This window comes from Crinia signifera, chromosome 7 (assembly GCF_055691185.1).
Source record: "Crinia signifera chromosome 7, ASM5569118v1, whole genome shotgun sequence".
In the NCBI taxonomy this organism is placed as follows: domain Eukaryota; kingdom Metazoa; phylum Chordata; class Amphibia; order Anura; family Myobatrachidae; genus Crinia; species Crinia signifera.
This window is the reverse complement of record NC_139223.1, coordinates 58,102,790-58,174,878: the sequence shown is the minus strand read 5'-3', so window position 1 is coordinate 58,174,878 and position 72,089 is coordinate 58,102,790. Positions and strand designations below refer to the sequence as shown.

At 43.6% G+C, this 72,089-nt stretch overlaps 1 long non-coding RNA gene across 1 annotated transcript; it reads right to left on the bottom strand.

Annotated features, from left to right (window-relative positions):
- Window positions 1-34,154: 34,154 nt before the first annotated feature.
- LOC146019452 (uncharacterized) lies at window positions 34,155-38,504 on the bottom strand. The gene is made up of 3 exons (XR_014450549.1): window positions 38,430-38,504; window positions 35,568-35,650; window positions 34,155-34,805 (listed from the first exon to the last, which is right to left on the bottom strand). It is a non-coding gene; the product is annotated as an uncharacterized LOC146019452 (long non-coding RNA).
- Window positions 38,505-72,089: the final 33,585 nt, after the last annotated feature.

Sequence of the window (72,089 nt, the reverse complement as noted above, 5' to 3'; positions counted from 1 at the left end):
ACCCATCTGCTATTTTGCCATCATCCTCAGCTTGTGGGGTGCATGGTGGTAGGTTCAACAATATCACTTGGGTCACAGACACCTGTTGCGGATGAAAAGACCATAAAAGGGTGTGGCCTTGTTGGCCGACTCTATTGACTTGTGTGGTTGCACTACCGGCTCCTACAGTTTTTCTGTTACATTGGACTCATCTGCAATAGATTCTTCCTCCACTTGGCTGCCACATGCTGTCTGGCAAACTGTTGCCAAGAATTCATGTGAGTGAGCATTCTTTAACAATGATTTTCTTTTTGTCACAGTGTATCAATTTGCTGTCTTTTGTCAACTGCAGTTTGAGATTCGCAAATATAAGGAAACAGATGACAAAGCACTTGATGAGTGCATATTACGAATTGCCACCCTGACTTTTAGACATTAGAAGAAGCATGAGTGTTTGGGAACCAGAGGAGTTATATAAATATTATGTCCCAACACTGTATAATTTGTATGACCAAAAAGTGCCCCTGAATTGTTTTCATAACATAAAAGGTCTCACTATAGCTATTAAAGTCTTGAGAGTTCTCAACTTTTTTTAATACTGTTTTAACTTTAGAATGTAAGCTCTAATGAGCAGGGCCCTCTTTCCTGGTGTGCTTCTCCTTCTCTTACTTAATATATCTTTGATGGCATCAAATCCTGTGGTTTTCTGCTTTGGCGGCAAACGCAGGATTTTTAGAGGGGGTTTTCCAAATGTAATCAAAAATCTCCCACTCTGCAGCGCCTTGGAGTAAGAATGGGAGTCTGGGGAAATGGTAACAGCCTTGAAAATTGGTCTTTTTATACACTGGATACTGTATGGAATACAGTATTAATATTTAACAGTACAGATGGTCTATAGTATAGTAACATTTAAATAAGATAAGTGGTCAGGAAAAGGTTAAACATATAATAAATAAATACACAAACGTTATAGAATCATGGCTGCACTTTCTAAGCTCACAAACTCCCACTTCATGGTAAGGCTCCTCTCTCTTCCTCCTGGCAGCTGCTTTGGTCCATTGCGATGTTTGAGGGCTCAGATCCACACATACAGTAAATGTGGTAGAAGAACACTAGGTACACTAGGCATGTGCAGCATCTCTGCTCTGTCCCTTACACTGCATGATGTGATGGCAGCTCTATTGATCATATCATATACCATTGCTATTGTTGTCATAATGTAAGGCACTTGCCAAGAGGAGGGGGGTTTCTGGAAAACCAGAACCCCCCCCCCCTGCGTTTGCCTATGCTACAGATGAATCTTTCCTCGTTGTTGCTGGCGAACCTGCTGGCGATCCACCAGCAACACGGCGCCTCTACCTGACTGAGACGCGCGTGCGTCCGTCCCCCACGCACGCGCGTCTCAGTATCGGGGCGGCGAGGCGGACGCAATACTGTCCGCCTCCCGCTCCAGGGGGCTGGGGGGGACCCGAGGCACTCCGGGGGGGGGGGGGGGGGTGTGTGCGGTCGACCGAGGGCAGCACCGTCGGAAGGGGACACTCCTGACGAAGGACAATCCTGAAACGCGTTGAGTGTTTTGCTGTGGACGTTTCCCTGGAGAAGAACAGCTGCCGGTTCGGTGCGGTGTCCCCCTGGTGCTTCTGGTTCCCTGTTCCAGACGGTTGTTCTAGGATTCACCTTTGGATCCGCTCACTTCCATCTGGACCCTGCTGTTTTGCCATTGTGGAAACATACCATGCTTTTATATCAGTCTACATATTGTAAGTGTGGACCTTTTTTATTAAATATCTTTTAAAAAGGATAATTTGCACTATTTTTGTATTCCTCTGTCACCCCTTAAACACACATTTGTGTGAGGAAGGGGGGTCTGTATTTACAGGTCCATCTGCTGGAACTAAAGTGCATAAAATTGGTGATATCCATTTCTTTATTACACTATGGTTAAACACTGAGCGCTTTTATTTTTCACACCACCCCCTTTGTCTCTATTTGTAATCTCAGGTATTTTCTTGGATATATACCTATTTGGTGTTGATTAATTAAGCTGCACTGTGTTTCTAATCGCGCACTGATATTTGGAAACTGCTCTTTTGCTATTGAGATTACAAGAGGTGCAAGCAAGTAGGTGGTGGCTAGATAGTAGGATGTAAACAGGCAAGGGGTCGGAGAAGCAGCTAGTTTATGCAGGACTAGTTTATGCAGTGGAAGGGTATGCTTTGATGAATAGGTGAGTTTTCAGTGCCCGTTTGAAGCTTTGCAAGGACGGAGAGAGTCTAATGAAGCGAGGGAGTGCGTTCCACTGAAGGGGTGCAGCAAGGGCAAAGTCCTGTACTCTAGCATGGGAAGCAGTGATCAGGGTGGAGGAGAGATGACAGTCGTAGAGGGCGGGAGGGTGTATGAATGGAGATGAGGTTAGAGATATATGGAGCAATGGAATTAGAGATGGCCCTGTATGTGAGTGTGAGGTGTTTGAAGAGGATTCTGTAGGGGAATGGAAGCCAGTGCATTTGTTGAAGGGGAGTAGCAAAATTAGAGCGGCGGGAGAGGAAGATAAGCCTGGCTGCAGCATTGAGGACAGATTGGAGAGGAGCCAGTTGGGATTGAGCGAGGCTGGTGAGGAGAGCATTACAGTAGTCAAGCCGTGAGATGACCAATGAGTGGATGATCAGCTTAGTTGCACTCTGTGAGAGAAAGGGCCTGATGCGAGCAATGTTGCGTAACTGGAACCGGCAAAATGGGCCAGGGCTTGGGTGTAGGGTGCAAAGGAGAGGGAGGAGTCAAGAGTGACACCCAGGCAGCGGAGTTGGGGAACGGGGGAGATGATGGTGTTGTTAACAGTGATAGAGATATTAGTAGGGGGCATAGCTCTGGGTGGGGGAAAGATAATAAGTTCGGTTTTGTCCATATTCAGCTTCAGAAATCGCTTAGACATCCAGGTGGAGATGGCAGAGAAGCAGTTGGAAACTTGAGAGAAAACAGTGGGGGACAGATCAGGAGAGGAGAGGTAGATTTGGGTGTCATCAGCTTAGAGGTGATATTGGAAGCCAAAGGAGTTAATGAGTGCACTCAGAGAGGATGTGTACAGAGAGAACAGAAGGGGGCCAAGGACGGAACCCTGAGGGACCCCGACAGGAAGGATGGAAGGTGGTGAGGTGGAGCCAGAGGCAGAGACTGAGAAGGAACGGTTGAAGAGGTAAGAGGAAAACCCGTTGAAGACTGTCAGGGGTGGGGTCCTGGGGTGCACACCAATTGAGAGGTGCGACCCTGCGGAGACCTTTCAGTAGAACTGCATACAAAGTCAAAGGTGCAGGTGCACAAATCAAACTCCCAATTTAAAAGTTGAACAAAGTAACAGTTGAAGACTGTGCCAGAGAAGCCAATGTTTTGGAGTGTGTGGAGGAGGAGAGGGTGATCCACAGTGTAAAAGGCAGCAGATAGGTCCAAAAGGATAAGCAGGGAGAAGTGACCCTTGGATTTGGCTGACAGCAGGTCATTGGTGACTTTCACTAGGGCAGTCTCAGTGGAATGAAGTGGGCGAAAGCCAGATTGAAGGGGATCAAGGATGGAGTGGTCAGACAGGTAGCTGGTATTTTAGAGGCAAATGGGAGAAGAGAGATAGGGCGGGTAGCTTGTGGGAGATAAAGGGTCCAGGTTTGGTTTTTTAAGAATAGGGGAGACCAGAGCATGTTTGAAGGGTGAGGGCAGTGGCGTAACTATAGCACCGCAGCCCCCGCGGTCGCGGGCGGGCGCTGTGCATATGGGGGCGCCGGGGGGGCTGCGGTGCTATAGTAATCCCCCCGCCCCCCCATCCCCCACATGCTTACCTGTCCGCGTGTCCCGGCTCCCCTCCTGGCTTCAATCAATGCTATGGAGACGGACCACGATAAAATGGCCGCCCCATAAAGCAGACTGTTCTCTGAAACTGCCTGCGGTATGGGGGCGGCCATTTTATCGTGGTCCGTCTGCATAGAATTTATTGAAGCCAGGAGGGGAGCCGGGACGCGTGGACAGGTAAGCATGCGGCAACGGGGGGAGGGGGGACGGGTGGGGAGGGGGGGCGCCCCCCCATTAACGGTGGGGGGGCGCCCCAAACAAAACTATGCCGCTGGGTGAGGGAAAGATGCCAGTAGAAAGAGATAGGTTAAAGAGGTGAGCAAGGTGGGAGCAGCCAGTGGGGGAGAGGGAACTGAGGAGACGGGAGGGGTGAGGGTCCAAGGGACAGGTAGAGGGGGGAGAGGATGAGATGAGGGAGCGGACTTCCTCAGCTGTAATAGGGCAGAAGGATGACAGAGTGGGGTAGTTGGGAGGGGATGATGATTGGGGTGGGTGGGCAGCAGAGGGGGTATGGGAGGCGATATCATGTCCGATACCTCAATTTTAGAGAGGAAGAAGGAGGCAAAGTCAGTGGCAGTGAGGGATGAAGGGAGGAGGGGTGGTGCAGGGCGAAGTAGAGTGTTGAAAGTTTCAAAGAGACGTCGGGGTATTCAACTGTAAGTCACTTTGGGGCAGATTTATTAAGCTTGGTGAAGTGATAAAGGGCCTTATTCTGGTTGGAGCGGCCAAACGTGCATACGTTCGCTATTAACGTACGCTAGCCGCACGCGGCCGTTGGGGTTAAGTCCACCCACAACTCAGTCGCATACATACGGGCATAAACAACGTAGAAGGGGAGTGGCGTACAAATGAGCGTACGCCAACGTACACGGACGGGCCAGCCCTTACACTCCGACAACTGGCGTACAACTGAGCGTACGCCGCCATTTACGGACGTCTCTCGTCCGTCTTCCCACCGCCTTCTTGCGGAGATCTGAGCGTACGCCAGCTTGCACGGACGGGTCCCTATTGTTTTCAATAGAAAAGTCAGCTTATGTCACCGCTCGTGAGAGTGAGCGTACGTCCGTGTACGCTGACATACCCTTCATATATATGGACCTGCAAATCTTGCCTTTCAACTATAATTATGAAAATTAATTAATTGATTGAATTAATTAATGTGCAAAATAGTGGTCATGGGCTTAAAACATTGCTGAAACATCCTTTGTAGGTGTTAGATGTGGTTTATGTTATTGTATCCTAAATACAAAACCTATGTTTGTATTAGAGTGAACACGTTGACACATGTCGACTTGTGTAGATTGAGTGTGCTACTGTGTAAAGTCTATGAAAGCACGTAGTGAATGTGTCTAACTGTTTAGCAAATACCTACCTTAGCATATATAAGCAGGTCTTCAAAAGATTCTTACCTTAAATTAAACAAACCTTTAAATGTAGAGAAGTATAGAAAGATAAGCTTCCAATGTGTTTGAGTGCTGTGTGTGGCTTGCAGGTAGTGAAATCATGGTTTGGACTTAATAGACTGCAGCATTGCTTATTACATTCAGGTGTATGTGTTTGAGTAGGAATCAGCGTTAATTAGCAAACTCAGGCGCACGCTGGCATGCGGTATCTGTAGGGGTGGTTTGAGATGGCGGTTGGCGGCCGCCTGTTTTGTGTCCGAAATGAACGGTGCCTTAGTCGATCGTGCGGTAGTAGCACCGCTCATTTTTGGTGCACACCCCCGTGTACGCCCATATTTACGCCCATTTTCCCTCATTATTTCGGCCGCTCCCCTCTTCACGCCCCTATGCCGCCCCCAATACCCGTACACTCGCGTACAGGTTTTTTCGCACGTAGAGACCCGTCCGTAAGCGTTGGTGAGTGGTCGCGCCTGCGCATTAGCGAATGTACGCATGCGCAGATCATAAAAAAACCCGGGACGTACGCGTACGGCCCGGCCGCTCCAACCAGAATAAGGCCCAAAGTGTCTGGATTTATCACCGGCCAATCAGCTCCAACTGTGAAGTTACAGGCTTGGTTTGAAAAATGACAGGTAGAAGCTGATTGGCCGGTGATACAAACCAGACAATTTGTGCAGCGAATTCCCTGTGGCGCCATATATATAAAGGATAATAACAACAACAACAACAATAAACTGAAAATAGCCCTGTCATTTGGAAATAATGGATTGGTGTATTCAATGCAATTTTCTTAAGTAGCCAAGGTTAACATGACATCAAACAGAGTCAGGACACTGATGCATAATCTGTAGAGCAGAGGAAATCAGATGGAAGCCAGGAGTAAGTAAATGAATAACTAGTGTGACAACGAATCGCATACACTGGATAAGATGAAGTGTTGGTCTTTATTGTGTAGCAGGTGAACAGCATACCAGGTAATCACAACAGAAACCACTCGATTTTAGTGGTGAATTGGGCGCTAGTTTGAAAATAACAGAATAACAAAATTATTATATATAAAATATTTTTTTTTTTTTTTTAAAGAATGTAAATAAATGTATGATTTAGCTGCAGTCCTCCTGTGTGTACCAGTAGTGCAGGTACCCTACAACTGTCTATCACCTGAACCAATAAAGGTGCAGGCCACAAACAGATACAGAACAGAACAAATGGAGTCACTGCGCTATTATTTTGTTCAAGATTGCACCACGGATGAAGTCACTTCACATACACATTTTCTTTCATTTTGATTGGTAATTTTATGTATATTTATTTTCTTAAAAAAGAACATATATAAAAACGATACATTTTTATAGGCGGCCACCTACAACTTCACAATGTAATACAGGTCGAGTATCCCGTATCCGAATATCCGTTATCCAAATTATTCCGAAAACCAGACATTCCAGAAAGTGAAATTTTTTTTTTTTTTTTGCTAAAAACTCACTAGGGACATTTGTAACAGCATCATTGGGGACATGATATGTAACTGGCACTATATATGTGCAAGCCAATGATTGCTTGGCATTCAAATTCAGTGCTGAGATAGTACACACATTTTGTTTCACGTTTTGAAACCTTGTTTTTTGAACAAATAAAATATATTTGTGTGTATTTTATGTGGTAATAAAATATATTTGTGTGTATATTATGTGTTTATACAGCATAAATGCAAGATACTTCAAAATACATAATTGAAATATTAAAATATTCCGAAATACGGAATAATCCGTTATCCAAAATTCTCCTGGTCCCGAGCATTTTGGATAAGGGATACTCAACCTGTACAATCAAATAGCAGATAAATATTCCTGTTATATATGAAAAAATGATGCAATAAAAAATGATGCAATAAAAGATTTTGAGCCTTGAAATACATATAGAAACTCAGTCCATTTGTTTATGCAAAGGAAACACTTAGTTCTTTTGCAAGAATATTTGCGTTTGCAGGGCGCTAATAGCCTTTGCCTCTAGACAGTCTCTTTAGTTGAAATGTAATGCGGGACCTACAATGTCTGTGGTAAGTTTGTTAGAAATATTCAGTAACTGGTAGTAGCGCACTACGGCGCGTCTCTCACCTGCGCACAATGTGCGCTATGATCCCAGCCGATACGGAGTGTTCCTCCGGTGAGTGGGTTGTGGGGGGGACGCCATGGAGATGTTGGAGCTGGCGTGTCACTCACCCACGTTGTTGGTCCGGACGGCTGGCGCTGCTTTCAGGTGCGTGGTGACGTCGGATCTGTTCCGCTCTCTCCCCAGATGTATTGGTGCCAATGTTGATTATGCACGGGAGGCTTGTAGATCCGCAATCAATGGTGTCTGAGCACATATTTCCAAGAAGGCTGTTAGCTGGGTAGACCTCTAACGCGTTTTGCCCTATCAGAGGGCTTTTTCAGAGACTCTTCTGAATTCCTAATATGTTTGGATGCCATGGTGCAATCGAGCTTATAACAATGCCTGCAGGGGACCCAATTCAGGTATCCCACATTTTTTCCTCAATATCTATGGTTTGTTTTGCATAATGGTGCTATTTATGGCTCAATTTCTATACAATGTTTGGCTGTTTTTTTAACAGGCAATTGGGGATCTGCAGGATGTTGGACCCCTATATATATGTCACATATTTTGGAATATTGGCGAATATTTGCGATGGTTGTCCATGGCTTATTTTTCGTATTTTTTAAATTAGCTAACCATATGCTCTTATGCAATTTACAATGTTTTTGACTAAGTGCTATTGTTATCAATGATGTGATAGTTAAGTGGTCGTGTCCGTCTCTCTCTATCTCTCTCTCTCTCTCTCTCTCTCTCTCTCTCTCTCTCTCTCTCTCTATATATATATATATATATATATATATATATATATATATATATATATAGCGTATAATGTACACTATACAGTAGCATAGTGGATTTCAGATATGCACGTCCTGACTTGGTGTAGGTGCTCTGGTGCCCTCTGAAAGGATTTGTAGTAGCCAGTGGCACTCAGAGACAATCATTTCTCAAACAGATATATTTAAATAATGTGCATCAAAAGCCAATGTTTCGGGGTTCCAAGACCCCTTTGTCAAAGTGCAAAAAAACTTAAACAATAACACATTAAGTTCTTGTCTTACCCTGGCACTGTTGTGATTTCAATTATCTTAAATCTATACTTAGAGATTAAAAGTCCATTTGTTTACAGTAGGGATATCAGTACCTCCGTGCCTGGAGATGACTAGAGAATTACCAATTTATTATGGGCCTTAGAGAGAGAACAATGACAAGGTGTTTCAGGAGATAAGTCACACATATAATCACGCAGATGATAGTCCAATTGCAATAAACCCATGTTTTTATCAGGCAGATATTTAATTAGATGTTATAAATCTGTCATCCTCTGAGGTCACTTCAATGTCTCAGAGGAAGGTGTTCAAAATATTTCTCATATAACTGTCTCCCCCACCTCCATTTAAATGCTCTACTGTGAATCTTCCAGACTGAAAGAAATCTTCAATCTCCAAATAAATAAACAAAAATATTTTAACCCGACGTTCAGTCCAACCAAAAAGACGTTATGTTTTTCCCAAATTGAACTCATTTTTATATTGCTAGCCAGGCTTGCAGTATTTCTTGTTAAATTACACTCCAAATTTAATATATGCTATTGTAAACGAAACCATCAATCTCAGTAGTGCACTAACACCATGCATTGGAGCGAAACTAGTTTATTGAGTTTGTGGGAGACCAAATGCAGCATTTCATTCAATTTCAGTTTACAAGGCTGTATCGTGCTGTGTAGAACAGTGCTCTATTTTATTAATGTGCCTCCTTCATCCTAATTGACTCTCCACTCTGAATTTGAATGAGGAGAATAATACAAGAAACAGTGGGAGAATATTTTGAAATTCATTTTGCGCAGGTCACATTTAAAGTGAAATTTATGAAACATTTATTTATGCTGCGTATCGAAGATCTCTATTTAAATATCTGCAGAATCTGAAATTCATGCTTTTTTCTGAATTATACATTTATTTGCTAGCATGGTGAATCGTGAACATCTGGTTGCATGAATATTATTGCATAGAACATCGGGCATCTAGATAAGCTTGAATGAGTTTTATTATATGTTGAATGTATGTATTTTATAATGTATTTTCTGGTGGTAGGAGTCATTACATATACAGTATGTAAAAAACAAATGGGGATTTTACGGATTGAAAGTCATATTTTATAGTCCAATGGAAACATACTGTATAATGTAAACAGCACAGCTCATAACATTAAATGACCAATAATTATATTTACACTGTTTTAAACATGTTTCCTACTTAGAGAGTGTAGGTTTAACACATCTGCCTTTTTGCCATTACCATGGTAGAGAATTTTAAAATGTATTTATTATTTATCAACAGTTTCTTATATAGCGCATATATAGTCCCTGCCCCAGTGGAGCTTACAATCTATATTTTACCTACCACATATACACGCACACACAGACAATTGGGAGCCAATTAGCCTACCAGTATATTTTTGTATTGTGGGAGAAAACCAGAGTACCCGGAGGAAACCCACGCAAGTACGGGGATAATATACAAACTCCACACAGTTAGGGCCATGATGGGAATCAAACCCATGACCTCAGCGCTGGGAGGGAGTAATGTTAACCATTACACTATCCGTACTGCCCATGTTACTGTATAACATATATACAGTATTACAGCATATCTATCTATTGTATCCATAAACATGTGCGTGCACCAGCTTGGTGAAGCACAGGGTGGGGACTGTGCAAGGGGCATGGCAATTGCGATTGTGTCACAGCTCCACTGCACAATGACTATATTAAAGGCATTGCACAGAGGGGGTGGGGCCATGATGACCTAATTCAAAATGAATCTCCCGGGTCTATTCAATTATAGCTTGTGGCAGCTTGCAAGTGGCATTTAACAAGTGTTTCTGTTTGAGCCTGAACAGAAACAGAAAATGTCCTGATCGCAGGTGCTAATTCCTGTTAACCCATAGGTCCAGGAATTAATATTTTATTCTATGGGATAATATGCTGTAGTGGGTAAAAGGGACTATAATTGAATAGCCCTGGGTGTTAAAGCTTGGGGCTACCACACTTTCCCGGCACAGTAAATTAGTGCCTGTAATTAAATCCACCCATAATATAATTTATTTTGGGATCATTAATTTAGTGGGTGGGATAATCATTCATTAAAGATCTGAAGAAGCCGCTGATACCGACTAGGAGCCGGTGAAACGCATAATCCATTAATATCCACTTTCTCTGGATACAAGAATTTGCTGGAGCTTTTCTGCCTGTCAACTTTGGGTGAACAAAGGTTCTTAAATATCTCCCAGGATCTACAAATTATACCCAGGGCTCCCGCACCATACCACACATGGGAAGGTATACTTAACCGGATCCCAGTGTGAAAATCAATCAGTTCCGGCCAGACCCAAAGTAAGAGACTATTGTGTTCTTATTTAAAAATTTTATTTTTCATTCTTTATTTTTTAGCTTCTTTTTTTTTTTTTTTACAACTAATCAATACTAACAGTGCCTGTCCTCTAAGGAATCAAGTCTAATATACAGAACTTTTAACACTAAAAAGAGGACTTACAGTATACTAAATAGCTGCTAAAATTTTACTAACTAACTGAGTCTATATATGTAATACATTTTTACGTGTTAACTCTGTTTGTTATATTTTTAAACACTGGCCAGTGACTTAAAATGTATGTATAATAAATACTAGTTATTTTAAAAGATACTCTCCAGCGCATTCTCTATATTTTTTATTATTTAGTATTTAATTAAAGAATAAGAGATTGCAACAAGTTTGTACTCAGTGACTAGCATCAATTCTTGTACTTAAATACAAAAGGACAAATTTTGAATTAAAAAAATTGCAACCCTAATAATATTCGGTCTATGACTCTGCGGAATGTAATAAAGTAGAAAAGTATTTGATCTGCAATCATTTCCAGCGACTACAACATCAGCTGTATGGACAACTTTTTGGAATATAAATTGTGTTATTAATAAAATGTATTCAAACCAGGGAACTGTGGCATGAACCCAATTGTAAAACCTTTGTCACTAGTTAAACCTTAACCCTTATACCATAGGGTAGTTTTTCAGATAACAGCATTATAAGAATGCATGACCCAGGGTTGCCGACCCTCCCGGAATTACCGGGAGTCTCCCGAGAATCGGGTCCCCCTCCCGGCCCCCCTCCCGGCCCCCCTGGAACCAGGGGCACCCCCACTGAGCCCCCCGATCGCGGCATTTAAATGCCGCAATCCGCGGGTCTCAGAGGAGGGGGCGGAGCTAAAATGACACACTTTAGTGTTTTAGACTATTTCCCGTAATGGGGGCGGGGCTTAATGACGTCACAGTCAAGCCCCGTCCCCGAATGGGTAATGAAAGTCTCCTCTCCGGGCTTCTCCCAGAGAGGAGCATTTGAAAGTCGGCAACCCTGGCATGACCACATAGAGGTGGGATGTACTAAGCATTTGCGGTACATCTCGGAAAAGGTCCCAGCGGCTCTCCCACTCCTGCCGTGCCCGGCAGCCTCCTGCTCAGATGGCTGCAGGAACTGCTAGTCTCCTCCTCCTCCATGCTAGGTGCTAGGGAGGAGGAGGTCACTGGTCCAGGCAGCACAGCAGAAGGCTGCCCAGACATTAGGTTAGGGGAGGTGGAGAGGGTAGTGCAGGGTCGGTGGGGGTCGTTGCAGGGCGGCTGGGAGGTGCAAAAAAAAGCCCATAGGCTTCTATGCGGTTACGCCAGCCCACGGCAAAGCCCCAGTGGTGGGGCATTTGTGCATCTGAAAATGCAGTAAAAACCCAGATAGCGGTATTTGTACCACATTTTCTGTTTAGTACTGTTTAGCCCAATAAGCAATTGATTCCAATGTATTCCAATGTATTATACTTTTTCATAGAGGCACGGCTCTTTAGAAAAATAAGTTTGAACCAGTACATACTTGTTCTCTATAAGGCAACTTAATTAGCTCTGATGGATTACATTGTGTGTATTATAGATTATACAATCTTTCTCTACTTGGGGAGCATATGGAAACCCTTGTATGGTAATTAGGGCTCAATTTGTAGCACAAATGGAGGGACAGAATGAACATGTGATTAATAGTGCAACAATCTGGGGCCAATATTTTGGTCTTCGAGGATTACAGTATGGAAAGAAAATGGATCATTTTGCCAATATTAGGACAATTTTTTTATATGAAAACAAAATAAGTGAATAATAAATAATGCTGCGGACAAATCAGGAACCACTAGTATTGTGCCCATTCCATTATATTTAAACTTGTCTATATTTTAACCCCTTCCCGACATTTGACGTATATATACGTCATGGCCGGGATGTACTTCCCGACACATGACGTATATATACGTCATGACTTTAAACTGTCCCCGCGTCTATAGACGCAGTGACAGTTTAAACATGTCTGCTGTCCCTGACAGCAGACATGTCCCAGCATGTCCAGGGGGGTCGGCGATGCCTCCCCCCCGTCGGCGATCGCTGTGATTGGCTGTTCAATGTGAACAGCCAATCGCAGCGTTTTCCTGTGTTACCGGCGAATATGACGCTCGGTAACACAGGTGTCAATCACCGCCGGGTGTGAGGGGGCATGAGGGGGTCACTGGTGATGACCACACCTCACCCCACCTCACCCCACCTGCCCCCAAGGCTGTGATTGGTCCGTCGGACCGACGGACCAATCACAGCCAAGGCGCGTCATTTAAACTAACGGTGACTGCGCTGCAGACGCCATTCCGGTCTGGAATTGCGTGCAGAGCGGTCACCGGCCACTCTGTCGTGCTATACATACCTGAACCTTGCCTGATACTTACCTGATCACCTCTGATCACCGCTGGTAGCGTGCTGCCAGCAGCTGGATGCTTCCTGGATCTTGTGACTTCCTGTGTGCTGCTGCTGCAGTGTCATAGAGTCACAGATCGTGAGAGATAGTGACAGATAGTGACAGAGAGTGATAGAGAGTGCTATATTTTGTGTCTGCTGCACCCCTTTTGTGCTGATCAGTATATCTGTGCTGAGCAGAAACTTTTTTTTTTTTTTTTTTTTATATATATACCTGTCAGTTGCACCAAAAGTTGTGCTGCCTGTGCAACTGACTGCTGCCCCCCCTGCTGCCCCCCCTTTTGTGCTGATCAGTTTAAATTAATTAACTGATCAGCAACTTTTTGGGGGTCCAGGGTTTTTTTTTTATATATACACTGTCAGGTTGCACCCACAGTTGTCTGCCTGCTGCCTCTCACTGCTAATCAGTGTTGCATCACTGCATCACTGATCTGCAGTTTTTTTTTTTTGGGGGGGATTGCAGTGGGGTTTTGTTTTTACACCCACGTTGCTTTTGTGGGTGCTTTTGTGGGTGTCCTGTGGCCGCTGATCAGTGACGTACATCACTGAACAGCATTTTTGGCACAGGGTTGATATAATTTTTTTTCTGCAGTTTTTTTAAATTTTTTTTTTTTTTTTTGGAGAGTGCTGTGGTTTATTACACCCACGTTGCTTTTGTGGGTGTCCTGTGGCCGCTGATCAGTGACGTACATCACTGAACAGCATTTTTGGCACAGGGTTGATATAATTTTTTTTCTGCAGTTTTTTTAAATTGTTTTTTTTTTTTTGGAGAGTGCTGTGGTTTATTACACCCACGTTGCTTTTGTGGGTGTCCTGTGGCCGCTGATCAGTGACGTACATCACTGAACAGCATTTTTGGCACAGGGTTGATATAATTTTTTTTCTGCAGTTTTTTTAAATTGTTTTTTTTTTGGAGAGTGCTGTGGTATTTTTTTTTTTTTATTGTTTTTACACCCACGTTGCTTTTGTGGGTGTCCTGTTGCCTTTGAGCGCTGTTCAGTGACGGACGTTACTGACCAACATCTGTGCTCAATTTTTGGCGCAGGACCTTTTTTTTTTTAACCCCTTCAATTTTTTTTATTGGGATCAAATTCCTGTATAAAGTATTTTTTTTTCTGCACTACATACACTACACACTACATACCCCCCGTGTTGAAATAAAGTTTGTACCCCCCCTACACTATACACGTGTTGAAACATTACACTTACAGAAACACAAAAATAAAAATGGCATCCCAAATGTCATCCCAAATGTCATCCCAGTCATCCAGAAGAATGTATTCAGCGGAGGAGGCATATGCCATGCTTGCCTCTGACTCTGACACAGCCAGTGATGCAAGCGGGGAATTTGAAGGATTCGTCTTAAGCTCCTCTTCCTCCTCTAGTGATGAGGGACCCCCTCAAAGACGCCCCCGTAGAGCAGCTGAGACCCCCCCCAAATGATTGATCCCGTATGGACCCCACCACCAGACAATTTTGAGCCCCAGGTTCCTGAGTTTTTGGCCATCCCAGGAATCCAATTTGATTCAACAGGTCTCAGAGAAATTGACTTTTTCAAATTATTTTTCTCTGATGATTTTATAAATTTAATGGTGGACCAAAGTAATTTATATGCCCAGCAGTTTATTGCTCAAAACCCCACGTCATCATTTGCTAGGTGGACCCCTGTAGATGCAGTAGAGATGATGACGTTTTGGGGTCTGGTGTTACATATGGGCATAGTAAAGAAGCCAGAAATTAGGCAATATTGGAGTACAGATGTTCTGTACAGCACCCCATTTTACCGTATGGCCATGACTCGGACTCGTTTTGAGACAATCCTTAAATTTTTACATTACACCGATAATGCACAGTGCCCACCCAGAGATGATCATACCTTTGACCGGCTATTCAAAGTCAGGCCGGTCATTGATCATTTCAGTGCCAAATTTGCAGAGATGTACATCCCTGAAAAATTTATTTGTATCGACGAGTCCCTTATACATTTTAAAGGAAGGGTTAAATTCCGCCAGTACCTTCCCAGTAAAAGGGGAAAGGTATGGCATAAAAATGTATAAACTGTGTGAAAGCACCTCAGGGTACACCCACAGGTTTAGGGTATATGAAGGGAAGGATTCAAGAATTGAACCGCCAGAATGCCCCCCCTCCCTCGTAGGTGTTAGTGGAAAAATTGTCTGGGATTTAGTGCACCCCTTCCTAGATAAAGGTTATCACCTCTATGTGGATAACTTTTACACTAGCATCCCCCTGTTTAAGGCCCTTGGTTCAAGAGGTACAGCAGCTTGCAGTACTGTGCGCAAGAACCAAAGAGGCCTCCCAAAAACGCACATTGCCCAAGTACTGAGAAGGGGTGAAAGCAGGGCACAATCCACCGAAAATATGTTGTTGGTCAAATATAAGGACAAGAGGGATGTCCTTATACTGACAACAATTCATGGAGACAGTACCACCTCCATCCCTGTACGAGGTACCAGTACCCACACCTCAAAACCTAATTGTATCCTAGATTACAATAAGTACATGGGCGGAGTGGATCTTTCAGATCAGGTACTGAAGCCGTACAGTCCCCTGCGGAAAACAAAAATCTGGTACAAGAAGCTGGCCGTGTATATCATCCAGATGGCACTGTATAACGCTTACGTGCTATTCCGTTCTACCAGCCAGAGGGGGACATTTATGCACTTTCAAGAGGAAGTCATAAAGGGCCTAATATTTGGGAACCAGCAGGCAGAGGGCCCCAGTACTTCTAGTACTGGCCCCCGTATTGTACCAGGGCAGCATTTTCCTAACGAAATCCCCTCCACTGCAAGAAAGGGCAGGACACAAAAAAGGTGCAAAGTTTGCTATAAAAAGGGAATAAGAAAGGATACTATTTTCCACTGTGAAACTTGCCCCGACAAACCTAGCCTATGTATAAAGGAGTGTTTTCAAATATACCACACATCTATGGATTATTAGGTTCATCATTTCACCGTGCTTCGGGGGTCTTGCTAATGCCACATAGCACCCACCATTCATTCCACCAGAATCTGAGCTGCAAAATCCAAAAATCACTCCTTCCCTTCTGAGTCCTGCCATGCACCCAACTGGTATTTTTTGGTCACATATGAGGCATTGCCGTACTCGGGAGAAATTGGGGCACAGATTTTGGGGTGCTTTGTCTCCTTCATTCCTTGTGAAAATGAAAAATTTTGAGCCAGAACTGCATTTTTGGGGAAAAAATTTAATTTTTCATTTTCACTGCCCAGTTGTACCACAATTGGTGAAACCCCTGGGGGTTTGAAATGTACACTATACCCCTAGATGAATTCCCTGAGGGGTGTAGTTTGAAAAATGGGGTCACTTGTGGGGGGGTTCCACTGTATTGGTGCTTCGGGGGTCTTGCTAATGCGACATAGCACCCACCAACATTCCACCAGAATCTGAGCTGCAAAATCCAAAAATCACTCCTTCCCTTCTGAGTCCTGCCATGCACCCAAATGGTATTTTTTGGTCACATGTGAGGCATTTCCGTACTCGGGAGAAATTGGGGCACAGATTTTGGGGTGCTTTGTCTCCTTCATTCCTTGTGAAAATGAAAAATTTTGAGCCAGAACTGCATTTTTGTGTAAAAAATGTAATTTTTCATTTGCACAGCCCAGTTGTATCAAAATTGGTGAAACCCCTGGGGGTTTGAAATGTACACTATACCCCTAGATGAATTCCCTGAGGGGTGTAGTTTGCAAAATGGGGTCACTTGTGGGGGGGTTCCACTGTATTGGTGCTTCGGGGGTCTTGCTAATGCGACATAGCACCCACCAACATTCCACCAGAATCTGAGCTGCAAAATTCAAAAATCACTCCTTCCCTTCTGAGTCCTGCCATGCACCCAAATGGTATTTTTTGGTCACATGTGAGGCATTTCCGTACTCGGGAGAAATTGGGGCACAGATTTTGGGGTGCTTTGTCTCCTTCATTCCTTGTGAAAATGAAAAATTTTGAGCCAGAACTGCATTTTTGTGTAAAAAATGTAATTTTTCATTTGCACAGCCCAGTTGTATCAAAATTGGTGAAACCCCTGGGGGTTTGAAATGTACACTATACCCCTAGATGAATTCCCTGAGGGGTGTAGTTTGCAAAATGGGGTCACTTGTGGGGGGGTTCCACTGTATTGGTGCTTCGGGGGTCTTGCTAATGCGACATAGCACCCACCAACATTCCACCAGAATCTGAGCTGCAAAATTCAAAAATCACTCCTTCCCTTCTGAGTCCTGCCATGCACCCAAATGGTATTTTTTGGTCACATGTGAGGCATTGCCGTACTCGGTAGAAATTGGGGCACAGATTTTGGGGTGCTTTGTCTCCTTCATTCCTTGTGAAAATGAAAAATGTTGAGCCAGAACTGCATTTTTGTGTAAAAAAATGTAATTTTTCATTTGCACAGCCCAGTTGTATCAAAATTGGTGAAACCCCTGGGGGTTTGAAATGTACACTATACCCCTAGATAAATTCCCTGAGGGGTGTAGTTTGCAAAATGGGGTCACTTGTGGGGGGGTTCCACTGTATTGGTGCTTCGGGGGTCTTGCTAATGCGACATAGCACCCACCAACATTCCACCAGAATCTGAGCTGCAAAATCCAAAAATCACTCCTTCCCTTCTGAGTCCTGCCATGCACCCAAATGGTATTTTTTGGTCACATGTGAGGCATTGCCGTACTCGGGAGAAATTGGGGCACAGATTTTGGGGTGCTTTGTCTCCTTCATTCCTTGTGAAAATGAAAAATTTTGAGCCAGAACTGCATTTTTGTGTAAAAAATGTAATTTTTCATTTGCACAGCCCAGTTGTATCAAAATTGGTGAAACCCCTGGGGGTTTTAAATGTACACTATACCCCTAGATAAATTCCCTGAGGGGTGTAGTTTGCAAAATGGGGTCACTTGTGGGGGGGTTCCACTGTATTGGTTCTTCGGGGGTCTTGCTAATGCGACATAGCACCCACCAACATTCCACCAGAATCTGAGCTGCAAAATCCAAAAATCACTCCTTCCCTTCTGAGTCCTGCCATGCACCCAAATGGTATTTTTTGGTCACATGTGAGGCATTGCCGTACTCGGGAGAAATTGGGGCACAGATTTTGGGGTGCTTTGTCTCCTTCATTCCTTGTGAAAATGAAAAATTTTGAGCCAGAACTGCATTTTTGTGTAAAAAATGTAATTTTTCATTTGCACAGCCCAGTTGTATCAAAATTGGTGAAACCCCTGGGGGTTTGAAATGTACACTATACCCCTAGATGAATTCCCTAAAGGGGTGTAGTTTCCAAAATGGGGTCACTTGTGGGGGGGTTCCACTGTATTGGTGCTTCGGGGGTCTTGCTAATGCGACATAGCATCCACCAACATTCCACCAGAATCTGAGCTGCAAAATCCAAAAATCACTCCTTCCCTTCTGAGTCCTGCCATGCACCCAAATGGTATTTTTTGGTCACATGTGAGGCATTGCCGTACTCGGGAGAAATTGGGGCACAGAGTTTTGGGTGCTTTGTCTCCTTCATTCCTTGTGAAAATGAAAAATTTTGAGCCAGAACTGCATTTTTGTGTAAAAAATGTAATTTTTCATTTTCACAGCCCAGTTGTACCACAATTGGTGAAACCCCTGGGGGTTTGAAATGTACACTATACCCCTAGATGAATTCCCTGAGGGGTGTAGTTTGCAAAATGGGGTCACTTGTGGGGGGGTTCCTAACTTTTAGCATCTTATGGTGCCTAGAAACCTACATGGTGCCTAAAAAATAATCTCATAAAAAGGAGGCTCCAAAATCAAGTAGGTGCTCCTTCTATTATGAAGCCTGTGGTTTGGTCAACGTGCACACTAGGGCCACATATAGGATATTTATGAAAACAAAAGAATTGGGGGAATCAATTTTTAGTCACATTTCTCTAGTAAAATCTACTGTGTTCCTTAGAAAAATGTATTAAAATTGCAAATCTGCAAAAAAAATGAAATTTTGAAATTTCACCTACACTTTGTTTTAATTCCTGTGAAACACCTAAAGGGTTAACAAACTTCCAAAATGCTGTTTTGAATACTGTGAGGGGTGCAGTTTTTGAAATGGCATCATTTATGGGGGTGTCTCACATACAAGTCCCTCAAAGTCACATCAGAACTGAACTGGTCCCTAAAAAAATCAGTGTTTGAAATTTTCTTGAAAATTTGAGAATTTGCTATTCATATTTTAAGACTCCTAGTGTCCAAAAAAAATAAAAGGAGGCTGAAATAATGATGGAAACATAAAGTAGACATATGGTCTATGTTAGTTATTAACTATTTTGAGTGGTATGATTATTTGTCTCACAAGCAGAAAATTTAACATTTTGAAAATTGCTAAATTTTCCATTTTTTTACGACATTTTGGTATTTTTCACAAAAAAACACAGACTGTATCGACCCAAATTTACCACTAACTTGAAGTACAATGTGTCACGAGAAAACAATCTCAAAATCACTGGGATAAGTAAAAGCAAAAAAAAGTTATCCGCACTTAAGTGATACTTTTCAGATTTGAAAAAAAGGGCTCTGTCAGGAAGGCAAAAACATGCTGCGTCAGGAAGGGGTTAAGATCCACCTAGGTGGATAGATTACATATCTCTTTTAGATCCATTTATTTTAAAGGACAAGGCAAAATTATTATCATCAGAATCTCACTCCATATCCATAAATATCTCCCACCTTCTTTCCTTACAGTATTTTGCAAAACTTCAGTGAAAAGCCCATTGGTCAGATAAGAAACTTATGTCTTTGCCAGTGGTTCCCAAACTGTGCAGAGGTGCCCTGGATTAGTGGTTCATGGCCAATTCAAAATAGCTATAACCAATGTAATAGGAAAATTGTGAGCAAACAGAAGTGAATCCTGCAGTTAACACATAACTGACACTAAGGCTGAGATATAAACACAATTTACTTTTTCTGATTTTATCAAGGAGAAATGTTTGCCCTAGGGGTGCCAGGAGAACAATTCTGATACTCAGGGGCGCCGAGATTCAAAAAAGTTTGGAACCACAGGTTTATGCAGCCTGTGCCTAATCCAACTTTCTTGACCAGGTTGCCCTAGAATATCAGCATTTTTTTCAAGGCACCCTTAGTCCAAAAGTTTCTTATGGATAAATAAGCCCAATTGACATTATTTTTTTAACTGTCACCCTCAGGTTCAGTTATATGTTGGGGAACAAGCTGTGGTTCTAAATGTGCATACCTTTTATGATTGGCAGCCACCAGCACAGGTTTTGCCTATCAGTTTGAGAATAAATAATTTGTTTTGGTCGGGGACCCTCCACCCGAGGCACCATTGCAAAACATCTCAAGGCACCCCAGGGTGCCTAGATAGACAGTTTGGGAACCACTGGCCTAATCTGTTGTATACAGGAGTATGCAGAGAAATAGACAATCCAACTAGCCTGATTTCAAATCAAGGAGTGCCATCAAAAATCGACTTGAAGTGGTTTTCATAAACTAGCTATATCCTATTTACTTTATAGTCGTCATTGCACCCAGGGCCATCTAGTAATGGGTAAGCTAGAGATGCAGCATGAGGCTCCCACATAAAAATAAGCCCATCATCATGACAGCACGATGATCAGCTGGCCATAAATTATAAGTATTCAAAATTGCATTCCTGTTTTCCAATTACAGTATACAGTTTTTGTACTTTTATATATTTAGGGAGACGTTGGGTAAATCATGTATGGGTTCTACATGCCTAAATTGGCCTCCCCTTCTCTTCAACATAATAATAATAATAATAATAATAGACCCTTCTGAATTTCTAGAACCAGGACCTGCTCTTTAAACCCGGAGCTGGTTACGGCCATGGTTATACTGCATTATGCACGGATCTGACTGCCGACTTGTATTTAGCGGCCATATGTATGGCCGTTAAATAGGAATACGGCGGCATAAAGCCACCTATGGCCGTCTACGCCATCGGGAGAATATGAATCAGTAAATATGGCAGATTAGTAAATCTGCTCTATTTATTATTCATATTTTCCCAAAAATACGACCGATGCTGGTCGTATGAATTCGTACCCCGTATCGGTCGTATTTCAGAATCTTAGTAAATTTCCCCCGTTACCTCTTCCATAGCTTTCTCTATTCTTCTAATACCTCTGTCATTACTTCTTTACTCCATGGGCTGTATGTAATGCGTTGTGAGTCCGGGCGACGATATGGGATGCCAGACAAGCTTTAGGCATGGATAAAGGTTATCACCTCTATGTGGATAACTTTTACACTAGCATCCCCCTGTTTAAGGCCCTTGGTTCAAGAGGTACAGCAGCTTGCGGTACTGTGCGCAAGAACCAAAGAGGCCTCCCAAAAACGCACATTGCCCAAGTACTGAGAAGGGGTGAAAGCAGGGCACAATCCACCGAAAATATGTTGTTGGTCAAATATAAGGACAAGAGGGATGTCCTTATACTGACAACAATTCATGGAGACAGTACCACCTCCATCCCTGTACGAGGTACCAGTACCCACACCTCAAAACCTAATTGTATCCTAGATTACAATAAGTACATGGGCGGAGTGGATCTTTCAGATCAGGTACTGAAGCCGTACAGTCCCCTGCGGAAAACAAAAATCTGGTACAAGAAGCTGGCCGTGTATATCATCCAGATGGCACTGTATAACGCTTACGTGCTATTCCGTTCTACCAGCCAGAGGGGGACATTTATGCACTTTCAAGAGGAAGTCATAAAGGGCCTAATATTTGGGAACCAGCAGGCAGAGGGCCCCAGTACTTCTAGTACTGGCCCCCGTATTGTACCAGGGCAGCATTTTCCTAACGAAATCCCCTCCACTGCAAGAAAGGGCAGGACACAAAAAAGGTGCAAAGTTTGCTATAAAAAGGGAATAAGAAAGGATACTATTTTCCACTGTGAAACTTGCCCCGACAAACCTGGCCTATGTATAAAGGAGTGTTTTCAAATATACCACACATCTATGGATTATTAGGTTCATCATTTCACCGTGCTTCGGGGGTCTTGCTAATGCCACATAGCACCCACCATTCATTCCACCAGAATCTGAGCTGCAAAATCCAAAAATCACTCCTTCCCTTCTGAGTCCTGCCATGCACCCAACTGGTATTTTTTGGTCACATATGAGGCATTGCCGTACTCGGGAGAAATTGGGGCACAGATTTTGGGGTGCTTTGTCTCCTTCATTCCTTGTGAAAATGAAAAATTTTGAGCCAGAACTGCATTTTTGGGGAAAAAATGTAATTTTTCATTTGCACAGCCCAGTTGTATCAAAATTGGTGAAACCCCTGGGGGTTTGAAATGTACACTATACCCCTAGATGAATTCCCTGAGGGGTGTAGTTTGCAAAATGGGGTCACTTGTGGGGGGGTTCCACTGTATTGGTGCTTCGGGGGTCTTGCTAATGCGACATAGCACCCACCAACATTCCACCAGAATCTGAGCTGCAAAATCCAAAAATCACTCCTTCCCTTCTGAGTCCTGCCATGCACCCAAATGGTATTTTTTGGTCACATGTGAGGCATTGCCGTACTCGGGAGAAATTGGGGCACAGATTTTGGGGTGCTTTGTCTCCTTCATTCCTTGTGAAAATGAAAAATTTTGAGCCAGAACTGCATTTTTGTGTAAAAAATGTAATTTTTCATTTGCACAGCCCAGTTGTATCAAAATTGGTGAAACCCCTGGGGGTTTGAAATGTACACTATACCCCTAGATAAATTCCCTGAGGGGTGTAGTTTGCAAAATGGGGTCACTTGTGGGGGGGTTCCACTGTATTGGTGCTTCGGGGGTCTTGCTAATGCGACATAGCACCCACCAACATTCCACCAGAATCTGAGCTGCAAAATCCAAAAATCACTCCTTCCCTTCTGAGTCCTGCCATGCACCCAAATGGTATTTTTTGGTCACATGTGAGGCATTGCCGTACTCGGGAGAAATTGGGGCACAGATTTTGGGGTGCTTTGTCTCCTTCATTCCTTGTGAAAATGAAAAATTTTGAGCCAGAACTGCATTTTTGTGTAAAAAATGTAATTTTTCATTTGCACAGCCCAGTTGTATCAAAATTGGTGAAACCCCTGGGGGTTTGAAATGTACACTATACCCCTAGATAAATTCCCTGAGGGGTGTAGTTTGCAAAATGGGGTCACTTGTGGGGGGGTTCCACTGTATTGGTGCTTCGGGGGTCTTGCTAATGCGACATAGCACCCACCAACATTCCACCAGAATCTGAGCTGCAAAATCCAAAAATCACTCCTTCCCTTCTGAGTCCTGCCATGCACCCAAATGGTATTTTTTGGTCACATGTGAGGCATTGCCGTACTCGGGAGAAATTGGGGCACAGATTTTGGGGTGCTTTGTCTCCTTCATTCCTTGTGAAAATGAAAAATTTTGAGCCAGAACTGCATTTTTGTGTAAAAAATGTAATTTTTCATTTGCACAGCCCAGTTGTATCAAAATTGGTGAAACCCCTGGGGGTTTGAAATGTACACTATACCCCTAGATAAATTCCCTGAGGGGTGTAGTTTGCAAAATGGGGTCACTTGTGGGGGGGTTCCACTGTATTGGTGCTTCGGGGGTCTTGCTAATGCGACATAGCACCCACCAACATTCCACCAGAATCTGAGCTGCAAAATCCAAAAATCACTCCTTCCCTTCTGAGTCCTGCCATGCACCCAAATGGTATTTTTTGGTCACATGTGAGGCATTGCCGTACTCGGGAGAAATTGGGGCACAGATTTTGGGGTGCTTTGTCTCCTTCATTCCTTGTGAAAATGAAAAATTTTGAGCCAGAACTGCATTTTTGTGTAAAAAATGTAATTTTTCATTTGCACAGCCCAGTTGTATCAAAATTGGTGAAACCCCTGGGGGTTTGAAATGTACACTATACCCCTAGATGAATTCCCTGAGGGGTGTAGTTTCCAAAATGGGGTCACTTGTGGGGGGGTTCCACTGTATTGGTGCTTCGGGGGTCTTGCTAATGCGACATAGCACCCACCAACATTCCACCAGAATCTGAGCTGCAAAATCCAAAAATCACTCCTTCCCTTCTGAGTCCTGCCATGCACCCAAATGGTATTTTTTGGTCACATGTGAGGCATTGCCGTACTCGGGAGAAATTGGGGCACAGAGTTTTGGGTGCTTTGTCTCCTTCATTCCTTGTGAAAATGAAAAATTTTGAGCCAGAACTGCATTTTTGTGTAAAAAATGTAATTTTTCATTTTCACAGCCCAGTTGTACCACAATTGGTGAAACCCCTGGGGGTTTGAAATGTACACTATACCCCTAGATGAATTCCCTGAGGGGTGTAGTTTGCAAAATGGGGTCACTTGTGGGGGGGTTCCTAACTTTTAGCATCTTATGGTGCCTAGAAACCTACATGGTGCCTAAAAAATAATCTCATAAAAAGGAGGCTCCAAAATCAAGTAGGTGCTCCTTCTATTATGAAGCCTGTGGTTTGGTCAACGTGCACACTAGGGCCACATATAGGATATTTATGAAAACAAAAGAATTGGGGGAATCAATTTTTAGTCACATTTCTCTAGTAAAATCTACTGTGTTCCTTAGAAAAATGTATTAAAATTGCAAATCTGCAAAAAAAATGAAATTTTGAAATTTTACCTACACTTTGTTTTAATTCCTGTGAAACACCTAAAGGGTTAACAAACTTCCAAAATGCTGTTTTGAATACTGTGAGGGGTGCAGTTTTTGAAATGGCATCATTTATGGGGGTGTCTCACATACAAGTCCCTCAAAGTCACATCAGAACTGAACTGGTCCCTAAAAAAATCAGTGTTTGAAATTTTCTTGAAAATTTGAGAATTTGCTATTCATATTTTAAGACTCCTAGTGTCCAAACAAAATAAAAGGAGGCTGAAATAATGATGGAAACATAAAGTAGACATATGGTCTATGTTAGTTATTAACTATTTTGAGTGGTATGATTATTTGTCTCACAAGCAGAAAATTTAACATTTTGAAAATTGCTAAATTTTCCATTTTTTTACGACATTTTGGTATTTTTCACAAAAAAACACAGACTGTATCGACCCAAATTTACCACTAACTTGAAGTACAATGTGTCACGAGAAAACAATCTCAAAATCACTGGGATAAGTAAAAGCAAAAAAAAGTTATCCCCACTTAAGTGATACATGTCAGATTTGAAAAAAAGGGCTCTGTCAGGAAGGCAAAAACATGCTGCGTCAGGAAGGGGTTAAGATCCACCTAGGTGGATAGATTACATATCTCTTTTAGATCCATTTATTTTAAAGGACAAGGCAAAATTATTATCATCAGAATCTCACTCCATATCCATAAATATCTCCCACCTTCTTTCCTTACAGTATTTTGCAAAACTTCAGTGAAAAGCCCATTGGTCAGATAAGAAACTTATGTCTTTGCCAGTGGTTCCCAAACTGTGCAGAGGTGCCCTGGATTAGTGGTTCATGGCCAATTCAAAATAGCTATAACCAATGTAATAGGAAAATTGTGAGCAAACAGAAGTGAATCCTGCAGTTAACACATAACTGACACTAAGGCTGAGATATAAACACAATTTACTTTTTCTGATTTTATCAAGGAGAAATGTTTGCCCTAGGGGTGCCAGGAGAACAATTCTGATACTCAGGGGCGCCGAGATTCAAAAAAGTTTGGAACCACAGGTTTATGCAGCCTGTGCCTAATCCAACTTTCTTGACCAGGTTGCCCTAGAATATCAGCATTTTTTTCAAGGCACCCTTAGTCCAAAAGTTTCTTATGGATAAATAAGCCCAATTGACATTATTTTTTTAACTGTCACCCTCAGGTTCAGTTATATGTTGGGGAACAAGCTGTGGTTCTAAATGTGCATACCTTTTATGATTGGCAGCCACCAGCACAGGTTTTGCCTATCAGTTTGAGAATAAATAATTTGTTTTGGTCGGGGACCCTCCACCCGAGGCACCATTGCAAAACATCTCAAGGCACCCCAGGGTGCCTAGATAGACAGTTTGGGAACCACTGGCCTAATCTGTTGTATACAGGAGTATGCAGAGAAATAGACAATCCAACTAGCCTGATTTCAAATCAAGGAGTGCCATCAAAAATCGACTTGAAGTGGTTTTCATAAACTAGCTATATCCTATTTACTTTATAGTCGTCATTGCACCCAGGGCCATCTAGTAATGGGTAAGCTAGAGATGCAGCATGAGGCTCCCACATAAAAATAAGCCCATCATCATGACAGCACGATGATCAGCTGGCCATAAATTATAAGTATTCAAAATTGCATTCCTGTTTTCCAATTACAGTATACAGTTTTTGTACTTTTATATATTTAGGGAGACGTTGGGTAAATCATGTATGGGTTCTACATGCCTAAATTGGCCTCCCCTTCTCTTCAACATAATAATAATAATAATAATAATAGACCCTTCTGAATTTCTAGAACCAGGACCTGCTCTTTAAACCCGGAGCTGGTTACGGCCATGGTTATACTGCATTATGCACGGATCTGACTGTCGACTTGTATTTAGCGGCCATATGTATGGCCGTTAAATAGGAATACGGCGGCATAAAGCCACCTATGGCCGTCTACGCCATCGGGAGAATATGAATCAGTAAATATGGCAGATTAGTAAATCTGCTCTATTTATTATTCATATTTTCCCAAAAATACGACCGATGCTGGTCGTATGAATTCGTACCCCGTATCGGTCGTATTTCAGAATCTTAGTAAATTTCCCCCGTTACCTCTTCCATAGCTTTCTCTATTCTTCTAATACCTCTGTCATTACTTCTTTACTCCATGGGCTGTATGTAATGCGTTGTGAGTCCGGGCGACGATATGGGATGCCAGACAAGCTTTAGGCATGGATAAAGGTTATCACCTCTATGTGGATAACTTTTACACTAGCATCCCCCTGTTTAAGGCCCTTGGTTCAAGAGGTACAGCAGCTTGCGGTACTGTGCGCAAGAACCAAAGAGGCCTCCCAAAAACGCACATTGCCCAAGTACTGAGAAGGGGTGAAAGCAGGGCACAATCCACCGAAAATATGTTGTTGGTCAAATATAAGGACAAGAGGGATGTCCTTATACTGACAACAATTCATGGAGACAGTACCACCTCCATCCCTGTACGAGGTACCAGTACCCACACCTCAAAACCTAATTGTATCCTAGATTACAATAAGTACATGGGCGGAGTGGATCTTTCAGATCAGGTACTGAAGCCGTACAGTCCCCTGTGGAAAACAAAAATCTGGTACAAGAAGCTGGCCGTGTATATCATCCAGATGGCACTGTATAACGCTTACGTGCTATTCCGTTCTACCAGCCAGAGGGGGACATTTATGCACTTTCAAGAGGAAGTCATAAAGGGCCTAATATTTGGGAACCAGCAGGCAGAGGGCCCCAGTACTTCTAGTACTGGCCCCCGTATTGTACCAGGGCAGCATTTTCCTAACGAAATCCCCTCCACTGCAAGAAAGGGCAGGACACAAAAAAGGTGCAAAGTTTGCTATAAAAAGGGAATAAGAAAGGATACTATTTTCCACTGTGAAACTTGCCCCGACAAACCTGGCCTATGTATAAAGGAGTGTTTTCAAATATACCACACATCTATGGATTATTAGGTTCATCATTTCACCGTGCTTCGGGGGTCTTGCTAATGCCACATAGCACCCACCATTCATTCCACCAGAATCTGAGCTGCAAAATCCAAAAATCACTCCTTCCCTTCTGAGTCCTGCCATGCACCCAACTGGTATTTTTTGGTCACATATGAGGCATTGCCGTACTCGGGAGAAATTGGGGCACAGATTTTGGGGTGCTTTGTCTCCTTCATTCCTTGTGAAAATGAAAAATTTTGAGCCAGAACTGCATTTTTGGGGAAAAAATTTATATTTTCATTTTCACTGCCCAGTTGTACCACAATTGGTGAAACCCCTGGGGGTTTGAAATGTACACTATACCCCTAGATGAATTCCCTGAGGGGTGTAGTTTGAAAAATGGGGTCACTTGTGGGGGGGTTCCACTGTATTGGTGCTTCGGGGGTCTTGTTAATGCGACATAGCACCCACCAACATTCCACCAGAATCTGAGCTGCAAAATCCAAAAATCACTCCTTCCCTTCTGAGTCCTGCCATGCACCCAAATGGTATTTTTTGGTCACATGTGAGGCATTTCCGTACTCGGGAGAAATTGGGGCACAGATTTTGGGGTGCTTTGTCTCCTTCATTCCTTGTGAAAATGAAAAATTTTGAGCCAGAACTGCATTTTTGTGTAAAAAATGTAATTTTTCATTTGCACAGCCCAGTTGTATCAAAATTGGTGAAACCCCTGGGGGGTTGAAATGTACACTATACCCCTAGATGAATTCCCTGAGGGGTGTAGTTTGCAAAATGGGGTCACTTGTGGGGGGGTTCCACTGTATTGGTGCTTCGGGGGTCTTGCTAATGCGACATAGCACCCACCAACATTCCACCAGAATCTGAGCTGCAAAATCCAAAAATCACTCCTTCCCTTCTGAGTCCTGCCATGCACCCAAATGGTATTTTTTGGTCACATGTGAGGCATTGCCGTACTCGGGAGAAATTGGGGCACAGAGTTTTGGGTGCTTTGTCTCCTTCATTCCTTGTGAAAATGAAAAATTTTGAGCCAGAACTGCATTTTTGTGTAAAAAATGTAATTTTTCATTTTCACAGCCCAGTTGTACCACAATTGGTGAAACCCCTGGGGGTTTGAAATGTACACTATACCCCTAGATGAATTCCCTGAGGGGTGTAGTTTGCAAAATGGGGTCACTTGTGGGGGGGGTTCCTAACTTTTAGCATCTTATGGTGCCTAGAAACCTACATGGTGCCTAAAAAATAATCTCATAAAAAGGAGGCTCCAAAATCAAGTAGGTGCTCCTTCTATTATGAAGCTTGTGGTTTGGTCAACGTGCACACTAGGGCCACATATAGGATATTTATGAAAACAAAAGAATTGGGGGAATCAATTTTTAGTCACATTTCTCTAGTAAAATCTACTGTGTTCCTTAGAAAAATGTATTAAAATTGCAAATCTGCAAAAAAAATGAAATTTTGAAATTTCACCTACACTTTGTTTTAATTCCTGTGAAACACCTAAAGGGTTAACAAACTTCCAAAATGCTGTTTTGAATACTGTGAGGGGTGCAGTTTTTGAAATGGCATCATTTATGGGGGTGTCTCACATACAAGTCCCTCAAAGTCACATCAGAACTGAACTGGTCCCTAAAAAAATCAGTGTTTGAAATTTTCTTGAAAATTTGAGAATTTGCTATTCATATTTTAAGACTCCTAGTGTCCAAAAAAAATAAAAGGAGGCTGAAATAATGATGGAAACATAAAGTAGACATATGGTCTATGTTAGTTATTAACTATTTTGAGTGGTATGATTATTTGTCTCACAAGCAGAAAATTTAACATTTTGAAAATTGCTAAATTTTCAATTTTTTTACGACATTTTGGTATTTTTCACAAAAAAACACAGACTGTATCGACCCAAATTTACCACTAACTTGAAGTACAATGTGTCACGAGAAAACAATCTCAAAATCACTGGGATAAGTAAAAGCAAAAAAAAGTTATCCCCACTTAAGTGATACATGTCAGATTTGAAAAAAAGGGCTCTGTCAGGAAGGCAAAAACATGCTGCGTCAGGAAGGGGTTAAGATCCACCTAGGTGGATAGATTACATATCTCTATTAGATCCATTTATTTTAAAGGACAAGGCAAAATTATTATCATCAGAATCTCACTCCATATCCATAAATATCTCCCACCTTCTTTCCTTACAGTATTTTGCAAAACTTCAGTGAAAAGCCCATTGGTCAGATAAGAAACTTATGTCTTTGCCAGTGGTTCCCAAACTGTGCAGAGGTGCCCTGGATTAGTGGTTCATGGCCAATTCAAAATAGCTATACCCAATGTAATAGGAAAATTGTGAGCAAACAGAAGTGAATCCTGCAGTTAACACATAACTGACACTAAGGCTGAGATATAAACACAATTTACTTTTTCTGATTTTATCAAGGAGAAATGTTTGCCCTAGGGGTGCCAGGAGAACAATTCTGATACTCAGGGGCGCCGAGATTCAAAAAAGTTTGGAACCACAGGTTTATGCAGCCTGTGCCTAATCCAACTTTCTTGACCAGGTTGCCCTAGAATATCAGCATTTTTTTCAAGGCACCCTTAGTCCAAAAGTTTCTTATGGATAAATAAGCCCAATTGACGTTATTTTTTTAACTGTCACCCTCAGGTTCAGTTATATGTTGGGGAACAAGCTGTGGTTCTAAATGTGCATACCTTTTATGATTGGCAGCCACCAGCACAGGTTTTGCCTATCAGTTTGAGAATAAATAATTTGTTTTGGTCGGGGACCCTCCACCCGAGGCACCATTGCAAAACATCTCAAGGCACCCCAGGGTGCCTAGATAGACAGTTTGGGAACCACTGGCCTAATCTGTTGTATACAGGAGTATGCAGAGAAATAGACAATCCAACTAGCCTGATTTCAAATCAAGGAGTGCCATCAAAAATCCACTTGAAGTGGTTTTCATAAACTAGCTATATCCTATTTACTTTATAGTCGTCATTGCACCCAGGGCCATCTAGTAATGGGTAAGCTAGAGATGCAGCATGAGGCTCCCACATAAAAATAAGCCCATCATCATGACAGCACGATGATCAGCTGGCCATAAATTATAAGTATTCAAAATTGCATTCCTGTTTTCCAATTACAGTATACAGTTTTTGTACTTTTATATATTTAGGGAGACGTTGGGTAAATCATGTATGGGTTCTACATGCCTAAATTGGCCTCCCCTTTTCTTCAACATAATAATAATAATAATAATAGACCCTTCTGAATTTCTAGAACCAGGACCTGCTCTTTAAACCCGGAGCTGGTTACGGCCATGGTTATACTGCATTATGCACGGATCTGACTGCCGACTTGTATTTAGCGGCCATATGTATGGCCGTTAAATAGGAATACGGCGGCATAAAGCCACCTATGGCCGTCTACGCCATCGGGAGAATATGAATCAGTAAATATGGCAGATTAGTAAATCTGCTCTATTTATTATTCATATTTTCCCAAAAATACGACCGATGCTGGTCGTATGAATTCGTACCCCGTATCGGTCGTATTTCAGAATCTTAGTAAATTTCCCCCGTTACCTCTTCCATAGCTTTCTCTATTCTTCTAATACCTCTGTCATTACTTCTTTACTCCATGGGCTGTATGTAATGCGTTGTGAGTCCGGGCGACGATATGGGATGCCAGACAAGCTTTTTTTTTTTTTTTAAAAGGGTCAATCATTTACAAAATCAAGCAAAACCATGCACAACCATGCCTTGTAAATGACTGCACCTTTAAAAACAAGCTTTGAGTTCGGCAGGTATCCTACACAGCCACTGCACAGCTGCTGCACTCACAATGTAACACATGGAAGTGAACCATTTAGGAGAACCTACGCGTTTCTGAAAAAAGTTGCAGCTAACAAGAGGTGTGCAAAAAAGAGCCTGGTCCAAAACAAACCTGAAAGACAGGATATAAAGGTATAATGTAAGTAGCACTGTAGGTAGTGCAGTATATCCTTCTATGCTGCACTCGCAATGCATTACACCTGTCCGCATATCCCATTGCACTTCTATAGCTCTCATTGCCCCTCACAACTCTCATTGCCCTCTAAATGCTCATACAGAGCTCTCTCTTCCCCATTAAAGCTCTTAAACACAATTTCTCTGAGGTCAGGGTTTCTGACATTTGTCCCGAGCTAGCTACCCAAGACCAGTTCTCCCCTCCTCCCATCCCAATATATCGGGTGAAATCGGTCCAAATCGGAGGTGTTTGGCATGTGATTGGATCTGATGAACGTTCCCGTTCCCATGTTCCACGGACAAGTCGGACCTGTGTTGCTTATAAATACAGACTATAGTTCCCTCCAATAACTGCTCACCACTCATTCCTCTGACCCATGTGATTGATGCTGAGCCAATAGAGGCACTGCTGCAGAGATAACAGCCCCTGCTTCACTGTCATTATAGCTTTGTCTCTCTACCATTAATGATTTACTGTAGGTCCTGACCCAGGTCAGTGGTTGGTAATGCATCCATTGATAAATAACAATTATAATACTAATGCTAATAATGCTTCTAATACTCATAATAATAATAAAAATAATATTAATATCCAATAAATATTTGAGTTGACAGATCAAGAGTGCTGCAAGCACACTTAAATAAAATAGATAACTAAAAAAAATAACTAAATTTATATAAATATAAATAATTCTAAAGAGACAAACTAGAATCTTCTTTCCCTTCTTGATTCACACATTTTCTTGTGCTCTAAGGAATGCATTTCATTTGGAGTGTGAAAATATTGAGGCCTTGAACTCAATCAATGGCCAGTATTCTGTGCTTTGAAATGTCTTGATGTAATTGTAGACTTTGAGGAGCACACATATTCTGTCTGTTGATTTGATGCACTTAACCCGATGAAAAGGTCTTGTTTTCTATTTGGAAAATATTTATAACATGGAGTCGCTGATTAGAATGTATGCCTTACTATTATCCAACATAACTTGTTCTAGTGCAGTAAATGTAATGAACATTAAATTGGGTAAATGGTTTCCAAACAATTCAGTGTTGTGTTACACCTACCTACTTATATATTAAATGATTATTCCAGGGGTGTACTCATTATGTTGACATTTGCAATGCCATTATTCATAATGTTGGAGCAGTTGAAGCCATCAGGAGCAGGAAGTTCACCTTTGGGCTATTGGGCCACCAGGAACCATTTGCCAACATTGTAACTTGTCAACATTTGAATGTCAACACAGTCAATGCTGACATTTTGACCATGTCAACATTTTCCTGACATTATGAATGTTGATCTGATAGCACCTGTGCCACAATGTAATCTATTAACATGGGGGTTGAGTTATGTCACTGGGAACTATTACCACTGTGGAGTAAACGGGCAATGCTACTTTTTAACCCTTTGAGTGCCAACATCTCTGTAAGAGATGAGCAAAATATCTGCTAAAAATGCCAGTCACTCACATTTATTATATAAATTCAAATAAAAAAAAGTTGTGTAAAAAAAGGATTATCTTTCCTATATAAGGTAAACATTACAGGTCATCATGATGAATACAAATGTTTGCTTGCCAATTTTCACACCTATTTTAACAAATCAATCACTTTGCACTCAAAAGGGTTAATCTCATTATTAGTTATGCAATGAAAAAAGCAAAAACAGATGTGTCCACATCCTGCTATCTTCCATGCACTACAAGTTGCATTAGACATAAGATGTGAGTGCCGTGTGACTTGGTAGTGGCAAGCATCCATTCTGGGGACTTTTCTAATTAAAATGCACTGAATTCACGCAGGGATGGAAATAGGCTGCACCAGCAGCTTCTGTTGATTAAAATTATATGTGGCATGCCTTTATTCTGTGTGTGATGGTGGCTGTATCTGCATATAAAATGGTACCTTACAGTTTTTACTGGAAAACACTGTAATGTTAAACAGAATATAGGCATGCTGCATATCATTTTAGGTATCAGAAGCTGCATGTGCTTCCTATACCTACTCGGTTTGTAAAGAAGATACAGTAACGGAAAACAGTTGTGTGTAAAATATGCCACGTTTAATGCACAAGGAGGCTAAATGTATGTGGATACATCTGTATCTATCTATATCAATTCTATGCTGAAATCGAAGTGACTTCATTAGAATGGAATGGAGACACTGCAGGAAGATTGTAAATCTCAATCATTTGGGCCCACATACTTTGACAGCCAGGAGAGTGTGCTGAATTAATTGCAGGCAGCAGGGCCGGTGCAAGGCATCTAGGCGCCCTAGGCAAACCTACAGGATACCGCCCCCCCCCCCCCCTCTCGCCCCCACCCCCCACATACACAATTGACTTAACATTTTTACTATATTTTTAGATTAACAACATAATCGCCGCACAGTAGGAGCCAAACATTACATTAAGTTGCACAATAGGAGTCAAACATCACATTATGCTGCACAGTAGGGGCCAAAAATCACATTACGCCGCACAGTAGGGGCCACAAATCACACTATGCCACACAGTAGGACCCAAAAATCACATTATGACACACAGTATTAGCCAAACATCACATTATGCTGCACAGTAGGGGCCACAAATCACATGCCACACAGTAGGGGCCACAAATCACATTATGACACACAGTAGGAGCCAAACGTCACATTATGCTGCACAGTAGGGCCCAAAAATCACATTACACCACACAGTAGGAACCAGGCCGGAGATTCAAGGAAGCATTGCTCTCTGAGTGTGCCTACAGTAGGTGTCTTTCTGAGCACAGAACGGTCCTTTGTCCCCCACATCCAGTTTCTCTCGAAATACTCTTACATGCATCTGAGAATAAATATGTGTTTATCTCACACTACATAATGCAAAAATATGAATTCATGCCCTCATTATCTCCAGAATTGACTATTGCAGTCTCTTGTTCTTCTACTGCTGTGCCACTGTATCAGTCCCTACATCATAGGGAGATGAGATGCTGTCAGGCACTTCGGGGTGGGGACAGACTCTAATCTCATCAAGCCCGGCCAGTTCCAACCAGTTCTAATCAGATATTGAGGCAAAAAGGAAATAATTTTCAGGGGTATTTAACATGGCGTCATAGCTGGAACACAGGCCCCAATCACATTCTCTCTAAGTAGTTGCCATAAACATCAGGTTCACATATAGCCCACGGGGAATGCCTTTCTCCAGGCTGGCTGCTGCATAGAGGTAAGCAAGGTGCAGGGGCGGATTGGGATTTTAAACCAGCCCGGGAAATTTCTCAAAGCAGCCCTAATGAGGGTGGGATCTCATGAGGGGCATGGTCAGTCAAGGGGGAGGGGATACGCCCACCTCATATATCACTTCTCCCCTCCAGGCTGACTACGCCCCCACCACAGTGAGGGCTATTTCGCACGCTCCGGCCCCTGCCGGGCGGCAAAACCCCGCACGGCGAAAAGCTGTGCCGCACACCGTAGTTAATAATGGACACAATTATGTTGCAGCCGGATCCCACCACTGGGAACTCCTGAATGCGGCACGGATTCTTGGCCGTGCGGGGTTTCGCCGCCCGATAGTAGCCGGAGCGTGTGAAATAGCCCTTATGCTGCAGGCCAGGGTGTATGAAAGATTAGGGTTAGGCTGCGGAAGGGGGGATGAATGTATAGTGTTAGGCTGTGTGTGTGTGGAAAGGGTTACTCTGTGTACTGTATGTGTGTAGATAGGATTAGGCGTATGTGTGTGTGTGGATAGGGTTAGGCTATGGGTGTGTTTATATGGATACGGTTAGGCTACATGGGGGTGGGGTGTGTAGTAGCTACTAACCTGGCCTTCACGTGGTTGAAAGGAGCCTGCTTTTTGGGAAGATGCACCGGACCGGGTTTACTTCATGTCACTGCACTCCAGCTCTGGAAACATAGAATGTGACGGCAGATAAGAACCACTTGGCCCATCTAGTCTGCCCCTTTTTTAAACATGTTACCTCAAACCATATTTGATCCTTATTTTTTTGTAAGGATATCAATATGCCTATCCCAAGCATATCTCCGGCGGGGACCTCTGGTTCCCGGGATCCTTTTCATGAAGCCTTGGCACCTCTCTCTCACACACCCATACAGTCCTCCGTCTTGCTTTTCTCCCCCCTGCACAGTCAGCCACACAACCCAGTCAGGGCCTGCAGCCGTACAGAGCACCCCACACCGGCGCAGCTCAGGCCAGCATGCAAACACTGCAGCGCTCCCTGCTGGAGAGCAGAGGGAGGAGGATGGAGCCCTGGTCCAGGGCCCAGCCAGCGGGGAGAGCAGCCGGTTCTAATGTATTATGGGCCAGCCAGGGCCAATCTGCCCATCGATGTACTGATATCTACGGATAGACACAAATACACACTGATGTACTGATCCACAGATCCATACTGATGTACTGATATACACTTTAGTAATATATACCAAAATATACTGATACACAGTGGTGCAGCACAAGTTGCTACCTGCTCGTGAGGATAGAGGGCGGGATGTTCTAACATCCGCCGCCCCCCTCGACCGGCCACCGCATTCTTAATGATCGCTCATGCTCTAACATATGCAATCATTAACACAAGGGACAGCTCTTACGATGAGAGCTGTCCCTTGCGATGCGGCCACGGTGCTGGACTTCCGGGTCTGAGACCCGGGAGTCCGTCTGCGCAAGTGCAGAGCACGGCACCGGCCGCAGGGCATGCAGGGAGGGATCCGTGATGGATCCCTCACACAACGCTGCAGTAAAAAGCCCATAGGCTTCTGCAGGTAATCGCCAGCTTTTGCTGGTGATTCCATCCACAGCGCTGCCACTGCGGAGGGGGGTTAGAGAATATAGAAATGCAGTAAAAACACAGATAACTGGGTTTTTACCGCATTTCTGGGTTAGAGCATCCCACCCAGAAAGATGCAGAGGAAGCAGAGATACACAGGCCAGTAAGGAAGGTATAGGGAGATGTAGGAATAGAAAGACTGTAGAGAGGTTAAAGAGGGATGCCGGGGCAGTAGGGAGGGGATAGAGAAATTTGGGGCGGTAGGGAGGGGATAGAGAGATTTGGGGCGGTAGGGTGGGGATAGTGAGACACGGGGCGGTAGGTAAGAAATAGTGAGATGCGGAGCGGAAGGGTGGGGATAGTGAGATGCGGGGTGGTAGGTAAGGGGTAGTGAGACTTGTGGGTAGGGATGACATAGTGAGACGCAGGATGGAAGAGTGGGCATAGTGAGATGCACAACGCTAGGAAGGGTGTAGTGAGATGCAGGGCCAGTGGCATAGCTACATATGTAGCGGGACCAGCTCAGCGCTCACTGCTGACTCAGTCGTCTGTCAGTTCAGCCGCTTGGGGGAGCGGCGCCAGCAGGGTCTATGGTGGGCGCCGCTGGCTGAACTGACAGACGACTGAGTCAGCAGTGAGCGCTGAGCTGGTCCCGCTCTGTGCATATCTAATGAGCGGGGACCCAGCGCAGTGTATATTTAATGAGCGGGTCCCCCTCTGTGCATATGCTCAGAGCTAACTGCTGCCTGGGTCAGCTAAGCCAGCGGCGCCCATAGTTAATCTCCTCGCCCCTTCTTGGGTTAAGGGGGTGAGGCGGCACCAGATATTTTTTGGCAGGGGGGAGAAAAGTTTCTAACTACGCCACTGCACAGGGCAGGAGGGAGGGCATAGTATAATGCAGGGCAGGAGGTGGGTTGTAGTGAGACGCAGGGCGCTAGGGTTGGCTTAGTGAGACGGAGGGTGCTAGCGATTATGTAGTGAGATGCAGGGATGGTGTGGTGAGATGCAGGGTGCTACGGATGATGACTTTTTGAGACACAGGGCACTAGGGAAGATGTAGTAAATTGCAGGGAACTAGGAAAGGCATAGAGAGAGATAGACACAGGGGCGAGATCCATGTGACACACACTGACACTCCACACACACTGTAAACACACCTTGCCTTCTACTTCCTGGCTGCTGGGATACTAGTCTGCTCCTTTTCTTGCACCATCAGGGCAGGGCTCCATATAATGGTATCCTGCTTCAGTCAGACATAGGGTGAGCTGGAAGGTTGCTGCAGTGCTCAGTCAAAGGTCACCGTGCCCATGCAAAGTCAGGGGCGTGGCCTAATCACGGACCTCCGTGGCCACGCCCCTTTTATGAAAACAAGCTCCTTCAATGTAGGAGGAGCAGCAGGCAGGCACATTAAGCAGACCTGGAGAGGGGACAGGGACCCGGCCAGTGGCAGATGAATTATCACAAAACTGCCACTGAGCCAAGATACACACTCTGACACAGTTCCGTGTAGCTCCGCCCCCTCCATTTCCATGTAGCTCCGCTCACTGTGGAGTGTGGAATCCGTGTAGCTCCCCGCCGAGTCTGTGTAGGCTAGCTCCGTCCCCTGAAGCCTGCAGTTCAGTCAGTGTACAGTGTACCGCAGCCTGACAGGAGGCTGAGGTAGCCCGACAGACAGGCTGAAGCAGCCCAAATAGAGGGGGCGAGGGGCCGAGGGACCGGCCCGCCGGGAATCTACACGGTGTCCTGGCATCCCAATCCGCCCCTGGCAAGGTGCTATACTGCACAGGCAAACTCTTTTGTCCTGTGTGACTTTTGGCCGGGTGTCCAGCGCACGGGGGGGGGGAGGGGGTTGGGGGGGAGGGACGACGACAGGACAGGCTGGGGACCAAATAATTACTTACACAATAGCTGCACTTGTTGCTGTAGTCGTCTGATTGAGTCGGCAGGCAGCTTCTTCTTGATCCTCTCCTCTGCGGACTGCGGCAGCGTGCTTGGTAGCTTCCTGCTGCTGCTACTGCTGCTGGCTGGCTCACTACCGCCCTCCAGTGGCCGGCGCCCTAGGCAAATGCCTAACCTTGCCTAGTGGTGGCGCCGGCCCTGGCAGGCAGTCTTTACTTCTGTTTCTTAATATTCTGTCTCTCTGGGACAATTTGCTACAGACATCTTTTTGAACCAGGGATACAAAGAGACCAGATACTGTTCTCTTTTTGACTCTGTCATTCTTCATTTTAATGAGGAAAAAATGTCACAAATAGCAGTGAGCGCTAGAAATATCATAATCTGTTTCAGATTTATGTCACATTATGCAGGGTTGTTTTTTTTTAAGTCTAAAAATTCCTTCAGAAAAATAAAATATTTCTTCACTTTTTAATGTGCACTTAGCATTTTTATTTTTTCAAATTCATGAATAAACAGGAAAGGAACTTGTTGATAAACAACATTATCAGCGAACAGATTATAATTCAAATTGTGCCTCCTAAACACACATATAAGAGAAAAACGCCTCTTGTATATGTATGTATATGTATGTATATGTATGTATATATATATATATATATATATATATATATATACACAGAAGTACCAACACACTTGCCATTCCTAAGAATGGGGTGCATTGGCCTGTGACCACACACTCTAGTAAATACAAACACAGGGGGCCCAGCACTCACTACAACAAACCAACTCACCTTAACATTCAAATAATCAATTAAATAAATAATGGGGTTTTAGTTCATGAATTGATCAATGCATTTAAGCTTGCAGCCCATCGCCAAGGGACCCCAGTTCAGTGTAGGACTTGCAGTGAAATGGGGTCCCTTGGCGATGGGCTGCAAGCTTAAATGCATTTATCAATTCATGACCTAAAACCCCATTATTTATTTAATTGATTATTTGAATGTTAAGGTGAGTTAGTTTGTTGTAGTGAGTGCTGGGCCCCCTGTGTTTGTATATATATATATATATATATATATATATATATATATATAGCAAGGAGTTGGGTGTCGGCACTCCGCTCGGTTTGTAATGAAAGTCCTGGGTGCCTTCTTTGAATAGAATTGAAATGTTAAGATCAACCCAGCGTTTGAGTCATTTCTATGCTGCGAGTGCCGCCAACCCCCCCAAACCCATATATATAAATGTGGTTCAGCGCCTTTAGCTCATTTCATAGTCCATACGTCCTTCTCCAACTTGGTAATGAACAAGAAAGTTTTTTCCAAGGTAAGTATTTATTGACGTTACAGAAGTGCAACAAAACCCGACGCGTTTCGTCTATCAACTTCATCAGGTGATTGAATGCAGTACAATTATCAATAGGCTTCTTATTGAGATAATTGGTAGATACAATGCTGGTGGATAAATATTAGACCATAAAAACTTGTGATATGCCTCCTACCCCTCTCTTGTAAGTCCTATAAGGTTAACCAATTGTAATGATGATAATCATTCTGAATAGACCTCAGTCGATTACAGTCAAAATTGTACTGGTGAAAGTCAGTTTGTTCTGAATAGACCTCAGTCAATTACAGTCTCTCTCAGGGACCTCTATCTCTTGCAAAAAAAGAAGGTAACATTGAGATGTGCAGCCTGAGAAGGACCCACATGCTAGGTGTATTACCAAAGAGGTATACTCGTGGAAGACCAACTAATTGTGGTCCCCTTCCAGACTTGTCCATTTTTTCTGAAATATTTAATTCAAACTGATTGGTCACAAATAAAGGATGTCTCAAGAGGCGCTCCAGCCTGTTTTGATTTGAAGGTGACATACCTGTAGTGGATTGAAAAGACCTGTTTCCACTTTATAACAACTATTAGAACATTACCTAACGACATGAGGAAGTCGTTAAGGTGTTGGTTGTTTGTTTTCCTTTTATTGGACCACTTCAATTGTGCCAAACGAATGAAAAAATGTTTTATTGTACTTTTATACTTACTTTTATTAAATTTACCAAGTTGCTTGGATACAGCTTGAAATCATAATTGTAACTTGAACCTGATGGTGGTGGTTTAAAACATATGCGCACTCTATTTTCTTGCTATATATATATATATATATATATATATATATATATATATATATATATATATATATATATATATATATAGGAAAACAGACAGGCTGCGCTAGTCCCTAGAGATGTTTTCAAATCACAATAGTAGTACGGTGCAGCTTCTCCAATAAACCGATCCCACGGATAGAGTTTTGTATGCAAAAGAATAAGAGATAGCGCACAATGAGCAGTATATTCAGGTAAAATTTATAAAGAAATAGCAGCTCACGTACATATTAGGTAAAAGATAAACAGCTTGCCAGCATGTATACACAAGGAGCAACAGGTGGATGTCTCTTCTCAAACAGCGCTGAAGCCGCAAAGCCTCCGACGTCCCATCAAACAGACTCCCAGCTCCAAGTATGTCACAGCAGAAACACGCCCGACCGGTTTCGTCTCTTCTGGACTTCGTCAGGGGGGTGACCCCTGACGAAGTCCAGAAGAGACGAAACCGGTCGGGCGTGTTTCTGCTGTGACATACTTGGAGCTGGGAGCCTGTTTGATGGGACGTCGGAGGCTTTGCGGCTTCAGCGCTGTTTGAGAAGAGACATCCACCTGTTGCTCCTTGTGTATACATGCTGGCAAGCTGTTTATCTTTTACCTAATATGTACGTGAGCTGCTATTTCTTTATAAATTTTACCTGAATATACTGCTCATTGTGCGCTATCTCTTATTCTTTTGCATATATATATATATATATATATATATATATATATATATATATATATATATATATATATATGCAACAAGACAAGCAACAGCACTCCACAAGTTAAAGCAGGAAAAAAGTGTATTAAAGCATCCATCGTTTCGGGGTCTATGAACCCCTTTTTCAAGGTGTACCTTAAAACCCCTTTTTCATGGGGTTTTTCAAAGTGTTCACAGACCCCGAAACATTGGTTGCTTTAATACACTTTTTTCCTGCTTTAACTTGTGAAGTGCCGCTGCTTGTCTTGTCGCCGATTTCTATTAATTGCGCCAGAAGGCACCCACTACTGATGTTGTTGTTTTTGGGAGTGCCATACTGAATTCTCATATATATATCTCATATATCACCCCCTGAGGAAGTCCGCCGAGTGATAAAACGCGTTGGTAGTGGCCTGATTCCTGACGTATTGACGGGTTGGTCCATCTCTATTCAGCGTGCAGCATCTGATCTACCGGTGCGGCTGTGTTGAACAGCCCAGTGTGGACACCGTATCCAGTGGTGTCCCATCTTATGTTTCCTGCCGTCCTATCCGTACTGATGTGATGCCTTACCAACTGCTGGCAAATGTGTTACTTTTAATATACTCATTGGTGTGCTTTTTCCTTTTCTTCTTTTGCAAATGTTTATCTATTGTGAAGTACAGTACTGTAATGTTGAAATATCTTATTTCAAAAGAAATCCTACTTGATTTATATATTTGAAATGTGACATACTATACGTTGTCAACTAATTTCTATATTTTATATGGATGAAATCAGGCACAAATAAGAGCAGTGTGACACTACTTTCACATAGAATTCAAGCCTAATGTAACATTGTATACAGTATATTACAGTACATTTTAAAAGACTTGGATCTTTTTACATCTCATAACTTGCAGTGAACACTTTTCTAATATGACAATTGATCACTTCCTGTATCATCTGCACAAGGCCATTTCCGTGACTGTGGCGGAAATGGCACAATTTCAATCTTACACTATGTGCATAATATTTCACAAAGTGATAATGTATAATACAGCGCCACCTAGTTTACCCTCCAGTATAGCTTTCAAAGCAATACTCAGCCAGAAGCTGTTGCCATACTTCACCTAAGTGAAGGCGCAATTGATACATGAGTTATACAAACTATGGGGGGGAATTGAATAGGATGAGAGATTCAGAAAGTGAGAGGTTTGGTAAGAAATCTCCACTTTTTTAAAGCGCCAATCATTTACACTGCAAAACCAGTTTGATTTTGAAGTGTAAATTATTTTCCCGGCAATTCCAGATCACAGGGATTTCTAACACTGCATATTTTACTAATTTTCTAATTGGTGCATTCATTCATTGTTAAAATGTCCACAGGTGGAGCTCATTATTTTAAATGTACTAATAAAGAGATCCAGGGCAGGGCAAACAGCTGGGGGCAAACCTGGCATGTTGGTACCGTTTTATTGATTACATCTTCATTAATAAACAAGCTCTGTTTCTTAGATCTACAGTATGTATATACTTGAAGGAAAATAAAATCCAAACCAAAAAGTTCAGAGAGAAAACAGACTCTTATTCACACATCAATAGACAGAGCGAACATCACAATAATTGACTAGAAAATATAACGTTAGGCAAATTTAAGAGACTAGAAAGAAATTGTTTGGAGCCTATAATTCTTCAAGATTAGATTACAGAAATGAAGGATAGATTTGTAACAAAGGGCAACAAAAATGAGTCCTTACACATACTGTAGCCATTAAAGAACTTAAAACAATAGATAGGGAATATTTATTAGTAGAAAAAGAAAAGAAAAAAGAATAAGGTCAATAATAACCAGTGGCAGCTCATACCTTTTGGCAGGAGGGGGGCTACCACTGGCTGAGATGTAGGCACACTCCCTGCCGCAGCCGCCATCGCGGCTCCTCCCTGTCCCGCCTCAGGCAGGGCTGGTGCTCCAGTCAGTGCCACTGCCATTGGTGGAGCAGCTCTCCGCATGTTGCGCACCCCCGCAACCCCTCCTCCCCCAACTCATGACCCCCCATCACGCAATTCATTCCCCCCGCTGCGACCCCACCTTCCGCATTTTGTGGACCCCCGCAACCCCCCTCCCATGTTTTGCGGATCCCTGCAAGAAGGGGGGATGCCATGTCACCCCCAGCAGGTGCCCCCCATAGGCACGTGCCTCACGTCTAGTGGGAAATCCGGCCCTGGCCTCAGGCGCTGTGTTCCCGGCACCTGTACTGTGCATGCGGCCAGATTCTATGAGCTGCATCGGCAACAGCCCATAGAAGGGGAATGACTATCCCGGCGCCTGTATAATACAGATGACAGGCACCGGGACCGGCGCGTGCACAGTACTGACACAGCTACTGTGCATGCACAATCCCCAGGTTTTAGGGGCTTACGCTTGGCAATAGGAAGTCACTGCCAGTCACAGTGAATCCTGTGCAATCTCACTGACTGCATCTGACTTTACTACAGAGGCAGATTTTACCAAAACCTCAGTCATTTATACAAAGAAGAGTAACCACTATTTAGAAAAAAAAATTGTATTCAATTATTTAGCTCTTTACATGTACAGTAGGTAAAGAAAGGTAGTCGGGATTTAGGTTTTACAGATGTGGAAATTGCTTACCATGCAGGATGACAAGTACTGAAAATCAAAAGATAACAGGATTTGAGGTAAATGAAATCGGATATAAATTTAACCATTTCTCAAATCGCTACTCTCGGAATGTGGTATATGCATTAAAATTTGAATGCGGCTTCATTTATGTGGGTAAAACCACTAGACCACTAAATATCTGAGCACATTTCCAATGTTAGAAGCCAATTCGGTCTCTGCTATCTCGGTCCTCAGGACTCCACACAGTGCATATTTACCAGGTCTCCCCACAGAATAAAGTAAAATAATTAGTTCCACCTAATGAATGCACCTGTGCACCTGCCGGATGACCTCATACCTCCCAACATGACCCATGCCAGGAGGGACAAAATTTTTGGATATTTATATATGTATATACTTTTATTTGTTTGTTAAAGAAGGGAGCCGCTTTTTAACCCCATTATTTAAAACAAATATAACATTTCCAGGTATGGTGGAATGCATGAAGCGTTCCAATGATCTATTTCCAGGGGTGCGGGTCGCTTTATCTTGTCGCTTGACCTTGTCCCATGTCGACCTTCCCACCTGTCGACCCAACAGTGTCGGCCTAATGACTGTCAACCTAAGTGCTGTCGACAATACGACCGTATCCCATTTCCAGCAGCATTCACTTTTTGGAGCACATATGATCTGTACATAACTATCGGGATTTCATTCCGCCAGATGTGTGCAGGGGTTTCATAATTATTAGATGTTCAATTTCAATTCATACTTTAGGCGGGAAGGCTCTCTTGACCAGCAGTCACATGGGGCATAAGTGGTTGGTTTCAAGGCCGGCTGGTGAGTTCTGCTTGTACTGGGGGACGATGGGCATTTCTATCTGCCATAATAAAAGTTTGTGTTGTCTTCTCAACACAGGTTATGCTTTTGGCCGGGGACGATTCAGTCGCCTCCATTTTATACAGTTGGGGCATTTAAGTCGTCACCATTTATAACCTTATTTGGTTGCAGCTGGTCATCAAGCACATTCCTAGCCATCCCTTACCAGAAGGGTCATTCCATTTAATACATTTTGATGACCTCTTAAATGTATGCAGTGGTACGCATGTGCAGATTAAAAACAGCACCCTCCCAAGCAAATTTGCATGGGAGCGCATGAACCAGAATCACCCCCATAGATTGTAAGCTCCACTGGGGCTGGGACGGATGTGACTGTTCAAATATTCTCTCTGTAAAGCACTGTGGAATATGTGTGCGCTATATAGATAACTGTTAATAATTAAATAATTGGTACTTGTTTCCTAGCACGGCCACACCGATTCTAATCTTGGGCATCGCAGGTAAAAAATCTGATCGGTCGCATCGCATGCGTGCTAAAAAAATCGCATGCGATGGTCCCGACGCGATGCCCCCGATTTCCCATAGGGAACAATGTTAAATGCCTCAATTTACCCAAATGAACAGGGAAGAATGTTAAATGGTCCAGAAACCCCAAAAACACCACAGAACAGTGAAATGGCCCCCCAAAATTAGTTAACGCCACCCCACGATCAACGTGAACCCGAAGCGTGGCGAGCGCAGCGAGCCCGTGAGGGGCGTCGGTACGCGTCCTCCGACCTTTTCATACCCCCACTATCCACGTCGGCGTGGAGTTGAGAATAGAATAGTGTGGCGAGCGCAGCAAGCCACCGAGCCCGAAGCGTGGCGAGCGCAGCGGATACCTTCACAGTTATACGCGTCCCCTCGCGGGCTTCACAGGTGTCCATGGCGACGCGTTTACCTGTGAAGCCCGCAAGGGGACGCGTTTACCTGTGAAGGTATCCGCGTCCCCTCGCGGGGCTCGCTGCGCTCGCCACGCTTCGGGCTCGGTGGCTCGCTGCGCTCACCACACTATTCTATTCTCAACTCCACGCCGACGTGGATAGTGGGGGTATGAAAAGGTCGGAGGACGCGTACCGCCGCCCCTCGCGGGCTCGATGCGCTCGCCACGCTTCGGGTTCACGTTGATCGTGGGGTGGCGTTAACTAATTTTGGGGGGCCATTTCACTGTTCAGGGGTGTTTTTGGGGGTTTCTGGACCATTTAACATTGTTCCCTGTTCATTTGGGTAAATTTAGCCATTTAACATTGTTCCCTATGGGAAATCGGGGGCATGGCGTCGGGACCATTTAATGCTTATTTAGCCGCATGCGACGCGACCGACGCGATTTTTTAACTTTTCAATGCATTTCAATGGGAAATCGGGTCCATCGCGTCGGGGGCCATCGCATACCACTATTAAGGGCACAAGATCAATGCGATTGTGGCCGTGCTAGGAAACAAGTACCAAATAATTATACTGTATTACAATTCAGTTCAAATCAGGTAGACTCCTGTGACTTTGGACAAGTCACTTTGCCATTCAGACATTAGAATTTTGATTGAAAGCTTGGTTTGAAAGGAGAATTGTGCCTGGGAAATTATAAGCATGTCAAAAACAATTCATTTCTTTACAGTGTCCACAATGCTGACAGTCCCGGGTTCAGTATATTGCACAATGTCTATTTTTTTCAGAACTATTTTTTTGCAGTCTAGAATTTTCTCCAGTAACATGTCATTTTCCTCTTTAGAGGATCACTGATTGCAGTCTCCTCTAGTACTCAGCATGTGAACTGAGTTTGTGGTAAATTAGATAGGAAATCATTATATAAATCTGTGTCAGGCTGCCTGTTCCTTGCTTCCTGATTGCTACTGTCAGAGCCATACATTGCAGTAAATCTGAAACGTGTCACTTTTTCATGTTCCTTTAGTGATTATACCTCAAGCCACAATTGGAAAGCTCATATTCCCACCACTTCCTGCATTGTAAGTCCCTAGAATTTTCAGAGACAATCATAAAAAAACAACATAAACATAAAATAAATGTGACATGTAAAACAAATTCATCATATAAATAATTAAAATGAACCATAACTTATTAGTTAGCTTTACAAGTATTACAAATCATTGCTCTTATTGTCATTAAAACATGAAATTTAATTTAGTTTTTACATTGAATACAATGAATCCCAACATGACCCTCTGCAGGAGGGACACCATGCTCTATTCCTGGACTTTCCTCTTAATTTATGATTGCCATCACCTGTGCTGAAACACCTTTCTGATGCATTAATTAAGAGGGAAGTCGAGAGCATTATGTCCATCTTGGAGAGGATCATGTTGGGAGGCAGGGCCATCAATAGGGGGGTTCTGTGGGTACAGCTGTCCTGGACACCGGCCTCTAGAAGGGCCTGGGCAGCTCATTTTGCCCACCACAACCACCCCGACTGCCTTATTCAACCCAGGACACCGTCGGCCAAATACAATGCTGCAACGGCTTTTGAGCCAATCAGAGCTTGCGTACCTACAGCCAATCAGAGTGAGTGGCTGCCGGTATGCGAGCTCTGATTAGTTCACCAGCCGGTGCTGCATTTTAATTGGCCGCCGGCATTCTGAGTTGAAGAAGCCTGTGTTTCAGAACCTCTGGGCTGCAGCTCAGCGGAAGAGGAGATGGGGGAGCAGGAACCGGGTTACGGTAAGTCAAGTGAGGAGGGGAAGCCCAAGGCCCAGACTGGAAATGAGCCCCGGGCCCCAAAATTTCTGATGGTAGCCCTGTTGGGAGGTATGATTTTATCATGTTCATATTGGACATAAAAAAGATGGCATTAGTGTGCGCTTACTGTAATACATTATGGCTACTTGTAGCAGTTTTAAAATCTTTGTATTCATTTAAACTGCGAACACTAATATGTTTAAACAGAAATTTTGAGTTTGCCACTTACATGGAAGAAATATTGCAGTTGGGCGTTTTCAGGTTCATAATATTGCATTGAATACCATCCATAATTAAAATATAATAAAGAGTGACTTTAAAACTAGCTTTATAGCCTCTATGTCTGCATGTGTTCATTCAGAGGGCCGTATTCAATGCGGCTGGCATGGGGGTTAAAAGGCGGGGATTGCAGAAAACAAGCGATCCTCGCTGTTTAACCCCTGTGCCGGCCGCTCACTATTCAATGTTCTGGGGGAATCCTCGCTGTCAGAGGGCATTGAGGATTCCCCCAAACAGCGAGACTTACGGCTAATGCACATGTTACATCTGCCCCACCTGCAGTGCACATGGTTTTGTCCATTTGAGAAGGAATTTGCCTTTGCGAGTGAACCAGAATAAGGGCCTTAGTGTATGTGAAGAGGGGATAGACATCACATGTGGACAAACATGCTCATTCATCTATATTGCTCTTAGATTTATTTTGGTACTTCCTCATCTTCGCAGCACCCGCTTATGCTACGGAACTTACGTAGCATAACCCGCACAACCCTGGGTCCACGTCACCCTCCTGTGTCCACGCCGCCATCTATTACCTTTAGTAAAGTTGTGGCGAGCGAAGCGAGACACCACGCCCGAAGTGTGGCGAGCGAAGCGTGCCTGTGAGGGGACAATGGTGCTATTTTGAAAGCGACTAACATAACTGGCGTAAGCTGTGGCTGCAAAGATGAGGAAGTACCTTTATTTGTTATTGGTTCCACCTTGTGTTATGGCATCACTCAATAAAGAGAATTATCAAATTCACAATTACACTAACTGGTTCCTGGGGTATTTATGGTGCAACAGGATTGGTTTACTGATGCTGTTGATCATAGCAACAAAAAAGTGCGATCACCAGTTTATCTCAATTTACTGAGGCAGCAAAATGATATTCAACTGACCCAGTAATACTGAGATGATAACTTACCTCCTCATAGGACCTGTGTGAGGGAATCTGAGTGCCAGGGCCGTTTCTAGACAATTTAGCTCCCAGGGCGAAAAAAAAAAAATGCGCCCGCCCCCCCCCCCCCCCCCCCAAATACATAACACGGCATAGGAGAAATTGAGCGCGAAATAGGGGTGTGGCCTAATTTAAAAGGAGTGTGGCTTGATATAAGGGCGTGGCCTAGCCTGAAAATAATTACCTTACATCACACTTTTGCGACCTGCGTGACCAGACATTGGTTACCGCAGGAGTTGTCATTGTCCTCCTGCACTTAAGTTGGCGGGCTGAAGGCCACACAGTGACATAAAAAACATAAAGGCCCACACAGTTACCTAGTACACCTCCACACAGTTACCTAGTACACCTCACAGATCAAGGCCAAACAATGACAGGCTACTTAAATCATTATACACTATTTATCCATGATGCCAATTACACATGACGCCGCACACCGTGATGACAATTACACATTACGTCACACACTGTGATGACAATTACACATTATGCCGCACACTGTGATGACAATTACATATTACGCCGCACACCGTGATAAAAATGACACATTTTTGTTGCACACCGTGATGCCCATTACACCCCACACTGGGATGGCAATTACGCAATACTCCCCACACCGTAATGCCCATTACACATTATGCCCCACGAGCCGCTGCCGCACAACTGATGCCATTTACTAATATGCCCCCACAGTGCCAGATATGCCCCCACAGTGCCACACATATATGCCCCCACAGTGACACACATATGCCCCCACAGTGCCAAATATGCCCCCACAGATATGTCCCCACAGATATGCCCCCACAGTGCCAAATATGCCCCCACAGTGCCACACATATGCCCCCACAGTGCCACACATATGCCCCCACAGTGCCACACATATGCCCCCCACAGCGCCACACATATGCCCCCACAGTGACAGCTATTCCCTCAAAGGCCACACATATGCCCCCACAGCGCCACACATATATGCCCCCACAGAGACAGATATGCCCCAACAGTGCCAAATATGCCCCACAGTGCCACAGATATATGCCCCCACAGTGCCACAGATATATGCCCCCACAGTGCTGGATATGCCCCCCACAGCGCCACACATATACAGTATGCCCCCACAGTGACAGCTATTCCCACACAGTGCCACACATATGCCCCCACAGCGCCACACATATATGCCCCCAGTGACAGCTATGCCCCAACAGTGCCAAATATGCCCCACAGTGCCACAGATATATGCCCCCACAGTGCCAAATATGCCCCCACAGTGCCACAGATATATGCCCCCACTTTGCCACAGATATATGCCCCCACAGGGCCAAATATGCCCCCACAGTGCCACAGATATATGCCCCCACAGTGCCAAATATGCCCCACAGTGCCACAGATATATGCCCCCACAGATATATGCCCCCACAGTGCCAAATATGCCCCCCACAGTGCCACAGATATATGCCCCCACAGTGCCACAGATATATGCCCCCACAGTGCCAAATATGCCCCACAGTGCCAATATGCCCCACAGTGCCGGAAGCAGCATATACAGTAACTCACTGTGCCTCCCCCTGCTGCCATCGCCTCTGCTGCTGCATCTTCTTTATCTTCCTTCCTTGGGGAGGGGAGGGGAGCGCATCGCATGTCTCTCCTTCCCCTTCACTGAGCTGTCAGCCATCCATACATCGCGGGCTGTCTCCTGATTGGCTGACAGCCCAGTGACACAGTGAGAGAGGGGAAGGAGAGACGCACGATGCACTCCCTCCCCTCCCCATGGAAATCAATCAGCGGCGCCGGCGGTGGACGGTGAGCCGTAGAGGGGGGAGGAACTGGAAGGGAGGCAGCGCTGGGGGGAGCTGCTGCCGGGCGCCCCGGCTGTTTATTAGAGGCGGACAAGCCGTGCGGCGCCCCGGGCTGCTGCACGGCTTGTCCGCCTCTAGAAACGGCCCTGCTGAGTGCACGTGACCTGGCTTGCCAGTTCCCCTCTGCACAGATATGGGTTACCAGTTCCATACCCATACTTCCACAATCTTAATTAAATATGGGCATAATTGAGGCAGCATGGACGGTGTAATGGTTAGCATTACTGCCTCACACTACTGAGGTCATGGGTTTGATTCCCACACATCGCACAGACCTTCCTAATGCGGTAAGAAGCCGAGCGAATGGAGCGGATGTTTCATGTGAACTAGTCCCCCTTCTGTGGGAACCTCCCCCATTCTCTGCTGGTCCATTGAATGATGGACCGAGTGCTCCAGACCACTCGGACATCCGGGTATGTCAGCTGTCTGCCCCCCACACGTGCGTCACGTGCGGATTACCAACCATACGCCCAGCGTTTTCATGGGAATGCCCATGAAACACGGGGCGTGCGCATATGGTAATGACCCAAACAGCCCTTCACGCCCCTCTCCACCCCCTGCTCAGATGGGTCCGTACGATCCTTTTCTGCACGGAATTCACGGCGTGTTCGGACGTGTGAGGCGTTCGCACATGCGCAGAAACGCTTCTATACAAGCGCAAACACAATACATCAGCCATCTGACCGAACACGCAGCCGTCCGACTCAATTAGAATAAGGGCCCATGTATATTCTCCCCGTACTTGCATGGGTTTCCTCCGAGTACTCTGGTTGCCTCCCACAATCCAAAAATATACTGGTAGGTTATTTGGCTCATACTGTAACAAAATTCACCCTAGAATGTCTCTGTGTGCGTGTACATGTGGTAGGGAATATAGAGTGTAAGCTCCACTGGGGCAGGGACTGATGAGTGTGAATGACCAAATATTCTGTTTAAAGCGCTGCAGAATATGTGTGCGCTATATAAGAAACAGTTAATAAATAAATAAAAATGCAGCCATACTTGAGAAAGAAGTGTTGTATCACATCTATTTATATTATACAGTGGGGTTTTTTATACCCCCAGGTGCTAGACATGGGGCTGGGGGACACAGACAGTGTATGACTGGCTAGAGCAGGGGTGGAGAACCTCAGGCCCTGGGGCCGTATGCGGCCCCCGTCCCCGGTCTCAGCGGCCCTCCCACCCGCCGGGAGTCAAGTACAGGGAAATTCTCATGAGAGGTCGGTAGTTCTCGCAAGAGTCCTCTTAATCAGCCGCAGCCGGAGACTGTCAGTCCTATTCAGCGCCAGCCGCAGGAGTGTGGGACGGCTGCAGCAGGACAATTTGTAAGAGAAATTGTTACATATGGCCCCTGAAGAATTTTCTTCCCCATACAAATGGCCCTTGGCACAATAAAGGTTCCCCACCCCTGGGCTAGAGTCAGTTGGCTCCTACTTGGGAATGGATAATAGGGTTGACAGAGACTAGGTCAACAGTCAATAAGTTGACACCAAATTGTCAACAAGCACAAGGTTGACTTTCACAAAATAACAACATGGTTAAGTCAACACGTGAAAAGGTCGACATGAGTTTTCAGGGTTTTTTGTGCCAATGTTGACACCTAAGCAGATAACTTTACATGTATTCCGCATCCGCTCGCCACACTTCAGGCTCCGTGGCTCACCACACTATATAAAATCAACTCCACGCCGAAGTGGATAGTGGGGGTATGAAAGGGTCAGAGGACGCGTTCTGCCGCCGCTCGCCACGCTTCGGGGTGGCGTGGATAGTGGTGATGTTTTAGGAACACATTCACACTTGCAAAATCATACAGCTGACACAGTAATGACGACACGTGTTAACTAAGAGCTGTAAATTTACTTTACTTAAATATATGAAAATGCAGAGCGATAAAGATAATAACCACAATTAATCAATTAAAAACAGTAAAACATTAATTAATAGCAATGAATCACAGTAAAACATTAATTATTTTAAAATCAATCCCTAGGAAGGAGGGTAAGTGCTCCCAGGATTCTCTCAAATGGGTTATCCCCACCCATGTTTTTCTGCACATAAACTCCTGGAGATAGGAATGGAGCATGTGGCGTGCTGTACCTCTTTGGCGCTTATTGCGCCATTTGCACGCGCCCCACATTCTTTCCACATTTTGGGTGTGCACCCCTGTGGAGGGGTCTATAAAATAAAACCTGTGATTGATTTGGGACGTGCTGATACCCTGCAAGTTCCAGTTGCTCAGTGCTGTACGCCCTCCAGCAGTCACTGTAAATTGTGGTGCCTGGCTCTACATTCTCCGGAATAGCCGCCATCAAAGTGCTGGCATCTCGTCTTGGCACCATGGTGAGGAAACACTGTCCCGTTTCTCTGCAAATTCCCCCAAAAACCCACTGCTGTGGGAACATACGGCCGACATTACTCTTCCTCCTGACAAACATGCTCTCATCGACCTCCATGATGTGACCTGGACCGCCGATACAGCACTGTGGCTGCGCCATGAGGTCCACCGTACACTCCTCCCGCATCCATCTATTGTATAAAACAGACATCTTTTTGGAAATGTCCAGCTGTTGCTGACAGTACTCAATGGATGTCAGCTCCTGGGCCCATGAGTATATAAAGCGCACCAGGGTGACAAATGACAACCGGCACCCAGGAAACCAGTGGGCCGCTCTCAGACTCACCTTCAGCCAACACTTTTACATGGCAGCGCCACATGCATTCTTTCACAGAAAGGCGCATTACGTGGCCATTCGCGCAATTCTGCGCCACCGGAAGGAGATTGTGTCCTTGAAAAAAGGCGATAGCCTCCTCCTCCGTTTAAGGCAGCGTAGCCATCTCAATAACTTTCAATAAATCACCACCAGCTCTGAGGTATGCTTCTTCTAAGCGGGAATGACAGGGGGCGGGAACGGGAAAATCGCAATTCATCGCGTGCTACTATAACGTAATGCGATGCAATGCGATTTCACTACATTCGCGTACATAAGAAAACTGGGCGCCCTGCTAGGAAACAAGTACCTGTTGACCTTTCCATGTGTTGACTGTTGACATGTTGACCTTTTGCTTGCATTTTTTGTTTACCTGTAACCAGGTATTGATAGGGACTTATTTACGTACAGTATATTCCTGTATTTTCATGTGCGGATTCCTGCCACATTGAGGGATCTGGACCTTCACTTCTTTTGACCACCTTTCCATGTCTGTATATCCCTTCTTTGCTGTTAGAATGGGTTTCCATGTTAAATATAATACTGTGATACATGTGATTGTGTCAGTCTTTGTATGGCTCATCCTGGCTGTAATGTACTTTGTGTTGGTGCTCTGAAGGGCCCCATACATCAGCAATTAATTGTGACAATTTTCAGATATGAAGATGATTGCCACAATTAATTTTAGATGTGTGGGCTCCCCCTTTTGGCAATCCCAATCAAAATCGCCAATCAATTGCTTAATCAGATTTTTAAACATGTAATCTGGTATTATCTGCAGATCTTTTTTATATGTGTGGGCATTCCCAATTCGTCTTCTTCATCTATTTACATTATGAACAGCTGAAATGACAATCGATTGGGCAATTTCCAGATATGAAGATGCAATCTTTAGATGGAAAAATCTGCCGATCACTGAAATAAATCTGTAATGTGTGGGCAAAGTCAGATAGATTGTAAAATCCATTTATCTGGCCAAAAAATCCCTGTATCTGGAAATCCATAAATTGTGATTGCTGATGTATGGGGCCCATTAGTACCATATGTTTTCAGCATCACAGTGGTTGGGATAGCTAACTATACCGACAATTGCCAGGAGACCACACTGGAATACCACCATCAGTTGGAATGCTGGCACTTGAATCCTGACTACTGGGATGCTGAGCAGTAAGTAAATGGGGTGGGATAGTCCTACACCGGCGATGGGGGTAGGTTAAGGTTAGGCACTAGTGAGGGGACTTATAGTTATGCTGCAGGGGTGGGGGTGGAGACGGTTAGGGTTAGGCTGTTTTGAGGGAGGGTTAGGCATTTAGAAGGTTAGGCTGCGGGTGGGGGTTAGGTTTAGGTGTCAGAGTGTGGCGGTTAGGGTTAGGCACTAGAGAGGGTTAGAGTCAGGCTTCAAACTTTTTCTTAAATACATTTTTCAAACTCAGTCTGTGACATGGCAGGTAGGAGCTGATTGGCTGGTTGTTTAACACTCTCCATTTTATCACTTTTGAAACTTAGTGCATCTGACCCATAGATTCTTGTGACTTTGTCACTCAGAATTTTGATTTCTTGCCAATGGCCACTGTGCTGACAGGACTGGCCACAGTGCTATCTATTCTTTGGAAATATTTCTTTGCAGTCTAGTATTTTCTCCAGTAACATGTCGTTTTCCCTCTTTAGAGGATCACTGATTGCAGTCTCCTCTAGTACTCAGCATGTGAGTTTGTGGTTCATCAGATAGAAAATCATCATATAAATCTGTGTCAGGCTGCCTGTTCCTTGCTTCCTGATTGCCCCTGTCAGAGCCAAAGATGACCATGAACCTGAAATATGTCACTTTCTCATGTTCCTGTAGTAATTATGGGACCTATTCATTATCTTGGGCTCGTTGCACATACAGAAATGCTAGTTTCCACATGTTTTAAATAATGGGTCCATTCATTAATAAGGGTCCTAATATTCAGCATTTTCCTAACAAATTCATCTTCAGATGGTGTTTGTTCCTGGGGTCCCACCCATTCCTATAGGAAAGAGGTTTGGGGTTGGGAAGCGGGATCTGAGCAGACCCCTCATCCGCCTCCTCGCTGTCTGACCTTATGCTGTGCACATGCGTGACTCAAGGTCTTGCATGCACAGAAGCAGTGGTGGAAATTGTGGGTGGTGAGCATGGTGCAAATATATAATTTAAGCTCCAAACCAAGTTCACAATATGCAACACGGCAGTGGGTGACAGGGAGAGGCAGAGGGTGACAGGGAGAGGTAGGGGGAGGCAGATTGTGACAGGGAAAAACAGTGGATGAGTGGAAGAGGGTGGCAGGGGCAGCAGTGCACTGTATCTGCTACACCAACTGTAGTCCTGCCTCTGCACGGAAGGCTGGCATAGCAGTGATCCTTTTCACTGCTACTGAAGTAGCAATGTTACTGATCATTGGGACAGCTGGTTTTTGGAACAGATTTCCCCATCACTTACTGTGATGTAAATATCTTGAATTTTCAAAGCCAATCATAAAAAATGAAATAAATATACTATAAATTCAACATACAATGTGATTTTATAAAAGAAATATTGTATAATAAACAATCATTATGAATTAGCAATTACATTATTGCCAATAAGTTTTAAAGCATTACATTTAATTATGTGCACGATACAGAGTTGATCGCAAGAGCAAAATCTTTCTCAAATGGGCAAAACCATGCTGCACTGCAGGTGGGGCAGATGTAACCTGTGTAGAGAGAATTACATTTGGGTGGGGTGTGTTCAAACTGAAATCTTAATTTCAGTATAAAAGTAAAGCAGTATTTGCCCTGCACAGAAACAGAATTGATTAACCAAATCCAGCGGCGGCTCCTACCACAGTGTAGGAGGGGGGCTGCCGCTGGCTGCAATGCCGGTCCCCGCAGCTGTCGCCAGGCCCTGTCATGGTCCCGGGAATGGCGCATGTGCAGTAGTGTCTTCTACCCTGTGCATGCCCCCAGCTTCTATGGGCTGGTTCGGCAGCAGCACACACTGCAGGTGACATGCATCAGGACCATGCGCAGTATCGGCCTCAGTACTGTGCATGTGCATACCCCAGATTCTATGGGCTGCATAGAGGCATCCTGGAGGGAGGGAACACCTCCCAATGGGACTGCCTTGGGTGACTGGCAGGTCGGACTTCCAATAAGAAATCACTGCCAGTTACAGTTAAGCCAGAGCAGTCTCACAGACTGCATCTGGCTTCACTTAGGCAGAGCACAGTGGCGGATTTTACCTGGGGGGGGGGGGGGGGGGGCTCTTCACATGTTACATTTGCCCCACCAGCAGTGCACATGGTTTTGCCCATTTGAGAAATGTTTTGCTCTTGAGATCAACTATGAATCAGGCCCTATGTTTCCAGCACATTGATGTTTTTACACAGATTATAGTAAATACACAACATACTTATTTAATGTGATTTTATCCCAGTAGGATCATACTGAAGATTCAAAAATCTGCAATTATTACAGAATTAATCAGGTTCAAATCTCCTACCTTGTGGTTTGTAATTCATAGACTATTAAAATATAAAATGGCTGCCTATTTTTAATGTTTTTTTCTAAAAAAAATATATAAATGGAGAACATAAATGCCTTTTAGTTCAAAATTGGAATTTGCTGCTCACATTAAAAAGTACAATGAAAAAAAATGATTCAGCAACAAATTTAAGCAGCATTGCACCTTCAGGGTAAAGTGATCCAGGTGATTGAACGCTGGCTTTAAAGAGAAACACTGTAATATAACAATGAAAAGGGCCCAGAGTTAGCATTTACAGACTACACATTAAATAAGCCCAGAGCACTTTTATTATTAAATATCAGAAAAAAATGACCAAAATGCTCATAAATGTCCCACAGAAGATTTGTCAGATGTACTAAGATTTGAAAAGTGATGAAATGGAGAGTGATTCAAACCAGCCAAATCAGCTTATAACTGTAATTTTAAAATATAACCAGCAACATGGCAGTTAGGAGCTGGGTTTTTTTTATCATTCTCCATTTTAGCACTTTTCGAACTTAGTACATCTGGCCCACTATGCCTTGGAGAGAGATTAAGGGCAGTATTCAATGAGAAAAATTCGCTGTGATTTCTGGAGAGTTTGTGCTTTTCACGCGGTGGAGAGAGGTTTTTTTTCTCCAAAGGCGAGCCACCCTATTCAATGTGAAATATTCTCCGTCTTTCTAAGTGATTCTCGCCGTCTCTCTCCGTGTAGAAATTCTCCATCTTTTGATGGAGAGCAGGAATGTGAACTTTTAAACTAAAAGGGTGTTTTTTTTAATTTTGGTGTCAAAAAATCAGGTTTTTTTTTCTGTGAAGGGCCATGTTATTTTTATTCATGTGCCTATAGCACATGAATATATATTTAATTTAAAAAAAAATATTTTTTTACATTTTTTTTTTTTTTTTTTTACACAGTGCAGCCAGCAGGGGGCCGGAGCGCTCGAGCCGCTCATTAGATATTCATATATTCACTGCACCCGATGCACGTTCGGGTACAGTGAATACTGGGTCCCCCGCTGGCTATAGGGGGGGCAGTCTGTGCTGTCTGGGTCCAGGGGAGCCCTGCTCCCCTCCCCATATCCCCTGCAGCAGCCAAGAGAGACTTTAATCTCTCTTGGCTGCTACGTCCCCCGGCTCCCTGACAGCTCCCTGCCGCGGACGCTCGTCCGCTGCAGGGGTTAAGACTCGCCGCGAGTGGCGGCGAGTCTTTAACACGTTGAATAGGGGGAGCAGGAGGCTCCGGAACACGGAGAGTGCATGGCGAGAGAAAAAATCTCTCGCCATGCACGGAGAAAATTTCACATTGAATACTGCCCTAAGTGTAGAGTGATAATACCAACCAACCAGCTCCTGTCATTTTTCAAATGAAAAACAGCCTGTAAACTGGCAGTTAGGAGTTGATTGGCTGGTACTTTATCACGCTCTACTTTATCACTTTCCAAGGCTTAGTACATCTAAACCTCTACGTTTTGACAAAACCTATTCTCTGACAAATTGGCCCTCAAGTTAATTCTCCTAAAATATGTGTTCTTCTCATACTTCTTATGAGGCTTTTTAAAGTAAATATAACATTTGTTTGAAACAGACCATCGTTAGGCTGCAAAAATAAAAGGAATCATAAATGACGAGAACCACAGGAGTGGCCACATTAACAGTTTGGTACATTCTGAGAAAATAAAGAAAACACTGGTGAGCTCTTCCTGGACATCCACGGAAGACAACAGTCCTTTACAGCACTACATCCAGCCACTACGGAAGACAACAGTCCTTTACAACACTACATCCAGCCACTACGGAAGACAACAGTCCTTTACAGCACTACATCCAGCCATATGAATGTTATTACTGCGCCCCTACCCAAAAATACAGTAGCTATGGGGCTCAGCGTTGTGTTCCCTCATCACATATTGAACATTTCTGTTCCTTTTCTTAGCTTAACTGACTTTATCATCATTTGTTTCTGAGCATTTAGGAACTTATTCATTTTAAGATTTTGGCTGGCCCCACTTATTAAGTTTCCAACTTGTTGAGAGATGTCCCTGATAGTCTGGAACTGTCTGCATTGGAGGTGTGGTTTGATGGCAACTGAAAACCCCGGTACTCTTTACCTAGCACGGCGCCCACGATTTTGATCGTGGGCATCGCAGGTAAAAAAATCGCGGGCATCGCGAGCATTGAATGCACTAAAAAATCGGGTGCGACGCGACCGACGCGATGCCCGCGATTTCCCATAGGGAACAATGTTAAATGTCTCAATTGACCCGATTTTCCTGTTCAATGCCTCAATTGACCCGATTTTTCCATAGGAAACAATGTTAAATGGCCCACAGAGGCCAAATAGGCACCCTGTAGTGTGAAATGGCCCCACAATTGTTAACGCCACCCCACGATCAACGTCAACCCGAAGCGTGGCGAGCGCAGCGAGCCCGCGAGGGGCGGCGGTACGCGTCCTACGACCTTTTCATACCCCCACTATCCACGTCGGCATGGAGTTGAGAATAGAAAGTGTGGCGAGCGCAGCGAGCCACCGAGCCCGAAGCGTGGCGAGCGCACACGGATACCTTCACAGGTAAACGCGTCCCTTCGCGGGCTTCACAGGTATCCGCGTCCCCTCGCGGGGCTCGCTGCGCTCGCCACGCTTCGGCCTTGGTGGCTCGCTGCGCTCGCCACACTATTCTATTCTCAGCTCCACGCCGACGTGGATAGTGGGGGTATGAAAAGGTCGTAGGACGCGTACCGCCGCCGCTCGCCACGCTTCGGGTTCACGTTGATCGTGGGGTGGCGTTAACAATTGTGGGGGCCATTTCACACTTCAGGGTGCCTATTTGGCCTCTGTGGGCCATTTAACATTGTTTCCTATGGAAAAATCGGGTCAATTGAGGCATTGAACAGGAAAATCGGGTCAATTGAGACATTTAACATTGTTCCCTATGGGAAATCGCGGGCATCGCGTAAGTCGCATCGCACACGATTTTTTAGTGCATTCAATGCCCGCGATGGCCGCGATGGGCGCCGTGCTAAGTAAAGAGTACCGAAACCACTCCTCTGTTTTCCCAGGTTTATGTATAATTCCCTATGAATCAGAAGAGTTATGATAATTGCACTATTGATATCATCTGCATATTATGACAATAGCAACGGTTTATAATACAATTTCTAGAGCTGCCCCCACATCTAGTAATTTAACCCCTTGAGTGACAATTGCATTTGTCAAAATAGGTGTGAAAATGGCCAAGCAAACATTTTTATTCATCAAATTGACCTGTAATGTTTACCTTATATAGAAAATATAGTGTTTTTTTTTTTACACAACAATTTTTATTTGAGTTTATAGAACAAATGTGAGCGGCGTTGGCATTTTTTTTTTTGTAGAGATTTTGAACATCTCTCCCAGAGATGTTGGCACGCAAAGGGTTAAGAGACAAAGTAGAGATGCTGGGGGTAGAAGCTTCCTCTACCAAGTTTGCTGTGGATGTGGATCTACATCCTCAATCCAGTGCATTGGACCAGAGAGTAGCTACCAGGAAGAAGAGACTGGAACCTTACCATGTTCAGCACTGGTTCTATTATGTTTGTGTATTAATTTATTTATTAAGGTATATTTAACCTTTTGCTGACCACTTATTTGCATTATTTAAATCATCAATAGTGTTAAGTATTAATACTGAATTCCACACAGTATCCAATGTATTATAATACCAATGTTTCCAATAACCCTTTGAGTGCCGTGAATTTGTCAAAATAGGTGTGAACATTGCCAAGCAAACGTTTTTTTTTCCATCATAATGACCTGTAATGTTTACCTTATATAGGAAATATAATCTTTTTTACACAACATTTTGGGGGATATTTAATAGGATGAGAGATTCAAAAAGTGAGAGATTTGGTAAGAAATCTCTGTTTTTTTTGAAGGGGCAATCCTTTACACTGCAAAATTAGTTTGATTTTGCAGCGTAAATGATTGCCGCTTTAAAAACACTGGAGATTCCTTACCAAATCTCTCACTTTCTCAATCTCTCATCCTATTAAGTTTCACCCTTTTAATTTTTTTATTTTTATCCAAAATGCTCTGGACCACGAGCATTTTGTATAAGGATTTTTTTGGGATTTTGGATTTTTTTTTCATACTTACCTGGTCCCCTGGTGGTGCCCTGATGGTACATCCACGGTGTCCCTGGCATCAAAGGCGGCCTTCAGGATCCTTTTCAGCAGCATCTCCGGTCCCAGTGGTGCATTGCACGAGTGAGCAGGCGCACCGGTGACTTCACAGGCGCACCCACGCATTCGCGCAATGCACCCTTTGGACTGGAGATGCCGCTGAAGATGATCCCGGAGGCCGCTGTGGACATCGGGGGATAAGGTCAGTATGAAAAAAGGGGCTTGGGAAAATGAAAAACAAACCCCGAAATATTCTGAAAAACCACGGTTTTCGGAATATTTTTAGATTTTGGAATTCAAGGACTAGGGAGACCCGACCTGTAATATAGTTATAATACTTATTTTTTTTAAACATATTTTAAATGTTTTTTTTTTTTTCCACAAATGTGGAATAATGAATTAATGGCAGTCAAATGTCTCTCAAGTTAAACATTTCTGTTTAAAATAAAATAAAAATTACTGTAAAAAAAAATGAAACTATTCAGAGAATATTTCATGTAAATGGTGTCATGCCATTGATATTTATAGATAATTATATATCTCATGTTTTATCTTACTTGTATATCTCATTAGTTTGAGGACTCCCTTAAGGCCCAAACCTAGGAAATGGTGGGTAATGTGCTTCCGATACTGAAACATATTTTTTAGTCCTCTATAGCTTTCTGGGGAAACTGAGTGTTACAGAGACTTATTGAGGAGATCTTGTAAATAAATATTCATGTGCTGTAGAATTGTTTTTCTTAATGTTCATTCAGGCAATAAAATAGAATTAATTGAATGCAAGCTGGGGATGTGTTGGTTCTTATCACTATACAAGATCTGTTATATGTTCTCTTTTATTGCCACGGCAATATGATATTTGAAACTTTTGTGGATTAACTCTTCCATGGCAAAGATATTTTAGATATATTGATTACAGGGAGATATGATTAGGTACATTAGGGGATAAGACAACATAAAGGAGGTAACTGCAGTTTTCAGAAGGTGTCCGCCGAGGCGGGGTGGGAGCTATTGTCATGTGATGTCAGCCGCCCGTCCTGGCATGCATCAGCCCAACCGCAGTCCCAGAAGACATCCATAAAATGCTGGCTGTTCCCCTGATCTGGCCCCCTACATGCCCCCACTGAATTGAACAGTTTGGAGACTCGCTGAAGCCGTTCACTCCCTGGGACCGAACATGCACAAAGACACACCATCAAAATAGCTTCTTTCCGCTAGTTACCACCTTTGACACGTCTAGTCCTGTGCTGCCCATTGCTACTAGATCTCTCTGGCCAATTGTGGCTTCTGATAAAAAGTTGGAATGTTTTAAAAACACTAGACCCCTGTCCTGTTATCGTCGAGGTAAAAACCTCCGTGATTTACTGGTACATACTAACATAAGTGATCATAAAACCCTAATGACCTTTTCTGCTAAAAAACCTGGTTGTTATAGATGCCCTAATTGTGTGACCTGTGGTTATTTAATCACTGGTGGCACTTTTAAGCATCCTCATAATGCCTTTAAATATAAAATATGACATGTGTTGTCATGTGAATCCCGGTATGTGGTTTATATTATCATCTGCCCTTGCGGTTTTTATTATGTAGGCAAAACAGCCAGAAAATTCAAAGAAAGAATGGCTTTACACAGATCTGCCATTAAGGCAGCGTTGATGGGGAAACCTTGCGAACAGCCGGTGGCTGTGCACTTCAAAATGCATGGTCATCAGCTGTGTACTCTTAAATATTTAATCATTGATCATGTACCAGAAAATATCAGGGGGGGTGACCGCAATAAAAAATTGTTGCGGTTGGAGGCATCTTGGATACACAGACTAGATACTGTGTCTCCAAGGGGCCTTAATGAACGGATCGCTTGGAATACTTTAATGTAGATCTACTATTTGTTAGATGTACTCTGCACACCGCACTGTGTCCATTCAATACATTGAATATATTTGACTGTTGGTTTTTAGTATCTTTTATGTGTATGTTTTGACATTTTACTAAATGTCATTTTTAATTGTTACACTGTGCATAATCGCTTAGTGTGTATCCTTTTTTCTTGATTTTTTTTAAGTTAGCGTTATTGTATTGTATATTTGTATATTTGTACATGTATTGTTTAATGTATATTGCAAAACCTATGTGGGTACTCGCATTGTTCTGCTAACGCCGGCCAGCATTTGCTGATCCCGGAGATACGTCGGTTGCCACGGCAACCTAGCCCTGTTGTGGTTGCATGATGTCATTCTGGTGCGCCATTCACAGGTGCGGACGGTCTCCGTGATCTGCGGTGCATGGGCGGGGGATGCAGCGTGCTGGTCCCTACATAAGGTGAGTAGTGAGTCTGTATCATTGTCTTGTATGTTTCTCCTGACGACGCGGTTCAATCCCGTGAAACGTTGAGAAAATAAAGTCCACTTTTTTACAAAGACCTTCCAGTGCCGTGTTTGGAGTCCTGCTTGCTGGGATTACCTATCTGCCTACACTATTTCTACAAGGGCACGGAGGCTATTGATTACTGAGGAGAGAGTGCCAGTCTGACTCGTGGATATTCTACTTGGTGTTTGCTTACACCTTAAAGGGACAAGGCACCTCCGCTACTTTGAACAAAGTGACTGATTACCTGTTTCACTGCTCACCTGCACAGACATGCAGTCTGCTACCAACAGCCAACGGATTGACGGCTTGAATGACCCGAGGAATTCTGAACTTCCCAGAGGTGAGACATTGAACTTTTTTCCTGACGAAGCATCTCAGATTCTGTTTGTAACTGAACAAGAATACAGTGCTGTTAATGTGGAAGACATCTATCAAAAGTTATTCAAATTGCGTAAAAAGGAGATTGACTATCTTTTACATGGTCAGTCGCTATCTGACTATTTCTGACAGAAGTTAATTCCCAGAGGGTTCCGGGTTCGTAATGTACCCACCATTGGGCGTGCTAGCCCAGAGTTTTGCCGACGGTGGATCGCCGTATTAAATAAATGCAGCCTAGATCTCATGCTGCTTGTGATTGAATTTGCTGGCCGTGAGCTCAAAATCACTAGGGACAAAGTGACTGTGGTTCATGATGAACATCAAGCCATGATGGCTGACCGCGCCAATGATAAGCTCTGGGCGAAGTTAAATCAACAGTGTGATGCGTATAAGTCTGAGCTAATTAAGTTCAAAAAATCTAAATTAACCACTGTCCAACAGGACTATGATTATAACAATGTGTACAGATGGTTGACTGGTTCTGACAAAAGCAATCAAAGCTATGGCAATACCCAGAGAAGGCGCACATGGCGCAATAAAAAGGATAGAAATGTGAATTATCACTCATCATCCCAAAGTGACAGCGATTTCATCGTCCCAGACTATGATGACGCCAGTACATCTAAACGTCCCCCTTTAGGCGCAATCACCCGTGGCAGGGGTGGAAAAGCCAAAGGACAAGAAGAGGGGGCCAATGCGAAAGGGAATTCAAAAGCACGCACAAAGTCCCGGAGCTAATTTATAATTTGTCACATCGTGTTTTAACGGAGGCAGAAAAGTCAGTATTGAACAAAGGACTTTCGTTCATACCGACTAATCGGCATAATGACTTTGACTGGCAGTTGGATAGACATAGAATGGCACGCAATATGCGTCTTAAAGAACACTTTCAAGGGACTGCACAAAACGTGTCTACATCTGTTATGCAGGACTTTGTTAAAAAACAGAAACTGTCCACTTATGATCCTATCGGTCATAATGCCTCGTTGAAAACGTTTGATAGATTGTCGGGAGAGTCTATGCACAAGTATACTGTTGTTAATAAAATTTCACATTGCAACTTATCGGCTGATGAGCAACGTGCTTTAAATTGTCTGAGCAAAGATAGAACTATCACTATCCGCCCCGCCGATAAGGGGGGTGGGAGAGTGATACAAAACATCAATGATTATCGCTCTGAAGCTCTTCGTCAACTGAGCGATACTGCAGTATACTGTAAATTGCGTGGTGACCCCACAATCTGTTACCAAAAAGAACTTTTTGATCTGCTTGACAGGTCAAAAATGGATGTTTTAATTGATGACAAATGCTGCTCTGCTTTAAAGGTACATTACCCGGTTGCACCAGCATTATATACTTTACCTAAAATCCATAAAAATGCGACAAACCCCCCTGGTCGACCGATTATATCAGCCAGGGGGAGTTTATTTCAACCTGTGTCCCAACTTTTGGATATGCTGGTGCAACCACACATCTCTATCCAACCCACGTATCTTAAGGATACTACTTGTTTTTTAAATAAATTGGAGGAATTGGGCAATGTGGCACCGGATACACTGCTATGTGTTATGGATGTCACGAGCCTATATACCTCCATTCCTCATGGAGATGGGTTGAGGTCAGTCAAGGATTTTTTGTGTCACAAGGTTGAAAATTTCGGGTTCGATACTGCATTATATCTGACACTATTGGAGCTTATTCTTACCCATAATTACTTTGTTTTCGATGGTAAAATGTATCTGCAGACATCTGGGTGTGCTATGGGGGCGGCGGTCTCACCATCTTATGCAAATATATACATGTTCGGTTTTGAGCAGAGTGTATTTTTTGCACATCGCCACAGACCGCACATCCAGATGTTCTGCAGATATATCGATGACGTGTTCATGGTATGGGGAGGTGGTGAGAGCACCTTCTTGGCCATGATGCAGGAAATCAATGAATTAGATTCTCCCATCAAATTTACTTTTAAATGTAGTAACACGGAAATTGCATTCTTGGATGTTCTTGTAAGCCTTACTAATGGACAAATAAAGACATCAGTATTTTCTAAACAGACTGACAGGAACACACTTTTGGTAGCCAGTAGCCATCACCCACCCCCCCTGAAAAAAGGGCTTCCATACTCACAGATGGTGAGGGTGGCCAGGATCAGTAGTGACTGGTCATCCCTCCCATCTGAGTTGAACAAAGTAATTAATAAGTTCCGTGAACGTGGGTACCCCCTTCATCAGCTACAACAGTCCAAAACTAAAGTTCTAGGCTTACATCGTAAAGATCTTTTAAAATCTGTGATAAAAACCAAAGAAGCTATTTTTCCGCTAGTTACCACCTTTGACACGTCTAGTCCTGTGCTGCCCATTGCTACTAGATCTCTCTGGCCAATTGTGGCTTCTGATAAAAAGTTGGAATGTTTTAAAAACACTAGACCCCTGTCCTGTTATCGTCGAGGTAAAAACCTCCGTGATTTACTGGTACATACTGACATAAGTGATCATAAAACCCTAATGACCTTTTCTGCTAAAAAACCTGGTTGTTATAGATGCCCTAATTGTGTGACCTGTGGTTATTTAATCACTGGTGGCACTTTTAAGCATCCTCATAATGCCTTTAAATATAAAATATGACATGTGTTGTCATGTGAATCCCGGTATGTGGTTTATATTATCATCTGCCCTTGCGGTTTTTATTATGTAGGCAAAACAGCCAGAAAATTCAAAGAAAGAATGGCTTTACACAGATCTGCCATTAAGGCAGCGTTGATGGGGAAACCCTGCGAACAGCCGGTGGCTGTGCACTTCAAAATGCATGGTCATCAGCTGTGTACTCTTAAATATTAAATCATTGATCATGTACCAGAAAATATCAGGGGGGGTGACCGCAATAAAAAATTGTTGCGGTTTGAGGCATCTTGGATACACAGACTAGATACTGTGTCTCCAAGGGGCCTTAATGAACGGATCGCTTGGAATACTTTAATGTAGATCTACTATTTGTTAGATGTACTCTGCACACCGCACTGTGTCCATTCAATACATTGAATATATTTGACTGTTGGTTTTTAGTATCTTTTATGTGTATGTTTTGACATTTTACTAAATGTCATTTTTAATTGTTACACTGTGCATAATCGCTTAGTGTGTATCCTTTTTTCTTGATTTTTTTTTAAGTTAGCGTTATTGTATTGTATATTTGTATATTTGTACATGTATTGTTTAATGTATATTGCAAAACCTATGTGGGTACTCGCATTGTTCTGCTAACAACGGCCGGCATTTGCTGATCCCGGAGATACGTCGGTTGCCACGGCAACCTAGCCCTGTTGTGGTTGCATGATGTCATTCTGGTGCGCCATTCATAGGTGCGGACGGTCTCCGTGATCTGCGGTGCATGGGCGGGGGATGCAGCGTGCTGGTCCCTACATAAGGTGAGTAGTGAGTCTGTATCATTGTCTTGTATGTTTCTCCTGACGACGCGGTTCAATCCCGCGAAACGTTGAGAAAATAAAGTCCACTTTTTTACAAAGACCTTCCAGTGCCGTGTTTGGAGTCCTGCTTGCTGGGATTACCTATCTGCCTACACTATTTCTACAAGGGCACGGAGGCTATTGATTACTTAGGAGAGAGTGCCAGTCCGACTCGTGGATATATATATATATATATATATATATCTTGCCTAAAATTCCAAAGGATAAGAGCAATTCAGTATTGCTCCAGTCGTGATACAGCTGTTCTGTGCGAACCCTTGTACGTGTCAGGCAGTGTATGTAAGTGCGCATGTACACAGTGAGAGGGTGCAATCCATGTGTACATTTCAGGAATTCTTTCCAATCGCAAAGAGCAGGCCTCCACATAATCTCCTAATAATCATTGGCCCGTTGCTTAAAACATGTTATTAAACTGGTACATTATCATGCATGCACTAGCACTATTTATTAGATATATTTATAAGCTTTCACAAGCAAGGCCCTCTCTCCTTCTTTCTTACAATATATCACTCCCAGTCCTGTCCCTTTATGGAACAGTCATTATTTACAATGAAATTGTCCTAATTTGCCTTGCACTGTAATTCGTTATTTTCCATCTATGTATTGTAAGGCTCTGCGGAACCCTTGCGGTGCCATATAAATAAACAAAAAATAATAATGATGGGGTCCAGCCCATGCAATCACTATAATGGCTAGGCAATGAATGTGATGGCTGGTCACACCCCCTCTGGATACTGGCCACACCCCTAAACATGTGCTGCTACCACTGGAGTCCCCTGATGGGCCCTTTATGCCCCAGTCTGATATAATGATTAGGTCTCATAATTTAGTGGGGCTCATTAGGTCGACAGTGTCTAGGTAGACACTCCAAAGGTCGACAACTATTGGTCGGCAGACAGAAGGTCGACACACGAAAAATGTCGACACACATTAGGTCGTCATGGACAAAGGTCAACATACAGTTATGGCCTGGTACATCGTGGTTTACAACGCGCCATTGAGGGCTCTGACTCGCGAGTTGCAGATCGCGTTATGTCCTGCGTTATGTACCACGCCATGCAATACATAGTTTAACCACTGGGTGACTAATGCTCCACGTTAAGACTTTTCACTACGGATTTTGTCCTTACTTTACGGACAGATTGTTTTGTATTTATTCGCAGAAGCAGCTACGTACGGTCATTTATGTAATTGGTACAGAAGCCATGCTAACCTTTGCTATTGCTGGATGACTACTTAAAACATTATTTGAGGACCTACAGTATCATACTTTACACTACGGATTTTGTCCTTACTTTACGGACAGATTGTTAGTACAGTATTTATTCGCAGAAGCAGCTACGTACGGTCATTTATGTAATTGGTACAGAAGCCATGCTAACCTTTGCTATTGCTGGATGACTACTTAAAACATTATTTGAGGACCTACAGTATCATACTTTACACTACGGATTTTGTCCTTACTTTACGGACAGAGTTCTTTTCTTTTATTCGCAGCCGCAGTGACGTACTGGATGGTCATGAACTGTATTTGATTGGTGCAGATGCCATGTTAACCATCTGCCAGGAGTGAAGTCACAGGCAATAGTGGCCTAGCGGGTAGAGGCACGGCTTCACTATCTCAGTATCAGTAGTTCGATCCTCAGTTGATTACATTATATTTTTATTTTTTAAACGTTTTTTTTCGCAAAATAGATTTAGCTTTTCAGGTAAAACTCCTTGCCTTGAGGACCGTGTTTCGGGATTAAATTCGCTAACCATTGCTAACCAGCCACTTTTCACTACGGATTTTGTCCTTACTTTACGGACAGATTGTTTTGTATTTATTCGCAGAAGCAGCTACGTACGGTCATTTATGTAATTGGTACAGAAGCCATGCTAACCTTTGCTATTGCTGGATGACTACTTAAAACTTTATTTGAGGACCTACAGTATCATACTTTACACTACGGATTTTGTCCTTACTTTACGGACAGAGTTATTTTCTTTTATTCGCAGCCTCAGTGACGTACTGGATGGTCATGAACTGTATTTGATTGGTGCAGAAGCCATGCTAACCATCTGCCAGCAGTAAAATCACAGGCAATAGTGGCCTAGCGGGTAGAGGCACGGCTTCACTATCTCAGTATCAGTAGTTCGATCCTCAGTTGGTTACATTATATTTTTATTTTTTAAACGTTCTTTTTTTTTTTTTTTTAAACTAATACAGTTACAGTAGTTGGTGCTTATCAAAATCTTTCGGACTTTTCCACAAACAAAAATTCACAATGGCAGGTCTCCATGTACAGTACACGATAGTTAATACCCATACATACTGCGCTACAGAGAACGGTTATTTTTCGCAAAATAGATTTAGCTTTTCAGGTACAACTCCTTGCCTTGAGGACTGTGTTTCGGGATTAAATTCGCTAACCATTGCTAACCAGCCACTTTTCACTACGGATTTTGTCCTTACTTTACGGACAGATTGTTAGTACAGTATTTATTCGCAGAAGCAGCTACGTACGGTCATTTATGTAATTGGTACAGAAGCCATGCTAACCTTTGCTATAGCTGGATGACTACTTAAAACATTATTTGAGGACCTACAGTATCATACTTTACACTACGGATTTTGTCCTTACTTTACGGACAGAGTTCTTTTCTTTTATTCGCAGCCGCAGTGACGTACTGGATGGTCATGAACTGTATTTGATTGGTGCAGATGCCATGTTAACCATCTGCCAGCGGTAAAATCACAGGCAATAGTGGCCTAGCGGGTAGAGGCACGGCTTCACTATCTCAGTATCAGTAGTTCGATCCTCAGTTGGTTACATTATATTTTTATTTTTTAAACGTTCTTTTTTTTTTTTTTAAACTAATACAGTTACAGTAGTTGGTGCTTATCAAAATCTTTCGGACTTTTCCACAAACAAAAACGATAGTTAATACCCATACTGTACATACTGTACTGCGCTACAGAGAACGTTTTTTTTCAGCAACAATAGATTTCTCCAAACTCAGACACAGACCGACACCTCAGACAATAAGATGTTGATTGCAGTCATATGTTAATTTCAGTCTGCCTTTTTGTTTCGCTGGTAATTGTACATAATTCAAATGCACCTATCAGCTTCATGAAGGATTTCCTTTGTCTCTGCCAGCATAAATTCAGCTACATTAAAATTGTCAAACAATCCAGTTTTTTTTTCTGCATCTAAACCGTGTAGAATTGCTACGGATCGTCTCTTCATCTCTTGCCTGTATACAAGCACGAGATTCTACCTGTACACCTGGACTATTCATTCTGCTGAATCCAAAGTCAAGTTGTTGCTGCGTTCGTGTTTCTACCGTTTTACCATCATACTGCCTTCCTTCCGCAAGAACACTACTGTATCTTCTCGCTGGAGCAGTACAGTAAGTACACTATACAGTAGTACAGTCATTTGTACTGTACATTTCACTGATTGCTGCATTACAGTATACAGTAAGCAGCACTACAAAACGGTCCCTGCGCGGAAGCGCTCGGTTCCCACCCTTCCCTGAATGAAGCTGTTTCCCTTCTTTTCCTACTGTTCAAATGCACCCGGTGCAGAATACTGTATACCATCGCTTGCTGTGTATAGTAGTAGTAGTAGTAGTACGTTTATTTATAAGGCGCCACAAAGTGTCCGCAGCGCCGTACATACTGTAGCAAACAAAAAAAAAAAATTACAAGGTAACGTACAGGGTGTGTAGAAAGATACAGTATAAATAGGGGTATAGCTGGTAGAACTAAAATCAGCATCAGTTCAGAAGTAGGTGTCAAAATAGTCAAGGAGACCGAAGATGAAGTAGAGGAAGGGAAGAACAGGACAGGAGCACAGGTGAGGTAAAGAGGTAGGGTGAGTACGTGAGGAAGGAGGGCCCTGCTCATAAGAGTTAACATACTAAAAATAGGTGGGTGGACGAACGAAATACAATAGGATAAGTAGGAACGGAGGGGAACGGAGGCAGGATAGGAGGATCAAAAGAGGTTAGGAGGAGGGATAGGCTAGTCGAAAAAAGTGGGTTTTGAGGGAGCGCTTGAAGGAGGTAAGGGAATCAGATAGCCTGATGGGTGGCGGGAGGTTGTTCCAGTGCAGGGGGGCAGCGCGAGAGAAATCTTGGACACGGGAGTGGGAGGAGGTGATTAGGTGAGAGGTCAGTCGGCGGTCAGCGATGGAGCGAAGAGGACGGGAGGGAGTGTGGATAGAGATCAGTGAAGAGAGGTAGGGAGCTGTGGAGGAGGAGAGAGCCTTGTAGGTGGTGGTGAGGAGTTTAAAGAGAACTCGGAAAGGAATGGGGAGCCAGTGAAGAGATAAACAGAGGGGGGAGGCGGAGGTAGAGCGGCGGGAGAGGAAGATGAGCCTAGCAGCAGCGTTAAGAATGGATTGGAGAGGTGCGAGGCGGGTGAGAGGTAGCCCAGAGAGAAGGATGTTGCAGTAGTCAAGGCGGGAGATGACAAGAGAGTGAATGCGAATTTTGGTCGCGTCAGTGGAGAGGAATGGTCTGATGCGTGAGATGTTGCGTAGGTGAAAGCGGCAAGACTGTGAGAGAGCACGAATGTGGGGGGTGAAAGAGAGGGAGGAGTCAATGATGACACCGAGGCATCGCGTTTGGTCGGTGGACGTGATCTCGGTTTCACCAATGCTGATGGAGATAGTGGGAGAAGAGGGGATGTTCGGGGGATGGAAGATTAGAAGTTCAGTTTTAGCCATGTTTAGTTTCAGGAAGCGTTGGGTCATCCAGGCTGAGATGGCCGTGAGGCATTCGGAGACCTTGGACAGAAGTGATGGGGATAAGTCGGGGGAGGAGAGATAGATTAGGGTATCATCAGCATAAAGGTGGTAATGAAAACCATAGGAGCTGATGAGGGTGCCCAGAGAGGTGGTGTAGAGGGAGAAGAGGAGAGGGCCAAGGACTGACCCTTGGGGAACACCGACTGGCTGGGGGGTAGTAGGAGAGGAGGAGCTC